A 72,089-nucleotide genomic window follows, 5' to 3' on the forward strand; every position below is an offset into this window, starting at 1 on the left:
AGGGAGAGGGGAATTGCTGGATAGGGATGAATGGAGGGCACAGATGGCCATGGATGCATATGGATTGCAGGGCAGGCCTCAGGCAGAGAGGGGAAATGCTGGATAGGGAAAAATGGAGGGGCCAGGTGACAGATGAGCATGGATGGGCATGGATTGGAAGGGCAGGACTCAGGGAGAGGGGAATTGCTGGATAGGGATGAATGGAGGGCACAGATGGCCATGGATGCATATGGATTGCAGGGCAGGCCTCAGGCAGAGAGGGGAATTGCTGGATAGGGATGAATGGAGGGGCCAGGTGACAGAGGAGCATGGATTGGAAGGGCAGGACTCAGGGAGAGGGGAATTGCTGGATAGGGATGAATGGAGGAGACAGATGGTCATGGATGGATATGGATTGCAGGACAGGCCTCAGGCAGAGAGGGGAAATGCTGGATACGGAAAAATGGAGGGGCCAGGTGACAGATGAGCATGGATGGGCATGGATTGGAAGGGCAGGACTCAGGGAGAAGGAAATTGCTGGATAGGGATGAATGGAGGGGACAGATGGGCATGGATGGATATGGATTGCAGAGCAGGCCTCAGGCAGAGAGGGGAAATGCTGGATAGGGAAAAATGGAGGGGCCAGGTGACAGAGGAGCATGGATGGGCATGGATTGGAAGGGCAGGACTCAGGGAGAGGGGAATTGCTGGATAGGGATGAATGGAGGGGACAGATGGGCATGGATGGATATGGATTGCAGAGCAGGCCTCAGGCAGAGAGGGGAAATGCTGGATAGGGAAAAATGGAGGGGCCAGGTGACAGATGAGCATGGATGGGCATGGATTGGAAGGGCAGGACTCAGGGAGAGGGGAATTGCTGGATAGGGATGAATGGAGGGGACAGATGGGCATGGATGGATATGGATTGCAGGGCAGGCCTCAGGCAGAGAGGGAAAATGCTGGATAGGGATGAATGGAGGGGGCAGGGGACAGAGGAGCATGGATGGGCACACACACACACTCTCTATCACACTGTGTCTCACATACACACTTGCACACACTCTCATTCTCACACACACACTCTCTCACAAACACACTCTCTCTCTCACACACTCACACTTTCACTCTGACTCTCAAACAGTCACTCTCACATACACTCTCCCAAACATACACACTCCAAGGAAAACCTTGCTAGCGCCCGTTTCATTTGTGTCAGAAACGGGCCTTTTTTACTAGTATATAAATATTTACATACCCATCAATATATATAAATAAATGAGCTGTGACCGACTCACCCGCAAATGCGCAGTAGAGAGCAGCAGTCATCTACGTTCCGTGCATGCACAGCAGGTCACAGTGATCCACTGCTGGCATCGCTGTCCCGCCCCTTCCACCGACGGAGGCTATGTGTGTTGCTAAGGGGAGGGAGACAGCAGAAAGAGCAGCAGCTGCCCCCCTCTCTGAGAACTGGACGGCCGCAGAGTCCACCATGCGAACCGCCTTTGAGAGCCCGGCGTCCCGAGGTCACCGGTGCACCAACGTCCACCCCCCTCCCCGACGTCACCACCACTCCCGCCCCCTCCGTGCCAGGCCCCCTAACTACGCCGCCGATCCCACCCCTCCACCCCCACGAGGTCACCACCGCTGCCCCCTCCACCACCCTCCCCGAGGTCGCCAAAGCACCAACTTCCACCCCCCCCCCGACATTGCCGCCGCCGCTCACGCCCCGCCCCCCTCCCTGCCGGGCCTCCTGCACTGATATGACAGCGCCTCTCACCTTCGTGTGAAAGTGCTGCAGGCAACAGAAGATCACAGCACTTTCACACGGAGGTGAGAGGCTCTGTCATGTCAGTGCAGGGGGCCCGGCACGGAGGGGGGAGGGAGCGGTGGCAAGGAGGGTGGCTGGACATGGGGAGAGAGCAGGGGAGAGAGCAGGGTTAGTTGGCGGGGGGAGGCCAAGGGAAAGAGGAGGGTTGCTGGACATGGGGGGAGGGCAGGGGAGAGAGCAGGGTTGGTGTACGGGGGGAGGCCAAGGGAAACAGGATGGTTGCTGGACATGGGGGGAGGGCAGGGGAGAGAGGAGGGTTGCTGAACATGGAGGAAGGGCATGGGAGAGAGGAGGTTTGCTGGATATGGGGGGAGGGCAGGGGAGAGAGGAGGGCTGCTGGACATGGATCGATGGAGGGGAGGGGAGGGCAGGGGAGAGAGGAGGGTTGCTGGACATGGATGGATGGAGGTGAAAATTATTAAATTTACAACAACAAACAACTCGCCCCTCAACTTTCATTTCTTCCTTTCGCTCTTTCATTACAATTTTAAAAACAAAAAGCTCGCCCGTTTTAACGGGCTTAACAGCTAGTTACATGCATAAATGATAGCATTTACATGCATATATGCATACATATCCCAGATTCTATATATCATGCCCAAATGCACATGCAAATAACTGACTAATGAGCTTGGAAACATCAATAGCGTAACTTAATGCTCTGTAAGTTGCATGAGTAAGTGGAAGTCCCTCCCTACTCCGCCTATATATACACCCCCTAGCAGTTATGCACTATGGCACCTTCATGTCCCTTATATAATAGTAAATAGTGCACTTACACATGTAAGTGACACTTTTCTATGCACTTTCATGCACAAGGTGCATGCAGCTGCACGCACTCAGTTATAGCATTGTTTTTCCAGTGCCTTTTGGCACACAATGTGTCAGTGAATCGGGGATGATGATAAAGGCTTCAGAGGAGCTGAATGGTTCTGACCTTGAAAGGGAAGCCTTTGAGAGTGGCACTAGAATAATTAAAATAAACAAATAAAGGATGATCAGCTAAGAATTGGACAGAGAACAAGAGCTCTCATGACTCAGGTTCTCAAGAGCAGGAAGTGGAAATTTTCTGAACCAAATGCCAGCTCCCAGCAGGAAGAATGAAATTGGCTCTGAAATATGTGGCCTCACAACAGCTATAGGGAAAGATCAATGTCGTAGTCCATATACAAGAAACACTGGAATAATTCCGTGAGCATCTGAGCATAACAGTTTGCAACCAGCATAGTGAATTTGGATTTTTGTGGTTACATTATAAACAGAGTATAATTTTTGTATCTCTGGGTTTTGAATGTCAGGGTAATATGTTTAGACATGTTTCAGCTAAGGAGAGATAGCAAGTCTCAGGTGACAAGGCAGAGAAATGGAACCAAAGTGGGAGTTAGTACTATTACTTTGGAGGAGGTGGCCCATATAGAAGCAAGTGCACAACTGGATAAGATTGAATAAGAGGGACGGTATGTGAGGAACTGTATAAGAGAATCCCAATCCTGATTAAACATATTCCCTCACTGCAGTGGCATAGCTATGGGTGGGCCCAGGCTCACCCACTTTGGGTACAGGCCCACCCAGTTGCTGTAGACCTATGATGTGGCTGGCAGGGATCCCCAAGCACCACCAGCTGAAAACTCCAGGCATCCCTCTCCCCACATACCTTTTAAATGCCAGTTCTTTGCCCTCAGCGAGCAGTGACCGATGCATGCTGCTCAGTGCTGGCTCACAGCACTGATCAGAAATAAGCTGACGAAGAAGGGCAACCTTCGAAAGCTTATCAAGAAATGTATTGTTATGTCCAATAAAAAAGGTATCATCTTATTTTCTTTTCCATGTTTTATTTTGTTTTATTTCTATTGATCAGCTTTATATTATTAGCAACATTGTCTTTCGGAAAGTCCTCTACTTATTCTGTCACTTAGCTATGTTTTTATTAATCTGATGTTGGTCTCTGTTTTGTGTATATTGTTTAGTACAGTTCTATGTTCTGCTTTGTACTGGTTGTTTTGTAAACAGTCATTCTGTTTTACAAATGATGCTGTAACAAATGTTCAAATAAATAAATAAATAAAATAAATATCCTGCAAGATGGGACAGGTTACTTTTACACCTTGCCAGGAACTTTTTGAACTCATTTATTGGTCTGGTAGGAAGACAGACTTTTTTTTATATTTAATCTTCAACTGCTTTATATTTGAACTTGAGCTGACAGCCTGCAAGGAAATACAAGTCTATTTTGTGTTAGAACTTGAACACAAATAAAGATTTTACCTGCCTTTAAACCCTATGCTGGCTATGTTTTTAAAAGATTCTAACACTTGCTCATGCTATCACAGGTATATAAAACAAAATGCCATATAAACAGTATTAGCCTACTACTATTACTACTACTCATCATTTATATAGCGCTACTAGATCTACGCAGCACTGTACACTAAACATGTAAGAGGCAGTCCCTGCTTGACAGAGTTTACAATCTAATCAGGACAAACAAACAGGACAAATAAGAGAATTACTTAAGGTGAGAATGATAAAACAGACATGGGTACTGAACAAGTGGATAGAATTATTTGAAGGTGTTAACTGGGTTAGCCCCTTTCTATCTTATTGATTGGGCAAATTTGCTTTGTTCTAATTTCTCTTATTCAATGCGTAAATTGATGTTGTTACAGTCTCCTTCAATCAGACAGCTTAGATATAAATCAAAATTCAATTCTTCTTTATATTATCAGGCTGTAGTACTTTGGAATCTTCTGCCTCTGGAAATTCGCACTATCTCGAATTGCTTAATCTTTTGTGAATTGTTAAAAACATGGCTATTTAGATTTTTTTTTTTTTTAGTTTAATTTTGTTTTATTTTTGAAATTTACTGTAGCTCCTGGAAAGTTTTGATCCAGTCTTCATTATGTAATCTGCAACAAACTGGTCAGGTGTTTTTTGCGGAATAGAAGGCAATATCTTACTGTGAACTGGTAACTCATTGAAAAACAGAAAGCACAGATTAGGAAAAAATGATCAGCTTTTCAAAAAGAAAGAGATAAATTGGGATCTGTTCTAGAACTGTGTTTAATTATTTCTTACCAATCTTACCAATGGAGCAATTTCTATAATGATCAAATTGCAGGAGACAAAAGAATTTTTTAATGTAGTTGAAACATGAGCAGTCTGTGAGGAAAGGCAAAAGAAAGAGAAAAAGAAAAGAGTGGAAGGGGTTTGGGAGATCTATTGTAAAAAATATGAAAGCCTATATATACATTATGAGTTTCAAAAGTCTAAATAGAAGACCATGAAAAAAAAATTATGGAGAAGACTAAGGAAAAGTATAAAAAGGGGGTGGGAATGGGGAGGATTATAAACTGCTAAAGGTGGTCCATGGAAAGAACAACAGGTAAGACTGGATCACAGAAGGGACAACTGTGTGCCAGATGGTTAAAAAGAGAGAAAAACTAATTCTTACCTAGATATACAGTGTTGGGTTCCACATTAGGGTCACCACACAGGAGAAGGCATATTTCAGGATGTCTCTATTTGTGTGTTGTATGACACTTAGGGGCCCTTTTACTAAGCTGCTGTAAAAAGGGCCCTGCACTAGTGGCGGCTGCCATTTTTGCAACACGCTGAGGCCCTTTTTACTGGAGCAGGTAAGAAGGCCGAAAAAAGAAATGGCCATGCGGTAAGATTGCACTTACCATGTGGCCATGCAGGGGGGAGTACTTACCGCTACCCATTGAGGTAGTGGTAAGGGCTCCCACATTAACCTGATAGTAACTGGGCAGTGCTTCCCAATTACTGCCGAGTAACTGCTGTGGTAGAAAATAGGGACCTATTTTCTCTAGCACTGGGGGCGGAACTACCACTGGCACCCGCATTGGGCCAGCGATAGTTCTGGATTGTGGCATGGCAAACCCGCAGTGGTCTTATCAGTGCTTAGTAAAAGGGCCCCACTTATTTTCTGTAGATGACTTGAAGTTCTAAAGTTTTATGTACTGCTAACAATTAGCAGTACAACCGTGTAGAAAAAAGCTTCTCAGATGACATCTAAATGACTTTTGGTCTGGACAAATGGGCTAAAGCAACTTTCCTTAGAGGAAAATTGAGCAAAACTGAAACCATCTTCTGACAGAAGACTGTTAGATAAAGGAGCTTGAACAAGAAGACATATAAAAATATCTAGGGGTTTCTCTTACAAAGCTGCGCTAGCGATTCCCATGTGGCAAATGAAAGGAAGCTCATAGGAACTGAAAGGGCTTCCTCTCATTTGCCGCACCGAGACTCAGTAGAGCGGCTTTGTAAAAGAGGTTCTAGGAGAGGAGGAAGGAATGCAATCAAGCATAAATCACAGAGAGACAAGATCGGTAAAGAGTAAACAGAAGACTAAATTTGACATTCAAGAGTGCATTGACATCAAGGAATAAGATGCAAGTCATTAATCAGCTGGATGGATAAAGAAGAAAACACCTCCATACCCACAAGGTCATTAATACGGATCAGTATATGTCTAGATTGTACATTCCCAAAGTTGAATGAGGAATGGGTCTCACAGAAACAGATTACACCTATCTAGTTACTATTAAAGGCCTCCAGGCTTACTTAACAGTGTCATCAGATCCAAATGTGTAAGAGGTATTGAAGTATGAAAGTAAACATCTAGAATCCATCTCCATCATTAAGCGCGGGAGGGCTAACGCGTGGGTAGCATGTACCCAATCGGCAGTACCACGGGGGTAGCACAGTGATAATTCTGATTTTGGCATACACCAAATTCCGCAGTAGAAAATTTTTTTTTCTATTTTCTATTGTGGGGGCGTCCCTGGCGGTAACCAGCAGCGTGTCCACAATTATTCACCTCGTGGCTGGCTGAGAAGAGATGATGGCAGGAAATATTTTATACACAACACGGTGGCACGTCTGATTCATTAGAAACTCTGTAAGCATTATAACATCAGTGTACAAGACAAGCATTGGGATCGTGATCCTCAGAAAATTGTGGGAAAGGAAGAGGTTATGATCACCTGGGACATCCCCATCCCACTGATAAAAAGCTGGATGCCAGAAAACCGGAAATAGTGGTAAAAGAGAAAAACAGCATTGATTATAAAGGTGTCAGTAATAAGCGATTTCTCAGTGAATCATTTGGCGAGAGGGAAGATTCTCAAGTGTACCTCTCGACTGAAAATACAATATTGAAGCCACTCTCCCCTCCCCTCCCATACACACACATACACACAATGGCAGCAATCAAGGGCAGACTGACAGTGCTCTGGGCCTCTGGGCAGTAAGAGTCACTGCCTGCACCCACCATCCACACCCTGCTGCCCCTCCCCCCTGCACACTAGTGTACCCTCCCCTGACCTACCTTGAAGGACCCTGGTGGTCTAGTGGCCTCTTTGGGGACAGGAAAGATCCCCACTCTTTCATGCCCGCTGCCCACTGCTGCTGCTCTGCCCAAAGCCGGTATGTTTTCAAAATGGCTGCAGAGACTTCCTGCGGTAGTTTTGCGGGTCTCGACACTTTTGCAAGACTGCCGCAGGGAAGTCTCAGCAGCTGTTTTGAAAATGCAACAGGCAGGATAGAGTGGGGATCTTTCCTGCCCCCAAAGAGGCCACTAGACCACAAGGGTCTCTTAAGGTGGGATCAGGGGGGTTGTAGTTTGCAGGGGGGGACATCGGGCACTGCCCGGTTGACTGTTTAGTCAGTCTGGCCCTGGAAGCAATTTAGTTGAAGAACTCCTGTTCAGCTTAGAGGAAACAGTGGTGCCCTGTAATAGAATTGCCTCCAATATGTACTGTCATTGGCCTGACAGTGATTATGCTTAGCAGCACATTATTAAGCTTTCAAGTATATCTGAGGTGCTGCACTGGGTCTGCACTGATCGATCTTATATTGAAAATCTTTATTATAATTATAGACACCTATACAGTTGTTTCTAAGTTACTCTTACCAATAAATCATATTTTACTCTCATCAATACAAAATGCAATACTTCCAACAGGGGAATAACTGTTAGGTAAAGGATAGCTTATAAAGGCAATTTTATATGCCACATGCTATCCAAATAGTCATTTATATTGCCATTTAATACAAAGATCTTCAAAGGGCAATGAGATCACTGTAAGTTGAAATGCAGTAAGGAAACCTGGGCTCAAGGTAAATGTAGGTATTTGGAGATTTATAAATCTAGGTCTCGGGCACTGTGAAGTCCAAGACCTTGAAGACTGTTGCAATTAAAGTGTGACTCAGTTACACGTGGTGCTGACTTATTATGGGGGCAACATGAATATCGTGCAAAGATATCGTACATTATTTCTCAAAATGATGCAAGTCCCTCTTTCAGATGTCACCAATCTCTGCATTTCAAATTTCATTTATGGCAACAGAATATCTATCTATATCTAGGCAGATAGATAACATTGTTGCTGTTTCTATAGAGATAGATAAGGAGATAGATATAGACATATATTTAGATAGATAGATTTTTATTATGTTCACTCAATAAAAGGCTTCATCCTTTGCAAAAACTTTGTTTTTTTTCCCTAGAAGAATGAGGCTATTAGAATTATTAAATAATGAGAATAAATTATTTTTCAGAGTAGTTTAAATAGCTTTTATTTTCTTATGTTAAAATCAGCGCTCCTGATTTATCAGTGCATTGTACCAGACATAAGATAGGAAGAAAACCTGTAATAAATCTAGTCCTATTTGTTTTTAACCTACCCTTCATCACACTGTATTTGTTTTTTTAAATCATACATTGTCACAATAAATATGATCTATTTCAAAAGACAAAAGCAAGCACACAAATCTGTCTTGGGGGAAGATGATAATTAAATAAATAAAGAACAAACAGAAAGGGGGAGCATCATTAAACAGGAAAATGATCTGAGGAACACTAGTGCCTGTCAGAAAGCAGACATTTATTCTAATATGCTTGAGAAATGGTTCTGACATTGCATAGTGATGGTGCTCATGGAAAAATATGCTGCAGCAATTACTGCTACTAAGTGCAATTAATCCATCAATAAACTCAGCGTATGTCTGTGATTACTCTAAAACTGTTTGATAGAAATGCTCGCACTACACATGCATTAAAACCTTAAAAGGAATGAGGATGGTATTTCACATAAAACCTAGGGAAAAAGAAAGGCATGAGTGCTTAAGCTCAAAGGTCAGAGAATTAGTTGCACCACAATACTGGACAACCCTTAAAAATGTACATCAGCAGCCATTCCCAGTACTCTTACTGAAAAATTGCCGTCCTGATTTATAAGCACAGGAAATGTTGTGCTGGTGTTTTCTGTTACCTAATGGTTTTAGAATTGCCGAAAGAAATCTGTATTTTAGTCACTGTGTCATTGCACAGTAAAGATTAGAAATAAAACATCTCCTTAATGCAGTGCAACTCTAGTACAGGTCAGTAATAGAGGTAGACAAGTCAATGTGGTTTCGATGAGATCAACAGCCATTGCGACCTGCTCAGGCTAAGGAAAGTCAAATGAACTTCAAAATGGGTTAAGTCCCTGGAGTTTAGATTTTTATTCAACCCTGACAAGCTTTCAATCTGGAAGAGGTTTTGTTTGGCTTTGTCAGACTGGGAAAAAAAACCCTCCCTTTCTAGGACTGGCAACATTGAATGAAATATATCCTAAATTAGTGGGCTCATATGGAATTGGCTAGCAGGGATGTATATGGAAAAAAATCATTGTTTTTTTTTTCAATAGCTCATGTTTTGTCTGTTCATCTATTCTGTTTGCTTAGTTATTTTATTCTGTCATTTATGTCATTATCCATAAACATCAAGGGGAGAAGCAGTTTTTCCTATTATTGGGGTTTTCCATCCAAGGTTGGTTTTTTTTTTTTTTTTACACTTGCAAGCAGCAGCAGCAGAGGCAACACACCTTAAAGCATCAAGATTAGGGCAAAGAAGTATAAAAAAATGGCATGAACACCCCAGGGTACAGCAAAATGAACAAAATGGACTAATATTCTACAAGTTGCATGTATGTGAGACCCACCCCTGCCCTGCTCATATTCCACATATGCTCTGTCTATGTGTATAGTAAGCTAACCCCCTAGTTCTATAGAAGTCACCAAAATGCATGCACCCAATTTGTGTGTGCAATTTAATTGAATATTGAGCTAATTAGCACCAATAATTGGCTTTTTAACAAGCGATTATTTACACTCAAATTTAGGTGCGGGATCAGTGCCTAAAATTTATGCGTAATCTGAAAAAGGGGGTACAGAAATGGGAGTGACATTGGTGGAATGGGACGTTCCTAAAATTAATATGCGTTGTTATAGAGCAATGGGGATATGCACCTAATTTAGGTGCGTACATTTGCACCACTTTTCAGCTGGTGCAAATGGCCTCACTTAGGGCCGTTTTACAAAGGTGCGTAGGCACCTATGCGCGTCCAGCACGCATCAATTTGGAACTACCGCCCGACTACCGCTTGCCCCAGGCGGTAATTCCATTTTTTGCGCCCATCCGATAGGCACAGCAGAAAATATTTTTTATTGATGCACGCCCAAAATATGCAGTGTTTTCTATTTTCTACTGCATGGCACTTACCCGGCGGTAATCAGCAGTTTATGCGTGCTGGCTGCTTACAGCCTGGTTAGCGCGTGGGACCTTACCGCTAAGTCAGTGGGTGGTGAATTTATTAGTATTGTAATATGTAATCCTCTTAGAACTTGATGGTATTAGCTGGATATAAGTCCGAGTGTAATGTAATGTAATTCAACTGCTCATTTATCAATTAAAAGTGCACGCAATTATGAAATATGCCCGATGCATGCCAAATTTCAGCATGCAATTTTGCATGTAAATTTTCATGCCTAAATTAGGCACAGATCTCTCTTAATCTGTAACACAAGGGCTCTTTTACAGAGTGGCGGTACGCCCAATGTGGGTTTACCACTCACTCTTCTGGGCCTACCGTTGGCCCCAAAAATGGCTTGTGAGGTGGTAATCAGGCATCACCGCCCACTGCTCGGTGACCGCCAGGTTAGAGCAGGAGCACGTATTGCTACCTCAGGGACCTTTTTCCTGCAGCTTATTAAAAGGACCCCTCAGTGCACAAATTCTAGGAAAGCTCCTGATCTGTCCATGCCCCTACCATAACCACACCCCCACCCCCTTTTTGGATCCATGTGTAAAATTTATGTGCAGATCCCAGTACCTAAAGATGCATGCACAAATTTAAATTAATGCCAATTAGTGCTCAGAATTGATTATTAGTGCCCAATAATTTGTGCTAATTGACTCATTTATCAATTAAATTGCACACATTATGTGCACACCTAAATTTTGCTGTGGAATTTTGAGCACCATATATAGAATTAGGGTGAAAATGTCATCAAAATACATTTTCTAGAATCTGAAAAAACTTATTCTTGTACAGTACATCAGCAATGTCTTTTAATAATATAGTTTCTTTTGGTGTACACTGGTATATAATCTCTGTCAAATATAATTAAAATAAAATCCAAAGTATTTCCATTGAATTCATCAAAAAGATTCATGGTATAGCTGGAATCCCTAATATAAGATTTCATTTGTAAAAGTCCCCACAAGAGTGTATCAACAAAACTGTTAGTTAGAGGGAGATCTAACTCTAAATCATTGGGTATCAACAACTCCCTCAGTATGCATAACAAGTTAACTGTACATACAAATTCTAAGATGGTTGAATTTGTGGAGGTTTCACTCATCTTCCTGGCCTTCTCTGCAGCATAACATCGTTGAACATGTAAACAGGTGGCTGCTCTTCCTGCTTTTTTAACTGCAGAATTTTAAAATTCACACTTGTGTAGAATTATGAGCACAGGTCAGCACCCCAGCACAGGTCAAAAAGGGCAGAGGTTGACAAGCCGGTGTGACTCTGGAATCTATCAGAGATTGATAAGCCTGTAATTTATTAACGAACATGAGCCTGTGTAAACTCAGGAATTTATGATCTATTATGATACCCTTATGGGCAAACTGGCGTGGGAAAGGTGCAATTATGGATGGACAGAAGAATTTGATTTAGAAACTTAAGGGAAAATAGATGATGAGAACAGAGAACAGAATGATCTCTGAGGAAGATAAGTGCTGAAGTAATGTGAAGTATTGCTTAACACAAAAGGTATATAATCAATTGAACCAGAGCATTACTTTGGAGAGGCAGTGGCAGACCACATGTTTGTGTTCCCTACTCTCCACATGAGAAACTAGCATTTGTAAATTGTAATTTTCTCTTGGTAAATAATTAAAGAATTGCTTTTCTCATACGTGTGGCCTTCCTAGTCTTTTATCTCTCTAAATTGCGGGTGGTTGGTGAGTACTAATTTGGGGAGGTGGTAAAAAGAGCATAGATGAATTGTTTCTTTTTTCTGGAATGAATGTGTCTCTGTCATGTTTACTTAGCAACATTCCTTTCTAAATAACTTTGTCTTCAGTTAAATGATGGACTGGTTTTCCCAGTCTGGCTGTTTCTTTGTGTGGGCTTTGAGGTCCAGCACTGCTGATGGGGATTGAGTTGCCTTTTGTTCTTAGCCCGAAACAATTAACTGCTGCCCTGTTTGTCTTATAGTTTTATTTCTTTTGGCTTAAATCTCATCAATGTTTTCTTTTGTATACAATTCTATTTCACTGTTTTATTTTGTGTATTCTGCTACAAATTTTACAATTTTATTTTTAGGATATTTAACCTATTAGAACTATTTGGTCTACATTTCATTATAAAAGTTTATGGTATTTTTCTCCTGCTCCTTTTGAGAAACTATAATCAAACATGTACATGTGTGTCCTAAGAAAAAAAATAACATAGCTAGACCAGTGGAAAATAAAGAAATATGTTCTTTCTTTTTTAATTATTTCAATGCACTCCACCGAGATTTCTAATCAGCTGCAGAGATACGGAATCTCAGTGGAACCTTTAAACAGTACTATTGTAATTTTTTTCCCTTCCTTCTGGAGTAGCTATCTCATATACTTTTAGCCCTAAGACACTGTTTTGGTAATTTCTCATGCATACTTGTGAATACCACCATGTTTATTTAAAGGATATGCCTGCTCAGATAAGCCCAAATATCCTTTTCCCAGGAAAACGCCAGACAGAAGGGGAGATGGTAGCAAATGTATTAGTTACAGCTAAAGTGTAATGTTTTCACAGAATTACGGTCTCTTTTTCTTCAAGAATACACTTTTCCTTAAAGATAACTTCTATTTTGAAGATATTTTTACCCCATCTTGATTATGTTACTCTTTGTAAAGGTCAGTCAAGGTTACATCTTTTTGTCTGCCTCATCAGGACTTTTCTTGAAGCTCATTTTTCTTAGATTGGTTTCAAAACTTAATATTCACTTTTGGATTTTGATTTACAAGGATAAATTTTACATTAACTGTGAGATTTACTCTAAGGTTCCTGCCTGTATCTTTTTGTTATTTCTACATGCTTTATTGTTCTCATATGTTTACATTCTTATATCACTGAGTAATCGGCTGTACTTTGCAAGTGAGATTCCTCAAGACAGGATTTACAACAGTCCTGCTGAAACTTTTTGTTTTGCTAATAATGCAAGGTTACATTTGTATCCTGTTTTACTTAATGTGTTTAGTTCATTAATATCTCTGTCACTCTACTTCAGGTAGCTGAGATTCTAGAGAAACTGCCTCACAGGAAAAGTAAATCTAGATGAATGTTTAAGAAGAAGTTAAGATATTTTATGTGCCTTGAAAGAAAATGTTTTGTACTGCCCCAGAAAATTGGTTTAAATTACTTTCTTTTCACCATATTATTTCAGAAACAAGAGGGATCCTTTAAAATAAGATATATACAATTTTTGATGGTAATTGCAAACAGCTGTTATGTTAAACTATTTTTCTCTTTTTCCTGTATTTTTATTTTTTCCTAATATGTTTTTCTATTAATGACATGTGCCTGTCTAATGATTTTAAAGTAGAGGCTTGTTTGTAGCAGACCTGATTACCCAGAAAACCGCAATGGTAAAGATTTAAAATTATGTTTTGAATTGAATGGAGAAACCTTGTGAAGAAGTTGGAAGCAATTTCCCAATCAGTTTTGGGAATTTTTATGTAGAAAGTTACAGAAATGTTTAAACAAATGAGAAGGTCTATTTGTAATGAACTAAAAATAGGCAAGTTATGTGAACTGTTTAACAGTACATACTGTGAATGGTCTCATGGAAGGAGTGCAGGCTAGTAGAACAGCATGTATAGAAAAGATGTTGTAAGTTAACTAGAACGAATGAGAAACGTGAATATATATGGAAGTCTTTGAACAGGGATATGTATATGAATTGTGATATATTCTTTTAGTTAAGACCAGAATAGCAATTGATTTTATTCTAAATTAACATAAAGTATAAAACCTGAAAACAGCATTGAGCTAATAATATTTTGTTAAGGAACTGGGCAGACATTAAGTACATTGCTCTGTTTAATTGTTTTCATTCAAAGCACCCTTATTTACTCTAAAGTTGACACCTTTCAGAAGCATCTTGTTATCCTGTTTACAAATATTAGCCTGACCAGCTGGTATAAAAGAAAAATTTCACCCATAAAACATGGGAAAACCCAATCTATACGGGACTGTTTAGTATCCAAACAGTGACACCTACAACTGCATTGCTGGAAGGAGACTTTTAGTTGGACTCATTTGTGTGCTTTAAAGACCTACTCCATTTATTAGGTGAATTGTTAAACTCCAGCATTTAAACTGTTGGTTTGACTTGACAGAATATTACTCTTTTTTGTATAATCTTTAATTAATTAAGTTACATTTTGAGTTATGATGATTTATTTCTTTGGTTCTCTTCTTCTGACCCTAAGTCCTTTCTGCTTACTAGGTGTAAACTCATATGTTAATTCCTTTATTCAGGTAACACAATCAGCTTTAATATTACTAAAGCAACTGATTGTTTCATGTTTGATAATGCTTCTGTTCACATAATCAGGTTTTTATTATATCCTACATATGCCTTGAACTGTGCAAAGAATGAAATCTGAGAACACCCTTAAGTTAATGACGTTACTAATGAATTGGACAACTATTATATGGTCTATTTAACTTGCTGGAAATCATGAGATGCTCTAAGTGGAAGTCTTCTGGATACAACATGATGCCTGTCTGTGTGAGCCTCCCAACAGTATACAGACTGCTGTTTCACAATACCAGAACCTGCACTGACGTATACATTTCTCTGATGCCAAGATTGTCTACTTATCAGATCAATGAAATTTTAAGTGACTTTGAATTACCTGATTTCTAACTGCTTACATTTTAAAACCACACTTTATGGACTTTTCCAAAGATTCCATTTTTCTTACTGATTTATCTCCTTATATCACAAGCTGTTTATGCACTGTTAATGTTAATTGCTTATACAATGTTCACTAAGCTATGGAAAACCTTCATATTATCTGGTTTCACCACATTGATAATCATTATTGCTGTATTTGTACTTCTTAGCTGCAGTATAACACCCTGTATTAGAAGCTTAGTGCAAATGTTAATTGAAACTGCTTTAAGTACAAGAGAACCTAAAGAACATGCATATGTACTGTATGAAAGACTACGCATTAGCGCAGAAATTGAAAATGTTGAAGATAATGTTTAATTTCTTTGTGATACTCTTAATTTTGCATTATTATCTTCCTCTAGGATCATTTAGATGGTAAGGTATTGTAAGTAGCATAAGGCCCGAGGAAGGTTAAAGAGGGGTAACTTACATCTCACTATAACCACATTCTTTTGTCACCTATAGCCCAATACCTTTAAAAAAAGGTTGACATGAACTGTGACTCACATCTTCAGTCCCTTTAATCCTAATATACATTTGAAAAAGAACCTATTGCTTCCCTCTGGAATGGATGGAATTACAGCAAGGGTTCAAAGCAGTGAAGCCCTTTTCAAGGTCTTCAAGGAGGGAGATGTAGAATTATGAGCACAGGTCAGCACCCTAGCACAGGTCAAAAAGGGCAGAGGCTGACAAGCCGGTGCGACTCTGTAATCTATCAGAGATTGATAAGCCTGTAATTTATTAAAGAACATGAGCCTGTGTAAACTCAGGAATTTATGATCTATTATGATACCCTTACGGGCAGAAGAATGTGATTTAGCAACTTAAGGGAAAATAGATGATGAGAACAGAGAACAGAATGATCTCTGAGGAAGATAAATGCTGAAATAATATGAAGCATTGCTTAACACAAAAGGTATATAAACAATTGAACCAGAGCATTACGTTGGAGAGGCAGTGGCAGATCACATGTTTGTGTCCCCTGCTCTCCACCTGAGAAACTAGTATTTGTAAATTGTAACTTTCTCTTGGTAAATAATGTTCCAAATTGTCTAGCCTTAAATTAAAGATGCATAAATTTCTCAACAGACTGATTTAGAGTCAAATCAATACATGGGAAATGGGACTTGATATATTGCCTTTCTGAGGTTTTTGCAACTACATTCAAAGTGGTTTACATAGATCCAGGTACTTATTTTGTACCAGGGGCAATGGAGGGTTAAGTGACTTGTCCAGCGTCCCAAGGAGCTGCAGTGGGAATTGAACCCAGTTCCCCAGGATCAAAGTCCACTGCACTAACCACTAGGCTACTCCTCCATTCTACTGAGAGAAGATGAAGAGGTGAATTGCTGTCTTAATTGTCAGTTCCTGGAATAAGATAGGAATATATATGTTGTTACAGATTATAGATTAAATAATTATTTATTTAAACTATTTATAATACACTCTGTCCCCTTGGTTCTAGGTGGCGTGCATATGCAGTACATACATAATATCTCATAAAGACAGCACAAAGACAAAGTATAATATCTTTAAGACAAAAATAGTAAAAATCCAGAAACTTTAGTGCTTTAGAATTTATGGTAGTGACAGAAGTTTATAGTTTGTTGTGTGAAGGGCTCTGATAAGAAGGCAATAGGAAGCATTCACCTGGTTATTAAAATACCTGACCAAATGATATATGCTGGAGAGAACAGACAGACAAACAAACTAGAATGAGTAACCGCAGTGTTATTAGAATAAATTTTGGTTCAAAGTGTTGCCAGAGGGCTGTACGTAGGCTGAATTGTTACTTATCATGGGTCTAGGATAAAATAAACCTCTGCTTAGAGTAATGTCAAGGCTAAGGCCAATGATATATAAAAGCAAACAAGGCAGCTTGAAGGTTTCTATAAGAAGTTAATTTTAAAATTGCTGTTTTAAGCCCATAGGTTGTCGTTTGCAGCATAGATAGTCAGAACAGCTGGGTCTAGAGAATGTTATTGTTTGTGATTTTACTTTGGATCTAGTTATACATGGAGGCTATTTCTGCAAGTTGATAATTAGAAGTGCATAGTGCAACAACATGATAAAAGTTGTAAATAAACATGTAAATTGTACACCAGTACCCTGCTTCTTCCTTGAAAACAGAAGTTACTGTTCAGTTCCTCTCCTAGATAGGCTACAAGGATCACTGCAAGACACACCTTTATTTCCTATTATTTGAAATTGATGAAAAATGACGGCTAAGGGGAGATATGATAGAGGTCTATAAAATAATGAGTGGAGTGGAAAAGGTGGATATGAAGCGTCTGTTTACTCTTTCCAAAAATACTAGGACTAGGGGGCATGCAATGAAGCTACAAAGTAGTAAATTTAAAATGAACCGTAGAAAATATTTTTTCACTCAACGTGTAATTAAACTCTGGAATTTGTTGCCAGACAATGTGGTAAAGGTGGTTAGCTTAGCAGAGTTTAAAAAAAGGTTAGACAGCTTCCTAAAGGAAAAGTTCATAAAACATTATTAAAATGGACTTGGGGAAAATCCATTAAATTCTGGGATAAGCAGCATAAAATGTTTTGTACTTTTTTGGGATCATGCCAGGTATTTGTGACCTGGATTGGCCACTGTTCGAAACAGCATGCTGGGCTTGATGGACCTTTGATCTGTCCTAGTATGGCAATACTTATGTACTTATGTTTCATTACATTTTTCATTTCAGTTAGAATTAATGCACATCCCTATTGTCTAGTGTTGTGTCACATAAGCATCAATAACTTTGTGTCCTAGAAGAAAAAAAAATCCAACAAATTATAGTGAAATGTGATCAGGAATTGCACTTTTGTCATCATATATTATAGAATAGTTATCCTCTGACACCTTGCATCCCAGCTCTCAAAGCTGCTGACATCTATCATCCTCTCTATCAACTACTGGTAATTCTATAGCAGTGAAATAGATTCCATCTTAGCGAAATGCAAGTCATTCTTATCTCACTCTCACTGATTTAGAAGAGAGAAGTGACAAGGGAATGACAGACATTTATAAAATCATGAGTTGGGGTGGAACAGGTAAAGAGGAAACATTTATACCTTCAAATAGATGATTATTGTGAGTGACTGCTAGTACAATCTGAAAATTGTTCTTTTTTAATGTAGCTAAACATTTGTGCATTGCTTTAAAATGTGTGTACTTTTATCTACTTCCAGAAGGTGCATTCATGAGGGATGGGGGTGTTTAGATCAGAGGAGGAAAAGAACATGCAGCTGCTGAAGACATAATTTTGACATTCACACTCAATCACAATGCTACTGCTATTTTATAGTAAAAAAAAATGAAGAAAACACTCACACCTGTATGTGGCAATAACCAGCCGCAGCTTCTCTTTTCCCAATCCAATCTTCCCAACATTATTTCATTAAACAATAACCAAAAACATCCTCATCGGTTAGATGGTAACGAACTAACCATAACTTCCAGCAAACTTGTTATAACTCCCCATCCCTAAATCTAAGGGTACTATATAGAATCTTAAGGTAAGTGTGTTACAATTACTATGCGCTAACTGGGAGATTCTATACGTGGTGCCTGGAAAATCCACCTAAGCACATTCTATAACATTTCCACGCAGTATATAGAATATGCTGACATTTTTAGTCGCGAAGAACTACGTCAAGTAAAACCTGGTGTAAATACCAGCACCTAAGTTAGGCGCAGTGCACATAAATTTTCAGAATGCCCACAATCCACCCATTCCATGCTCACAGCCACACCCCTTTTTGACAATCTGCATTAGAATTTATGTTGACTAGGTTATAGAATGCGCTTTGTGAGTTGTGCATATAAGTTCTAATTAAAGCCAATTACTGCTGGCAATTTCTTTTTAACATCCATCCAATTAACAGTGCTGATTGGCTTATTAACCAATTAGGTTAGGTGCATTGTTATGGAATACGCTTGGATTTCCATGTGGAAATCTGGGCGCGATATATAGAATCCAGGGTTAACTGACTAACACAGAGCTAAAAGTGGGACCACTTACTGCCTGCTAAATAGGAGGAAGTTAGTAGTCCTACATTATCTCTCAGCACGATCTGCAATAAAAATAGTGGGAGCACCCCCAAACGTTGCTGCATTATATTTGCAGCTACCACACAGTAAAATCTCATGTTAAGCCATAGAAACTGCAAATGTTAGCATATTTTAGTAAAAGGGCCCCAAAACTTGCATTGTAGTAAAATCCTACGTTAAAAAGCTGAGGTAACTGCAAATTTTACATTAGTAAAAGGTCCCCTAAAATAGCTGGCAAAGAATAGCACCTTCCAAGTCACATTCACACATATCCACACACATACACACCCCTCTACACCCTACATATTTCCCAAATATATCCAATACCTATTATACACACAAACCCAAACATGTATCTTTAGAAACCTGGTCCAAAATAAGGCTCCCACTTATAAAATTACCCTCCACTTGTGAATATGGTGGTAAATTTTATAAAACATTCTTTCTACTTATAAATCCCAGTTTTTTATAAAATTATCTCCAAAGTCTAATTGTTAAGCAGTCAAGATTCCTACAGCAAATAACAGAAGGCAGAATCCACTGGAAAATTAATTAATATAAATAAAATTCCTCTATTGCTCTTGTTCACAACCCAGGCTCGGGGCACAACTAGCCGGTCAGATCTTCAGGATACCCACAATGATTATGCATAAGATAGATTTCAATTCAATGGAGGTAGTGCATGCAATAATACCTCGTGCATATTCATTGTGAATATCCTGAAAACCGGACTGGCTGTGTGTGTCCTGAGGACTTGGTCTAGTGAATTGTCCAAAAAAGTGAAGGGTAGGAAAGAATATAATGCAATAACTCTTTCTCACCCTTCTACTAATTTAATCTGGGAAGCATTCCTGAAGTCATGCCCGTGCATGATTTCCCTGCTTATGCTCACTTTTTAATTAGGTACTGTACAAATCAAGCTAATCTGTAATTATTACTGTATGTTTTGTTTAAATTTGGAATGATGCGACACATCCTATCCTTAGGCCAACTGAAGGTTTCTGGCAACGCCTTCTAGCTAAACATATGTAAGCGCATTTGCCAAAGAAAAACAATAAACTGCAAAGAACTGTGTGCAAGGTGTTCCATCAGAAATAACACCATTTGTTCCCAATGTTTCATCATGGCAAATAGCATCTGTGAGGCACATGTAATGAAGCCTTTCCAAAAGATGAGTGTTCCATAACTCTTAGCATATTTTCAGAAAGCAACTGTGTGCCAAATCTAATTAAGACACTGATATTCAAATGACTAACAAAAAGGTTGACAAATTATGCCAAAGACATTCAAACAAATGGCTGGTACAACTCTTTATTTATGATTTTCTGTAAAAGTAAACAAGCTCTTTCTTTAATCTGTGACTAATTTGGGGGTTTCCATTAAATGATGACAATTGCATTTCTTTCTTTCTAAATGCATTAGTCCTGTATTTCTGTAAAATGTTTTTTTTTAATCAGTTTAATAAGACATGCAAACGATACAGCTGATTCCTGCGCCTTCATTAAATGGATATGCTATACTGGATTCTCTGCAAGAGTGTCTGTTCATCTGTTAATCTTAGAAATGCATTGTAAACCTCAAAGCCGATAAAGCATTAGTAACTCATATTTTTAAATGGGTATATACTGTTTGGAAAATTGGCCCCAGATTGAAAATAACCTCCATTAATACTGCGTGCAGTTCTGGAGACTGCACCTACGGAACGATATAAACAGGATGGAGTAGGTCCAGAGGGCGGCTATGAAATTAGTAAGCGGTCTTGAATGCAAAAATTATAGGGACAGGCTTATGAACCTCAACATGTATACACTGGAAGAGAGGAGGGAGAGAGGAGACATGATAGAAACGTTTAAATATCACAAGGGCATTTATGTACAGGAAAAGAACCTTTTTCAAATGAAGGAGAGCTCTGGAATGAGGGGGCATATGACAAAGTTAAGAAGGAATAGGCTTAGGAGTAACCTAAGGAAGTATTATTTCACAGAAAGGGTGGTGGAGGTGTGGAATGGCCTCCCGGTGGAGGTGGTGGAGTCGAGGACTGTTCCAGAATTTTAAAAGGCATGGGATAAGCATGTGGGATCGCTTAGGAACAGGAAGAATTAGGGGTTACAGAGGATGGGCAGACTGGATGGGTCATATGGCCTTTATCTGCCATCATGTTTCTATGGTATATGGCGAACACTGTATAATGAGTTTTTCGAAAGTTTATTCATTGCTGTTAGTAAAGAACAATCCCCAAGATTCTATATATGGTGCCTGAAAATCCTTGCGGAAACCGAAGCATATTCTATAACAATATGCATAACTTAATTGGTTAACTAGCTAATCAGTGATGCTAATTGGATGGTAACAAGCAATTATCAGCCATAATTGGCATTAATTAAGATTTATGCACACAACTTGCTAAGTGTATTCTGTAATATGGTGTGCCTAAATTGTGGCCTAGTGGTTAGGGTGGTGGACTTTGGTCCTGGGGAACGAAGGAACTGAGTTCAATTCCCAGCACAGGCAGCTCCTTGTGACTCTGGGCAAGTCACTTAACCCTCCATTGCCCGCCACATAGAGCCTGCCATGAGTGGGAAAGCACAGGGTACAAATGTAACAATAAAAATTAAAAAAAAAGTTGCATAGTAGGAAAGGGGGTGTGGCCAAGGATAGGGTGTGGGCATTTCTAAAATCTACACGCATTATTATAGACTACACTTGCTCTGGCCTAATTTAGGCATTGGGATTTATGCCAAGTAAAATATGGCCTAAATGGACACAACCAAATTTGGTCACGTGGAGAGGCACTTGGCATAGTCTATATACCATGTGGAAATTTAAGCCTATTCTATACAATTTAGGTGTACTTTAAAGAATATGCTTAGGTATAACTTTTTATCGTGCAGATTTCCCAGGCACTATGTATAGAATCTAGCCCAATGTTCATAAATAAATTAAGCCCTGACTTTCAATCACTCCATACCTTTCAGCAGCAAGCTAAGATCCTACCCAAGGTGAACTTTACTTGGCAGAACGCACACAAAAGTGGCCCTATTATTTTCTCCTTTTAGGACACTTGTTTGCTAATCTGCAAGGAGACTACGGGGACGATATTCAGACCCTAGGAGGGAGCCCAGCTAACTCCCACGACTGGCGGTCAACCTGGATATTCAATGCTGGGCCATTTCTGGTGACTGGCATTTAATATCTGGTTTATTTTTGGCAAGTTTAAACTTAACTGGCTAAGTTGATATTAGGTAATAGCCAGTTACGTTTAAACTGGCCAAAGATATTCCAGCTATTTAAGCAGTCCAATGTGCCCACTTATATTAGCTGGCTACAAGCTGAATATTTGAGGATAGCCTGCTATATCGCACGATATAGCCGGTTATGTCCTAGTCGCTAACCGGGAATATTCAGCAGGAGATAGCCAGCTATCCCTCGCTGCATATCGCCGGATAGCTGGTTAAGTACCATTTAACCGGCCAGGTGCCGTTTCTGGACAGTTAAATGGTTTTGAATATCGGATATCGGGGGGGGGGGGGGGAGAATGTCTCCAAAGTGGAACTACTTTTTCTGTAAACAAAAAGCACATATGGCATAAAACAACCACAGAAACCTATTCATTTTGCCACTGGGGATAGACATGTCCTATTAATTTTAGCAGTGGATCCTAAGCTGTAGTAAGTACAAGCATTTAATCGGGTAACACGCAGTACTACAAAATACGGGCCGATTTTCCCTAGCGCTGGAAATGGTGCACGAAGGGGCTGGAACTACCGCCAGCTCCCATATTAGGCTGGCGGTTAGCTCCAGATTAGCATGCGGTAAGCCTGCATTGGGCTTACTGTCGCTTTTAAAAGGGCCCCTTAGTAAAAGACCCCCTGAATGCAACATTTTTCAGGGCTCTTTTGTTTTAATTACAGGTTGTGTGCTATTGTTCCCATTAGTGTGCAGTACCTGCAAAGATTTAAACAATGGAGCACTTATTGCCTCCTATTTAAGAAGCACTAGGTACTTCCGCATTAACTTTGTTTTATCCAATTAGCATAGACTAATCATAATATGCTAACTGGATAATGCAGGAATGCCCACTCTCCACTCATGACATGTCCCCTCCTAAAATATATATTTTTTAAATAGGTAACATGGGGTTAGTGCACACAAACAGGAAAATTACCACAAGACACTTTAATGCATTCTGCAGTTGCCTGTTAACATATCCTGACTGCATGTTAACAGGCTATAAGTCGTTTAGTAAAATGACCCCATTATATGCATGCAATAACTTTTGTGTGCACACAAATCAATTGCCTGTACATTACTTTATAGGTTTATAAGTGCACAAGTGATCTACATTTTTAAGTGCCCATACAAACCAAATACATTCTCAAGAGAGCACATCTATATTAAGATTTGCATCCTTCAATCAGCCATGTATTTCCCTACCTCCATGCACCTCCTTGAAATGCAGAGATATCTATTGTCATCCCTCTTCAGTTTTGATGGAAAATATACAGTGCTTTCATACAGTTTGTCCCTCTGAGAGAGAATGCATTATTTATCTTTTCTACAGTATAAAATGTTATGGTTAGGTATGAGAAAAGGAAACCAGACAGGGGAGGCCCGACCATTAGGCTACTAGAGGTGGGGGCCTCAGGCAGCACTATTCAGGAGTGGCATCTCGGAGAGCAACATCTCCCCCTTCGCGGCGTTTTACCTCATCATGTTCCAAACCCGGCAGCGGCAGCGATTCCCATATGCTGCCCTGCTGCTGGCACCTGCCTCTTCCATTTACTGTGGCTGCCTCTCTGATGTAACTTCCTGTTTCATCAGAGGCTCAGGCAGCAGCAGCAGTAAAGGGAAGAGGATTCAAACCCTAAGTTAGGTGCTTAAATGTGCTCCCTATTTTCACCCAAACTTAGGAGCCTAAGCGGTCCTTTTACCAAACAGTGCCATGCACTGAAGCCACCTTTACTGCTGTGGGTAAAAGGTAATTTTCTTTAAGGGGTCAATAAATGGCTAAGTGATAACAAAACACATTGGTGTGTGGCCATTTGCTGGGGGATCCTTTATCGCCTTCATATCTAGGAAGCAGTGAGGGCTCCGGCACTAACCCGGTGGTAACTGGGAAGCACTAACCTGGTGCTGCCCGATTACTTCTTTATACATCCCCAGCACTAGAAAATAAAAAAAAATTCCTAGTGCCAGAAACAATGCGAGCCTGGCGGAAGGCCTAATTTCCCATGCAAAAACATGGTGGTAGCCCTACCACTGGGTAACAAAAGAGCCCCTAATTTTTCAGCTGTAATTTCACCTAAATTTAGGAGCTTAAAAATTATACACTTAAATTTAGCCCTGTCATTCATTTGCTTAGATTTAAGAACCTAATTTAGGTACCTAGTGCTGAAAATCAGTGCACAGCTCTGAACTCTGTTCTGATGCACACTTACTTATGTTTGCTAAATATAGGGAGCTAGTGAAATTCAACCCTAGTAAATTTTCAAAAATGTCAATTTAGGAGCCTAACTCTCAAAGGTAGGAGCCCAAACCTTTGGAAGTTTGTGGACCCCATGGTCACCTATGTTGTTTTTATAAGATAGCACCAGAATAGGCACTTACTTCCTACCTAAGGGGCCCTTTTACAAAGGTATGAAGGCTCTACACGCATGCAGCGTGCACCAAAATGAGACTACCACCAGGCTAGCACACACCCCTCCCCCCCTCCAGTGGTAATTTCAGACTTGGTACAAGCCCATACCACCAGGACAAATTATTTTTTTTATTTCCTACCGCACGTGGCATTTCCAGCATTAATCGGCAGTAGGAGCTCGCTGACCGGTCACCACACTTGTAGCGCATGAGCCCTTCAGCTAGATCAATGGGTGGCATTAAGGGCTCAGACTGTAAATAGGCACATGCTGGTTTCAATTTTACCACAGGCCCTTTTCTAGGACCATTGAAACAAAGCCCTTTTTCCCAGACATGGTAAAAACTGGCCCAGTGCATGCTAAAAACACAATACCACAGGTCGCTTTTTGCTGCGGCTTAGTAAAAGGACCTCTAGGTAACCTATTAAAAAATTAGAATCTATAAAGGTAATATTATAAATCTTTTTCACATGTAAAATGCTGACTTACGTGCCTTAAAAGGTGTCTTAAAATGAAGTCATGCCTCTAAGTGCAACTTTGAAGCAGTTAGGGAGAAGCATGGATGAAGTCATGATTTACACATTATCCACCTAATTCTATATATGGTGCTAAAAATTGCAGGCCCAAATTTGGGCACATACCCAATTTGCACACATAATTTAATTGAATAACAAGCCAATTCACGCCAATAATTGGGTGCTAATAATCAATTATTGCCATTAATTGGCAATAATTAAAATTTATATGTGCATCTTTTAGTCACTGTTCTATAAGATGTGCATAAATTTTTACATGTAGATCCAAAAGAGGGCATGGCCATAGAGGCATGGACAGGTCAGGGGTGTTCCTGCAATTTATGTGCAGTTACAGAATTAGGTACATCCACGCCTATTTTAGGCGCAAGAATTTACACCAGGTTTTAGTTGGTGCAAATATGAGGATTCTGGCACTAAATGCTATTCTATAAATGGGAACCCAATTTGGAGCGTTATTTATAGAATAGTGCTTAGCACTCTTTTTTTGGCACCATATATAGAATTTAGTCCTAGGCTGTACTTTTATGCACTAACATTTACATCACTGAACATATCAAAAGAGACTTAATGGCTCTGGGACAGAGGATAAAGCAGATAGATGTGCAGTCGGTGTTGTCATTGATCCTTCCTGTCGAAGGTAAAGGTAAAATCAGAGAAGGTTGCATCCTAGAACATAGGATGATTTCCCAAGAGCTACTGAACAGAGATGGTATCCATCTATCAAAGAAGAGATGAAATGTCTTCCACAGCAGGCTGGCTAACCTACTGAAGAGGGCTTTAAAATAGCATTACTTGGAATGTGTGAACAAAGTCCACAGGTCAGTAATATCCCTTAGGAGAGTAAAAGATTAAATATCTTTAAAGAAATTGGGAAAAATGGCAATATCAGGAGAGTTGTGTATATTAATACCAGTATGCACTTGTGTTCTGCCCCCATTTGCATGGACGCAAGCTGTTCTCAATATATATATACGTTAAGCATTTTCTGTAATAGATTACTTTGCCTTTACCTTTAAGAAGGTTGTGCCCTTGAACTATGAATCCCTATAATCCTGTAGGTCCCTATAGTAGACTCTTTCAGAGCACATGTCCAGCTCCCTGTGTCTTTTGGGACTCTTTCTATTGGCTTGCCTTGTTCTCTGTGCATGCTGGGTCTGTTAGAGTTCTCTGTAGTATTCTCCTCTGTGAATTGAAATTCCATACGCTGTATTTTGCTGTATGACCCCCTTGAAGTTAATATGACATTATTCAGATTTCACCAATGTAAAATTATAAACAGCATCTCTACTTAGCATGTTGTTGAATTACTCCTAGCTTCTCTTTTGTATGGCGAGAAAGCTGGTGGAAAACAGACTCCCAATTTGCAAGGCAAAACTCTTGTCCAGCACAACAAATATGAACTCCTAAACGTACATCCAGAATTGCTTTACAACATTTGCTTGTTAAACTACCATCATGTTCTTAGTTATCATGCTACTCTAGATCCTCTGCAATACTAAATGTATACTTTCTTTCATCCTTCCACTATTCATGATGTATTGTAAGCCACATTGAGCCTGCAAAGAGGTGGGAAATGTGGGATACAAATGCAATAAATAAATAAAAATAAAAAATAAGTTATTTTTCCTTGTTTGGTTACTGCATTAAAGAAGATTTTGGTTCAAGAGTTCTGAGTCTTCTCATAGTGAAGTTTTATTCTCTGGTTTAAGCTGCATGCCAATCACACCCAGTGAAAGGGCAGAACAACTTGGATTTGCTGGCAGTCACAGAGATGTGGTTCATGGAGAACCATGACTCAGACATAGTTATACCAGGCTATAATCTATTCAGGAAGGACAGGGTAGGAAAAAAGGGTGGAGGAGTGGCATTATATGTTGAGGATAATATTAACATGTAAGTCCTGTTATTCTGTTGAGGATAATATTAACAGGACTTACAGGGTAAGAAAGAAGCACTGTGGATAACTCTGAAAATAAGGAATGTAATATATATTTACAATGGTGTGCTTATACAGGCCTTTTTTACAAGTAGAAGAAATGGAAAACATTCACAAGATAGATATGAAAGGGGAAGTGCTACTAATAGGAGATTTCAATATGCTGGATCTTAATTAGGGTGTCCCTGTTGTGGGGTCATCTAGAAGTAAGGAGATCTTGGATTCTCTACAGGGTGAACCGTTTCAGCAGATGGTAATAGAACCCACACGGAATGGGGCTATACTGGACCTAGTGGTTACAAATGGGGAGAGTGTTTCTAATGTTAGTGTGTGATCATTTGGCACCCAGTGATGACCAAATGTTGTGGTTCAATATTAAGACACATGAAGAGAGAGTTTATTCAAGACTGAAAATTCTAGGCTTCAAACAAACTAACTTTGTCAAGATGGGGGAATACCTCAAGGCTTTGTCAACTGGTTGGAACTAGGGGAAGAAGAAAAGCAAGGGACAAAACTCAAAGGAATTATTTTAAGGATGACAAGCCATTTTGTTAGGAAAGTAAATAAAAGAAAGAGGAAAAGAAGGCCATATTGGTTCTCAAAAGTAGTAGCTGAAAAGGTATGGGAAAAGAGGTTACTCTTCATTAATTTACAAGATATCACAGAAAGAGGAAGACAGGCAGCAATACCTGGAAAGCTAACGGAAGCTGGAAAAGGAGACAGGAAAGTAAAGATGCAAATGGAAGAAAACTTAGCCAAAATATGTAAAATTGTGGGACAAGAAAATTTTTAGATATATAAATGAAAGGAGGAAGTGCCGAAGAGCATTGTGAGGCTTATGGGTGAAGGGAAGAAATATATAGCAGGATAAAGCAGAATTGCTTAACAAATATTTCTGCTCTGTGCTCACAGCTGAAGGGTCAGGATTAGGACCATAGAAGACAAACACTAATAAGAATGGATGTGCAGTAGACCTGAGCCTATTCACAAAAGACTGTGATTGAGCCTGTCCATGGGTGGGAATAATGTGGGATATAAATGCCATAAATAAATAAATAAACTAAAAGCAGGCAAAGCAATGGGGTCAGATGGGATACATCCAAGGGTATTGAAGGAACTCAGAGAAGCTTTGGTAGGTCCACTGTCTGACCTTTTTCATGCTTCTGTAGAGTCTGAAGTAGTCCCTGAGGACTGGAGAAGGGCAGATGTGGTTCCTTTTCATAAAACAGAAATGAGGAGGTTGGGAACTACAGGCTGGTTAGTCTGACCTCTGTGGTGACCAAATCAATAAAAATAATTCTAAAGCAGAGGACAGTGAGGTTTCTAGAATCAAACAGATTGCAGGACCTGAGGCAGCACGTTTTTACTCAAAGTAGGTCTTGTCAGATGAATCTGATTATTTTCTTTGACTGTGTGACCAAACAGTTGGATTTAGGGGGAGTGCTAGATGTGGTGTACTTAGAATTTTTTAAAAGTCCAAGTAGGTTTTTATTTTTATTATTTAAGAAACAGTACAGATTAGAATATGAACACATACATAAACAAAAATGAGGATGAACGTGCAGAAAAAGCTACAACAATAGATGTTGTAATTACCAAGATGCATATACCAGAGATCATAGAAGAGAGACTACATTTCAAAAACCATAATTTCTCTCCCATTGAGGTCTAGTATTCAATGACCCAGATTTACAGATGTAACCACTTTATAATTAAGAATTATTGTTACTGGATATGTAGTTCTTTAGATAAGACCAAGTCTTTAGTTTGTTACATGAGGTGTAAATTTTCGATAACGTTAGTTTCATATCTATATATCAGAAGGACAAAGTTCCACCAAAAGTGAACATTAAGCATGTTCAGGTTTTTAAGGTTCGACATGATCTGATGAATGGCAATTACTATTAGAATATGCATGAGATGCATAGCACTATCTTCCATATTTGATATTACTGGATGGATATTAAAGATATCAGTGTAATATAAGTCCATATATCAGCCCAGAAGATTTGTGCTGCTGGTCATTCATATAACAAATGTTAAGAGTTCCCTTCTGAGTTTGACATGTCCAGCATTTATTAGAGATAGTAGGATCCATTTGTTGTAATTTCACTGGTGTCCAGATTGCTCTATGACCAATGAGATGTAAAGACTGGGGAGGGGCATTTTTGATATGATATGATATCCAAGTACAATTGTAGATGTTTTGGTGAAAATGTCTAAAATTCTCACCTGAACATAGTAATTTTTGAACTGGAAAATGTCTTTGTTGTTGTTATTTCAAAAATCTCTAATTTCCAGACATTTTTGTGCTCAGTGCATATCTCTTCAGGTACAATTTAAAAAAAAAAGTTGACATAGGAATAGCACCATTCCTAGTAAACTAGCCACACAGACATCCCAGCAGAGCAGAGGGGCAACCTAGTGGTCAATGCAGTGGACGTCACATAAAGGGACCTAAGTACAAATCCCACCTTTATTTTATATTGTGAGCCCTCCAGGAACACCTAAAAAACAATTCTCCCTAGCTATACACCATGACAAAAGCCCTCGGGTCTGTAGGTGTCTCCTATCTATAAGTATGGTTTGTATTTTGCGAGTTTTGGAAGGTTCATAATTTCTGCCACAAGTATACTAGTTAGAGTAAGATATGGATGTGGATCCCTTTCTCTACAGTCCATGTCACTGACCAGTAGCCTAATTCTGGGACCAGCTTGCTGCTCTAATAAGAATAGCCTGAATATCTGAAGCTGTCTCAGAACCTGGTATGTACTGTGTCACATCTTTGGGGGGGAGGAGTGGGAGGGGGGTTAGTGACTACTGGAGGATTAGGGGAGGTCATGCCTTAATCTCTCCAGTGGTGAGCTGGTCAGTTAGGGCACCTTTTTGTGAATTTTAGTCATGATTGAAATATGTCCGGATAAAAACATCCCAAATTTTGCCCTAGATGTTTTTATCTTGTTCTATTATCCCGGGAAAATGTCCAAATTCTGGGCCTTCCCAAATCCCACCCAAATGCCTCTTTGCAATTTAGCCAAACTGCAGAGAAAACTGTCTCAAATCTGAGTTTTGAAAATCACAATTTGGATGTTTTCCCATGAAAAACATCCATCTGGCATTTTGTACCACTTTTGGGATGCTGTAGTCTTTTGAAAATGAGCACCATGGTCTTTATCTGTAGTCATGTTTCTATGTTCATATTTTCCTGAGCAGACTTAACATTTCAATGCTCACAATCTAAGCACTATTTCTGCAGGGTTTGTGCTAGTAATTTCTAAAAACATATATGTTATACACAATAGGCTAACAATAGCTGTTTTCCTGCCCTATTAATTAGATGCTTTGTTAAAAAATAATTGCCCTCCACATGTTGTAGATTCTAATATGCAATAACTCATGGTGAGCTCTTGAGATTGTAAAGCATGTAGTATATGAACATAAGAATATGTTAGACCTTGCTGCTGTCACAAATTTCCATCCTGAATGGAAGCAGAAGTCTCTAGAAAGCACCTGTTGATGGCAAATCTCAGAAACATAGTACAAAGGATGAAAGAAAAAAGTAGCTGACTTTAGGCACCCCAACATAATAGCCCTGACAAAAAAGCCCCAACAAAACAGCCTTATAACAAAATAGCCCTTGACAAATTCGCCCCCCCCCCCACAAAATAACCCCCTTAATAAAACAGCCCCCTAAAAAAATAACACATCACAAAAAAAAGATAAACTACAAGTGAAATATTCACTGACAAAGGCTCCTACCAGCATTGCATTGTATAAAACATATATAAATAAACAAAATTCTATAGCTACCAACTGGTATTCATGATCTGTTCTGCTGTTAAAGGAAACTATTCTTCCATCAACATGCTAATTAAAAAAAACAATATTGTCATCATTTTCATAGTCTTACCAACCTTATCCTGTTTGGCAAGGTAAGATTATTAGGGAAAAAAATGCAGTGCCATATTCTGGGTAGCCTGATTGGGCCCTTTAGTCGAGGGGCTAATTTGGCAAGGGCTATATTGTAGGCAGGTTGTTTTGACAGGGGCTATTATGTCTGTAGCTTTTTTGTTTGAAGCTTTTTTGTCGGAGGCCATTTTGTAGGGGCTATTTTGACCAGGTACCCTGACTTCAACCAGAGTACCAGATTTGCAGTAGAATCTCTGAGTTAAGTACCCGAAATTCTGACTGAAGAAACCTCAACATCAAAAAGTCAACACTATTTCTTTTTCACCAGGGCAGCTGATTAAAAAATAAAATGCAGCAGATGATGCCTCAGCTGTGGGATATATGTTTGCAAGGTCTACTGCACCATTAAAGTGACGTCATATTTGTCAACAGGTTGGCATAAACAATGGGCTTTTATTATGGAGCATTTGTCTCACCAAAGACATAAGTTCTTGGTTCCAAAACAGCTTATAATGCCAAATAATACTGAGGAATAATGATAGATGTTTTCCTTCAATTATTTTGTCAATAACACATTCACTAAAATGTTATCACCACCCAAAATTGCTAATCTAAATGCAGTTAAAAAGGGGAAGACATGCAGCCCATGAGGTCACCCTGGAGTAGCTGTTTTTAAACTGAACTGGGGGGAGGGTTCAAAGAGAGGGGGAGATGCTGGAATGAGGGTGGTGGGGGAAGGTTTAATTATGCGTTGGGTGAAGAAACATTTTCACCGATTTGTTTTAAATTTACTACACTGTAGTTTCATCGCATGCCCCCTAGTCCTAGTATTTTTGAAAAGTGTGAACAGACGCTTCACATCCACCTGTTCCATTCCACTCATTATTTTATATACCTCTATCATGTCTCCCCTCAGCCATCTCTTCTCCAAGCTGAAAAGCCCTAGCCTCCTTAGTCTTTCTTCAAAGGGAAGTCGTCCCATCCCCGCTATCATTTTAGTCGCCCTTCACTGCACCTTTTCCAATTCTACTATAACTTTCTTGAGATGCGGCGACCAGAATTGAACACAATACTCAAGGTGCGGTTGCACCATGGAGCGATACAACGGCATTATAACATCCTCACACCTATTTTCCATACCTTTCCTAATAATACCCAACATTCTATTCGCAATACCCAACATTCTAAAGTAAAAACTCTGGTTGGGACAAATATCTATCCTATGATTAGCTAGGTACAGAAATCCAGTTAACTTATTATTATTATTATTATTATTATTATTATTTTAAAAACAAATCAATTTAACAAACACATAAACAAACAAACACTTGTACTGAAAAGTGGAATGACTTAGAACAATACAAATAAGAGATAAAGAACAAGAAAACATGAATTTAACATTATCCACAATAGTGCCCTAAATTGGGGGGGGGGGGGGGGGGGGGCTTAACTACTTTACAGGGAAAAAATCACCTTAACAAAATCCAATTAACTTTGATTGGTTATAGTCAAAACTTTGCAACTTCAACATTTATCTTTTTGGATGTCCCAGTTAATATTAACCAGATATAACTTGTGGTATATCAACTCCTCCTTATTTCTAACATCTACATCTGGAAATTTAAAAATATGTAGAAGATAACCCCATAATGGAATTTTAAATTTCTTAAAAGAGGATAGTGGAATCTAGTGAATACTTCCATTGGTCCTAAACTAAGCATTAGAAAACTTTCTGGTCGATAATCTGCCATGGCAGTCAGCGTTTTTTAAACACTGACAGTTGTGGGCAGAATTAGCCCCAGATATTGTGTCAGGCCATGTCCAGGCACCAGGCTAATTTTGGTAGGGATAGTCACCAGAGCTTATGCAGGTCCCATCTGATATTTGTTAGTACCGCGAGGCTGCATCTAGAGGTCATAGCAGCCATTTTGTGAAGGCAGCCACTAGGAGCAGGAGCGAGTGGGCTTTCCCCTGCCGCCATCAACCCACTGGTCTACCAGGGACGTCATGTAGGCCCGAAAGAACCTATCTTGCCTGATAGATGGGGATGGGGATGGGAGGGGTGTGGACCTGTGAGGAGGATGTTTGTGAGAGGGGGCTATTGACCATGTTGGGGAGTTGGGAGGTAACCCCATAGACCTCATCAAGGGAGTGGAAGAGGGGTTGGAGGGAAATCACATTTTTTTATGCAGGTCCCAGCTGATATTCAGTGCCGAGGCCCACATAGCTAATTGCTGAAAGTTAGGATGGCTTTTTATGTAGTCTGATTTGGGACCTTTTATTAAGCCATGTGCGCATGTCCTACATGCGTCAATTCTGAACTACCACCTGGCTACCGCTTGTCCCGGGTAGTAATTTCATTTTTGACACACATCCGCTACGCATGCCGGACAAAATATTTTTTATTTTACAGTGCGCGGCACTAACCGGGCGGTAATTGGCATTGTACACGCGCTGACAATTATTGCCTGGTTAGCTTGTGAGACCTTACCCCTAAGTCAATGGGTGGCGGTATGCCACACGTCCATTTTCGGCCCCTTCAAAAAAAGGGCTTTTTTGCAGGTGGGCTGAAAAATGGACCCGCGCGCGTCCAATACAAGCATCTACACCAGGCAGGCCATTTTTCAGCGCACCTTAGTTAAAAGGACCCCTTGGTCATTAAGCTTTGCGGGTGCCAGCACTGAATAGTGCCGGAACCCACATAACTGCTGGCTCTTCCTCAACACTGCTCCTGACCTGCCCACCTTTAACATGGGTGGTCAGAGCTGATATTCAGCAGCACTGCCCAGTTTAGTGCCGCTGAATATCGCGGTTTAGGCACCACAGGTGATGAATATCAGCCCATGTATTTATAAATTTATAATGTTACTGTCTGGCTAGATCTTATTTGTCTCCTATGTAAGTTCTTGTTTGTTTTGCTGCAATGTTTGTCATGGCTCACTTTGATTAAACTTTAAGACATTGCCTGGAACGTGTATTGTTAACAAGCAATTAGATTTTAATTTACCATAATAAATCTTTGCTGTCACTGACAGTTGTTTTCAAAGGTGCTGTGCCTGACTCCACTAAAAAAAAAAATAAACTGATTAGAAGCGATAATACTATATGTTTTAACACTGGAATGTGTTAATTATATAACCCGTTTTCACAGTAAAGGACCTGTGATGAAATTAGGTCACATCTAAAAGTGGGCACAATGCAAGTAGGTGTTACTTCCAGAGTCCAAATGCTCAGGACAGGGAGTTTAAGTGGTGTGTGTGTAGAGTCATGATTGCACATATATTTTATAAAATACGTGCCTACTTTATATGCTAGTTTTTGTCAGTGTCCACAACCTAGGCATTATTCCTGGAGGATTTGTTCTACTACTTTATAAAGATACAGAGGAGCCTATGGCGCTCATTTTCAAAGCAGATGGACATCTCAAAACGGTCAAAAAAGTCCATCTGCCAAAAATGTCAAAATTGTAATTTTTCAAAAGGCAAAATTTGTACATTTTACACTGCATTTCATGCAAATAGCAAGGCGGCATGTTGGAGGCGTGTTTTAGGTGGGACTAGGATGGGCCCAAAATTAGGATGTATTTCAGTGATAATGAAACGGGAAGAAACGTCCAAGACAAAAAGGATGTTTTTATCCAGACCTATTTCCAGGTGCCCTGATAGATCAGCTGACCATTGGAGGGATGAAGGCATGACCCCTCCTTCACCTCCCAGTGAAAGTGACAGTGGATACCAGGCTCTATGACAGCTTCAGGTATTATGGCCATTCCTAATTGAGGAGACCGAGAATACTATAATGTCTCTGTATCGGTCCAAGGTGTGACCTCATCTAGAGAATTGCATTCAGTTCTGGTCACCATATTTTAAAAAAGATATAACGGAATTAGAAAAGGTTCAAAGAAGAGTGACCAAAATGATAAATGGGATGGAAGTCCTCTCATATGAGGAAAGGCTAAAGAGGTTAGGCTCTTCAGCTTGGAAAAAGAGGTGGCTGAGGGAGGATATGACTGAGGTCTACAAAACCCTGAGTGGTGTAGAACGAGTAGAACTGAATCAATTTTGTACTCTTTCAAAAAGTACAAAGACCAGGGGACACTGAATGAAGTTACATGAAAATATTTTTAAAACAAATAGTAGGAAATATTTTTTCACTGAGCAAATAGCTCTGGAACTCGATGCCTGAGGATGTGGTAACAGTTAGCATATCTGAGCTTTAAAAAGATTTGGACAATTTCCTGGAGGAAAAGTCCATAGTCTGCTATTGAGACAGATATGGGGAAAGTCACTGCTTGCCCTGGAATTGGTAGCATGGAATCTTTCTACTATTTGGTTTCTGCCAGGTACTTGTGACCTGGATTGGCCTCTGTTGGAAACAGGATACTGGGCTAGATGGACCATTGGTCTGACCCAGTATGGCTATTCTTATGTTCTTAGCAAGGAGTAGCCAAGTGGTCAGTGCAGTTGACTTTGAACAACAGGACCCAAGTGTTACTCCCACTTTAACTCTTATTTCTGTACAAATATATGAGCCTTCTGGAACATAGAAATACTATACCTGAATTTATAAGATACCTGCAAGCATGATGGCTATTGGAGTGGCACACCTTTAGGTACAATAGGTTTTTATCTGTTCCTGGAAGACTCACAATAACATATAACAGAGTTACGGTGGGATTTGTACCTGGGTCCCATTGGTGAAAGTCCACTGCACTGTGCTCTGCAAGGATGCCTGTATGGCCATTTTTCTACAAATGAAGTCAGATGTTTTTGTGCCAACTTTTTTGGCATTCACATTTTGGACATCTCATTTTGGAAAACAGCTGTTCATTTTGGACGTTTTCAGCACAAGAATGTCCTTCTCATGTATTTTCAAACAGCAAATCCCAATGTTTTTCCTGTTCAAAAATGGCTGTGAGATGGATGGTTTTTTTTGGATATTATGAGCAGGACGTCCCAATTCTAACTTGGATGTTCTTCTAAAAATGCCCCCCCAACACACATGTATTTATAAAACAGCCTAAAATAGGTGCTTTTCTGCATTATTAATCTAGGTGCTCTATTATAGAATTACCTTTGAAATGACTGCCTATTATTACAATTCACATCATTAATACTATGAGCACCTTTTACTAAAGCTTAGTGCACACTAAATGCCAAGAAGAATGATGAATTGGTAGGACATGATTTACGATAGTTTAACCTACGAAATGGAGAAGTTTGACAAATATACAAGGAGATTAAATTTATGTTTTGTTAATTTTCCCAAATCCAAGAGTATATCTTCGCTGGAGCTAATAAGGAAATACTTCCTGGAAATTCAGGGAATCTCAAAGGATGCTACATCACCTACTTTGCAGGTTTACTTTTTGCCTGAGAAAAAGTGTTCAATTAATTAGCAAGGAGGCTTCTTTAAAGATAGTTTTAACATCACACAATTCTTGGATACATCCATAAAGGAAGAAAGTGTGAGATCTACTTTATTTGTGACATTTGTTTTAGAACCAGACAATGATGTTCAGACTTTTCTACATATTTCTTCAAGTTATTTTCAATTTCAAAAAAGTTATAAAAACCTATTTATTTCGGAAATGTATTTTGCAATCTAATAAGTAAAAAGGATTAGTCAATTTTTGTTTTCCTTTAAATGAGTATGTACATTTTGTGTTAACTGTTGTTTGTAACTTCCTGGATATGTCCAGCTTCTTGTGTACCATGAACAGTGAGGTACAAGTGGAATACAAGTTATATTGTTAATGTCAATGTTAATGAGACTTTATTTTAGAAATGCTGCTTGGGATCCAAGATGGCGTTTGAGGCGGATGTGCGAGCGGACACCTCCTGAACGCCAAGTGATTCCCTTGAGCATTGGACCTTTCTAACACCCAGTATGGGGAAAAGAAAGGGGAAATCCCTTGTGCTCACCTCCTCGAGACAGGGAGAATCTTCCACCATGCGGCAGGGAACATTGGACGCAATTGTGGTGCGCACGCCGGGATCCTTGATGAGCGCTTCGACGGCTCCGACACTTCTGCCGGAGCACAGCTTGGAGGGAGTCTCTTTGAGTCCTCCCCCTTACACAGCTCCTCCGAGACCCGCAGGTGGAAAAGCGGCGTCTGAGGAACAGCGTCATGAGGGCTCCGGAGATGGTTTAGCCCCTGGGGCTATAGTAGGAGGCCCTGTCACAACTTCTTCTCCAGTGGAGACATCAGGGCAGTCAGGACTTCAGTCCGTGAGTCTGCCGTTGCAGGAGTCGCCTACAGGAATTATCGGAGAACAAAATAGAACGGCTGTGGTCACCCTAAAGATGGTATGGGAAGCTATTCTAGGCATGAATGCTACTCTGGAAAGAATTTCAGCGACAACACAAGTGGAACTAATGGAGATAAAAACGGTGCAGGAGAATTTCAAGGCCAAGCTTGAAGCCCAGGACACCAAAATGGAGACTTTGGACAGTGAGGTACAAACTTTTAAAACTTTTACTGCTCTAGTTTCCAAAGAAAAAAATATTCAAAATAGAAAATTTGAACATTTAGAGAACCAGCTTCGTAAGAATAATTTGCAGATACTGAACTTTCCAAAATCTCCATTAATTGCCCCACTGGAGATGTTTAAGAAGTATTTGAAAGAGGTTTTACATATTCCGGAGGAAAATATACCATCAATGACTAAAATTCAACATATAACTGGAATTCGTTCGGCTGTGGGGGGAAACCCCACAAATGAACTTAACAGAATTTCTCCAGGATTCACTTGAAATAATAACTGAGAGATCTACTTTGTGTCCTTCGCATTTGAGCTAGACCGTAACAATGTCTTTAAGTTGTACTTTCGTAATATAAAAGAAGAATTCTTAGGCGCAAAAATTCAAATATTTCCTGACTTGTCCAGGGATACTCAAAAAAGGAGGAAGGCATTTTTAACGTTGAAGCCTAGGCTGATTAGTATTGGAGGCTCCTTCCTCCTTAAATATCCCTGTAGATGTGTAGTACGATTTAATTCTCAGAATTATATCTTCTTTGAGCCTGAGAAGCTTCAGGAATTTATTATTGGTAAAGAGTAGAGATTCATGCCTTGAATTATAAGCTGAGATCGGCTGCGCTCAAAAGAATTCCTCCGCCTTTGTTTATTAGTTTAAATAATTCTTTAAATAATATTTCTTTGATCTTGGATCCAGTGTTGTGGTCTAATAATTTAGGAAAAAAAGGAAGGAAAAAATTTTTCTTTTTCCTTCTTAATTTCTTGACTGATGTAATATTGAATTCTTTTTTTTTCCTTTTCTGTATTTCTGATTTATGTATACGCATTAATGATAATGTAAAATGATAAAAATAAAATTTAAAAAAAAGGAATGCTGCTTGGCTGGAAAGGTGTGGGTATTTCCTGATATCGGTGCTGTGACTGGAAAAAAGAAAACAGTTTTTAGCCCTAAGCATTTGTTTATTTTTATGTTTTTCCTGCAAATGTTTGATTCAATTAGACAATAATCAATACCTGTTCTATGATCCCAAGCAACTTAAAGCTTTTCTTGATATTAGTATGCAATTCAGCCTCCCGTTATGCAAAGGATTTAATAATAGTGAGGTTTTGATAATGTAATTTTTTTCTTGTTTCATTTTTCCTATTAGCTAATAGGGTAATAGCATTCTAAACAACAGCCACCTTTCTTAATGGTCTCCTCCATACTATTGGTGCTTTGCTTGTTTCATTTGTCTATTTTTCTTTTTCTTTTGTACTTGGCTTTATAATTCATGAATGTAATATGCCTGTTCATTAGAAATGCAAATAAATAAAATAATCACCGTAATTTCACAAATCCCTACCCACAGCAAATATCAATAAAAACACTTCAGTTCATTTGGACTGAAAATGGTTGAAATGACTAGCTTAGAAGAGTTAACGCTACAAAAATATTACAGAAGCTAGAAAGAAGACGCTGCATGTTGATACTGTGATATTTTCTGCTAGATACACTATTTTAAATAATAGCTTTAATGCTTTAGGGGGGTTCATGGCACCGCTTCTTAAATTAACATTTTGCTTGTGTTCCTGCTGATATCCATCCATCCTACTGAGATGGCAATGTGAGAATATTTTAAAATATCTTGGCAGCTATTTACAAGCAGTGTAGAAGAAAAGGAAATAAAATTGGTGTACTTTTGCCTGTGCAATTTTTCTTGTTTTTGATGAATTACAAATAGGGCCCAATTTGTGGAAAAGGTTTCTCCTGCTGTGTAATTATAGAGCAAAAATCTCTTTTATAAATAAGTCTAAAAAGTCAATAGATTTTGGATTTATATGACTTATTTAGTCTGTTAAAATATCACTTGGGTCTGTATAAATAAGACAGCAGAGAAACTGGTTGAGGAATACTAACAGAAACAAGAACTGCTAAATGGTCTGCAGTATTTTTATAACCAGTTTTATTTATGAACTGCAGTTATTTAGGAGGTGATGGGATGAGTGCATAAAGCCAACACTGACATGGTGCCATGCCCCTGACCCCTTTGCTCCTCCCCACCCCAGGTGGAGCTGTGGCGAGAGATTTGTTCCACTGCAGCTCTGACCCCCCCTCCCCTCCCAATGGCTTTATCCTATGTGGATGATCCAACTGAGAGGATAAGATAACTGTAGCATCAGCACGGCATCACTTACCTCTGGCAGCCATTCTCCTACTATACCTTTTTACATGCATGTATAATATAGCAGCTGGCAGCTGTATCTGCACCAGGGATGATCGTATCAGGGCACTGACCTTATCTCCTTACATCAGGCATGCCCTTATGGCTTGCATCATCTATGGTGGGGACCAATTCACCACATGATGCAAGCTAGCGTAACTGTGCCTGTTGTTGGGTGACTTTGCTTCATGGCAAGGATGGGGGGTGGGGGAGAAGCAGGAGAGCATAGCAGCCTTGATGGTCTCATAGTAGCCACACAATGCAGAAAACGTTATCTCTTGCTTATCTGGGTCAAGTACTGTTATGCAGTTTTGTTTTGAGTTATATACCTGGTTTAATAACAGCTGCGACCAAAGTTTATACCACATATACCACCCGTGTCACACACGTGCTACTTTTCAGTATGGTAGACTGCCCTTGCCTGGAGGTGGAGAAGTGGAAGGCAGGTGGCACAGGCAGGAGCATGGGGTCTTGACTGCCTGTATTATCCTGTGTCTTGTTTCCTTGTGGGCACTTTTGCCATTTGATCTTTGCTGCCTCTCAGCCATGCCAGAACTCTATTGAATTACCTTATAACATTCAGGAAGCAGCATAGCTCCACAATAAGGAAAACAAGACTAATGTGTAGTGACTGTTTTAAAAATGTGGTACACAGAATGGAGGTTTCTTTTTTATGCTTTTTTTTCCAGGAGGAGTGCCTCCATATGGATTAATGTTGAACACACCATGACAATAATGAACCTTATGCCTAAGTCAGGGTATACTACGTGCTCCTCGGGACCTCAAGAGCAAAATGGGAATCAACTAGGAACAGTGCTTTTTACTTCCTGGCACCTGAACTCTGGAACTCCCTACCTCAACACCTTTGAATGGAGAAATTGTAGACTACCAGTCTTCTTTAAAAACGTATCTTTTCCAAATAGCATTTGACAACACCTTTTTTTACTGCCTGTGTGAGTGGGGCTGCATTTGGGGAGGCCAGAAGAACGGGGGGGGGGGGGGGGGGGGGGGGTTGCAGTGAGTATGAATGATGATTGTGTTTTACACCCCTTGGAATGATTGGAGCTTTTCTATTCTTTTATGGAGTTTGTTTCAAAATTTTTCTTTTATTTACACATAAACTGCTTTGACTTGCTTGACAAATTAATGGACTATCCTAATGATTAGAGCAGTGAGCTGGTGAACTGGGGTTGATTCCCACTGCAGCTCCTTGTGACCTGGGAAAGTCATTTAATTCTGCATTGTTCCAGATAGGGCCAGAAAAAAGTACCTGCATATAATATATGTAAACCACTTTGGCTGTCCCCACAGAAAGGCAGTATATCAAATCCATGACCCCTTTTTATAGTGAAGAATTTTGAAAACCAGAAGGGTCTTATATGTGATATGATGGGAGATAGGTAACCAGTGAACCGAGATAGGTAACCAGTGAGTCGATTTGAGTAGCAGGGTGACATGGTCATACTTACAGTGACCAGTGGTGAGTTTAATGGCAGTGTTCTGGATAATTTGTAGTTGTTTGCATTCCTTGATTTTAATACCTTGGTATAGGGCATTGCAGTAGTCATAAGAGAGTGAACAAGAATGTTTAGAGCTGAGGGATGTAGCAGTGAGCAAATGGAGTGAACCATGCGGAGTTTAAAAAAGGAACATTTTACTACTGCCGAAATTTGCAGAGTGAAGGTAAGATCAGAGTCTAGGATGACTCCTAAAATGTGGGTAATGCTCAGCAGCAGAAAAGGACTAGTACAAAGTAAGATGGGAGATGCCAGACAGGTATCCTGCTTTGTTGTGAAAAGTAAGGATCTCGATTTATTAGGGTTAAGGATGAGTTGATTAGACTGAAGCCAGTCAGTGAGTTGTACTAGCTTGTTGCTGTTGATGGCCTGGATATATGCAGTGTCTAGTGGGTCTAGCATTGAAAGGATCTGGATATCATCTGCGTAGACATAGGCCGTAAAGTCTAAGGACTGTAGTAGAGTCAGTAGTGGTGCTAAGAATATATTGAAGAGGGTGGGGGTCAGGATTGAGCCTTGAGGAACTCCTGAAGAAGGAGAAGGAGAATAGGATGACAAGGAAGCAGTTGCAGTAGTAATGGTGCTAGAGTGGTTAGTGAAGTAGGACGTGAACTAGGCAAGAGCGGATTCCCTTATTCCTATCTGATATAGTCCGTAAAGTAAAGTGGTATGGAGGAGTATTTTCCAGTAACCTATGGAACTTTGAAAGTCTAAGCGCTTTGAAAATGAGCTCCATAGTCAATAGTCATAGTAGGCTGTAAGAACGAGAGAAAGGAGAAGGACAGATTTAGCTTGGTCAAGATGATAGTATACATAAGTAAGAATTCCAAGTAGCATAGTCTCAGTGCTATGATGGCATCTAAACCCAGTTTGGTTTGGATGTAAAATGTAAGTTTTTTCTTGGAAATCTTGGCGTTGTATATAGATGATTGATTCAGTGATTTTAGTTACGATTGATAGGTTGGCAATTGGTCAATAATTGCTGTAATCATTGATTGCTCCAAAAGAATCATTTATTTTGGGTCTTATAGATGCATGTGTCCAATGTTTTGGGAACATAGCATTCAGAGAGGCTTTTATTTATCACTGATAGGAAGAAAGGGAGTTTCTTATTAAAGTTAAAATTATGAATAGAAAAATATGTATATTTCACACTGACACTAGACCGATGAAGAAGTTGGGGCATAAATCTTAGGGTTATGAGAAGTTTGAGCCCTAAGTAGCACCATTAAGGTCTGCATTAGAGGCATTGAGTTGACTGAAGATATAATATAAATGATGTTTGATTGGGTCTCAAGGTGATGACTGATATGGAGAATTGGACATCTTAAGAGTGAGATTATTGCCATACTAGAAGATTGTTACTTGTTAGACAATGACACGGGGACAAAGTTTGCACCATCCCTGTAAGCTCTGCCCCCATCTTCATGGGTTTTGTCCAGGTCCCTGCAGTTACCACGGGTCCCCGTCCCCATGTCATTCTCTACTACTTGTACCACACATGCTTTTAGGTGTGACCAGGGGCATAGCCAGATGGCTAATTTTGGGTGGGCCTGAGCCCAAGGTGGGTGGGCATGGAATTTGCCCAGCCCCGGCCCCCCCTCCATTTTGTTCTTGCTCCTTTCTCCACCCTTCCCTGCCCACAAACCCCAAATATTAAATACTTGAGCTGGCAGGGATCCCCAAACCCTGCCAGCTGAAGATTTCCTTCTCCTTGAGCAACCAGCACACTTCCAGATGGCAGCCAGCAGCACTTGCCTCAGACTGATGCTGCTGTCCAGGCTGTGCATGCTGAGTGCTTTTGCATATGTGAAAACTGTGCATGTGCAGAAGGGCCGATCTCAGCGCCAGCTCAATGCAAGTGCTGCTGGCTGCCATTTGGAAGAGCACTGGCTGCCCAAGGAGGGAAAATTTTCAGCTGGCAAGGTTTGAGGATCCACACCAGCCACAGCAAGAGTGTCACAATTTTGAGTGGGCCTGAGTCCAAAGTGGGTGGGCCCTGGCCCACCCAGGCCCACCTGTGGCTACGCCTCTGGGTGTGACCTAATTTTACAAGAGGCTTGCTATACACAAAAAAGGTTTATAAAACTATCATTAAAGTGCATCAGTTTCTTTAAGAACCATATGTGAGGTGCAGAGCCTCCCACAGCAGAATCATTTGAATTAGGACTATTAGATGTGCTAACCGAGTATGGCCGAATAGATTTAGGCCAAAGTGCTCATCTCTCAGCTCAGAGATAATGCAAGGGGTAGCCTAGCCTCACAAACAGACCACCTCAATGTGACTGTTTAAATTAAAATGATGACAGATCTGTATTATCTAGCTATTGGCTTCTTCCAGAGGGAGGCCAAATATACAAATGGTATTAATATATCCTCCACTGCTAGATATGCTTACTGCTTTCTATAAGTTATGCCCTCCCTGCATGCATCTACTGTCCGTGTAATGAGCAGGAAAGAACAGAGGCAAAAGAGAATTTCTACAAGACAGCCTCTACCACATTAAGGACACAAGCTATCAGTTTTAGTCATGGGCCAACTCTCAGAAACAAATGCAGGTGCTAGAGGTGATTATCGCCAGACTAGTGCCCACATTAGTGAGCTCAGAATGCTCAGAAGCTCTAATGCAAGAGATAACAAAAGACCAACACAAATACCATGCTTATGTAGCCAAACAGATGTTAATGAAATCATTTCCTATTCCTTCCTAATGCTTAGAGAACAGCGCACAAAACAAAGCCGCCTTACTGCTGGAAAAATAACACCAGCTCAGAGAAGGTATTAGGGTGTTTGAAGAAAGGATTTCTCATGATTTCATTCTTTAAAATCTGCCATTTTTAATATAAGTTTGAAGCAGAAGTAAGCCCGTGCAAGCCCCTAAGCACTGGTAGTAAGAGATGAATGTGTGAGAGTCAGAACAAACCCAAAAGTGAAAGCATACATTGGTGCCTGTTTCCTGCATTTAAATATAAGCCTTCCAAGTTTAAAAAAAAATCAAAATGCTTATATTTAAAGTTCAGAAAACAGACACCAATGTATGCTTCTCTTTCAGGTTTGCCAGGCACATGTGCACAGGAGATGAGCTAACCGCAAAACTCTTCTGCGCTTGTGTCAAGCATGTTCCCCCTCTTGCTTTCGCTTTTAAAGCGCACGTATAATTTGAATACTGTTTTCTTTGAGCATTGATGAGCTAGGTTTCTGCGCTGTTGGCTTACTGCAGGAGTTCTGAGCTTCAGCCCATCAGTTATGCCTGCTTATCCAAGAAGTCAGGAAGCCATCTGTCTGAACTGGAAGCATTATCATACTTTGCTGTTACCATGGCCGTCTGGTGACAGATAGTAAGGCCAAGTTGTCTGGTTCATTCCATGATTCCCATAAATTCAGCCAGTGCCACCTGTTTACTTCATACGTAGAGAGGAATACAACAGAACAAATGAACACGTCGGTGGTTCTAAAGTTCATTGACAGTGTCTAGCATTAGGCTGTGCTTGTAGTAATACAGATTATTCACCATTGTTTTTTGACTTAGCAAGCAGTTTGATCTCTCTCTTTAAATTACACTGATATGTAGCAATCATGCCCCATTTATTTTTCTTTGCTGAATAGCAGATGCTGCTGATGTCTGCAAAGAAACTTTGCATGTCCAAAAAGCTAATGCTTATTATAGCGCATTTTCCAAAAGCTGCTGAGCAGTGACTTAGGTGACTGTGTTATAGCCAGTTATGTTTAAGCATATTTTTTTATCTCAAGCTTGTGGTTAGAAACTGACCTAAATTGATCTGGTTATAAAACAGCTTGCTCGAATCAAGCTAGCTATCCCTATGCAGTCTAGGAGAGAAGGGGCAGCAAGTGGGCTGAGAAGCAGCAAAATCAGGGTTCAGATCCAACTGATGCTTACTGTAACCTTGGGTATGTGACTTAGAAGGGCATTCTCAATATGACGTCTAAATCCAATTTTGGATATTTTGCTGAAAACATTCAAAACTTGAGTGGTGAACATAGCGATTTTCAAATCAGAAAAAGTATTTTGCTTCGAAAATGGCCATTTGCTAGATGTTTTTGTGCTCAGTGTATCATCTTTTCGCACCATTAAAAAAAAAAAACATCCAAGGGAAAAACACTCAAAAACAAGCCATTGGGATGTATGAAGGCCCAGCATTCTTAGTAGACTAGCCACACAGACATCCCAGCAGAGCAGTAGAGCATCCTAGGAGGTACTGCAGTGAACTTCACAAAAAAGGTCCCAGGTACACATTTCATCCTTACTCCCATATACTGAATGGTGAGCCCTCCAAAACCCACCAAAAAACTACTGTACCCAACTGTACACCACTACAATCACCCTTATGCCTGCAAGTGCCACCTATTTGTGGGTACAGTATGATTTTGGAGGGCTCACACTTTCCAACACAAGTGTAACAATTAGGCTACTACCTGCTTGCTGCTCTAATAGGACTGGCCATAACATCTGAAGCTGTCACAGAAGCTGGTATATACTGTTTCTTTCACATCTGTGGGGGGGGAGGGGTCAGTGACCCCTGGGGGAGTAAGGGGGGAGGGTCATCCCTTAATCCCTCCAGTGGTCATTTAGAGCACCTCTTTGTGAGTTACTCATGATTTAAATAGGTGTAGACCACAACGTCTAACTTTTAGCCCCGGACATTTTTGCTTTCTTCCATTATGGCAGAAAAACATCCACGTTTTGGAAATGCCCAAATCCCACCCCAACATGCTTCCTTGTGATTTGGATGTAATCGATATGAACTGCACAGAAAAGCATCTTAAAATGGGTTTTGAAAATAGCAATTTGGACGTTTTGGCAAAAAAAGTCCATCTGCCACTTTGTGCTGTATTATGGACGTTTTTCTGTTACAAAAATGAGCCTCTTAGCCCTCCATTGCCTCAGGTGCAAAGTTAGCTGGAGAGGAAAATATTGGTGTACCTAAATAAAACTCATTCTGACATTTATCATATTTCTGTTATATGATAGTTCTATACTGCAGTTAAATATGTATATTGCTGATACTGTTTCATGTTAGTCATATTACTAGGTTTCAATTTGCCATTGTCGTTTAGTTTATACAGTATTTGCTCATTTTACTATTGTTATGCTGTTAACAAATGTTACGTTTTATGTTAAACTGTACCTGTTGTACTCCATCTTGGGCAGTGATATCAACATGCTTATTTTCGAAAGAGAAGGACGCCCATCTTTTCACACAAATTGGAAGATGGGCATCCTTTTCACAGGGTCACCCAAATCGGTATAATTGAAAGCCTATTTTGGACGTCCCCAACAGCTTTCCGTCACAGGGACGGCCAAAGTTCACAGGGGCATGTCGGAGGCGTAGCAAAGGCGGGACTTGGGTGTGCCTAACACATGGACGTCCTCAACCCATAATGGAAAAAAAAGGCGTCCCTGACGAACACTTGGACAACTTTACCTGGTCCTGTTTTTCTTATGACCAAGGCACAAAAAGGTGCCTGAACTGATCAGATGACCACCACAGAGAATCAGGGATCACCTCCTCTTACTCCCCCAGTGGTCACTAACCTCCTCCCACCCTAAAATAAAATCTTAAAAAATATTTTAAGCCAGCCTCAAATGTCATACTCAGGTACATCACAGCAGTATGCAGGTCCCTGGAGCAGTTTTAGTGGGTGCAGTGCACTTCCGGCAGGTGGGCCCAGGCCCATCCCCCCTTACCTGTTATACTTGTGGTGGTAAATGTGAGCCCTCCAAAACCCACCACAAACCCACTGTACCCACGTCTAGGTGCCCTCCTTCACCCATAAGGGCTATGTGGAGGAGTAGCCTAGTGGTTAGTGCAGTGGACTTTGATCCTGGGGAACTGAGTTTGATTCCCACTGCAGCTCCTTGTGACTCTGGGCAAGTCACTTAACTCTCCATTTCCCCTGGTACAAAATAAGTACCTGAATATATGTAAACCGCTTTGAATGTATTTGCAAAAACCTCAGAAAGGCGGTATATCAAGTCCCATTTCCCTTTCCCTATGGTAGTGGTGTACAGTTGTGGGTAGTGGGTTTTGGGGGGCTCAGCACACAAGGTAGGGGAGCTATGTACCTGGGAGCAATTTATGAAGTCCACTGCAGTGCCCCCTAGGGTGCCCAGTTGGTGTCCTGGCATGTGAGGGGGGACCAGTGCACTGTGAATGCTGGCTCCTCCCATGACCAAAGGGCTTGCATTTGGTCATTTCTGAGATGGGCATCCTTGGTTTCCATTATCGCCAAAAATCAGAAACGACCAAGTCCAGGGATGACCATTTCTAAGGATGACCTAAATTTCAAGATTTGGGCATCCCTGACCGTATTATCGAAACAAAAGATGGACGTCCATCTTTTTCAATAATACGGGTTTCCCCGCCCCTCCATCAGCACGTTTTGCGAGGACGTCCTCACCAAAACTTGGGTGTCCCTTTCGATTATGCCCCTCCAAGTTACCCAGTTCCAGGCTGGAGATTTTGTGTCAGTCCTGGATTCCTGACCACCCCATCTTGGTGCACTATGGGACTTGCAGAACTGATTTCCATGGGCAGGATCAGGCACTAAAAATCCCACAGTGCTTTGGAATGCAAGTTCAAAACCAGGACTAGCCAAAAAGTCTCCAGCCTGGAATTGGGTAACGTGGCATCTCTGCCTTGGCTGAATAATAAATATATAAATTAAAAAATTAAAACTCACCTTGAGCTATTGTACTACTAAAAAAACCCATGAGATAAATTCAAATAATACCGGTAATAATAGCTGCACAATGTAACTACTATTTATCAGATGTTACGTTAGCTGCATCCCCCCCCCCCCCCCCACTCCCCATTTCATCCACAATTCCTGGAATACCCATTATTTGATCAGCTCTAGGTAGTCACTCTCAGGAGAAATTTTCAGCCCAATAGATCTTGTTGGCTAACTCCATGGTTAGCAGGCTAGATCTATTTGAGCATGGATGCTATTTTAATTAAGCCAGTCACACAATGTGCAGCACATAATGAGATCAGGTATCGGTTCAAAAAAGGGAATAATCAGGTTGTCAAGATGCACAAGACTTCTCTGCAGCATTTTCCAAACTGTGAACTTGATTATTTTTATCACCTGCAGAAACAAATACATTTTTAATGTAGTTTTTTCAAAGACCCAAGTAGAGATGAATCAACTTTTTTTTTTTTAGACAGTACGCTCTTTCTATCAGGAACCCATTATTATCATCAAGTACTGGGATGAGAGTTCTCTTGGTGCTTGAGTGTCCTCATTATTTCAACCCATTTCTAGATCACCATTTATTGATGTTAACAGCCCAGACTGTGCTATTTTTCTTCTGTGTCTTTTGCCCTTCAGCACAAAATAAACTATTTTTTCCACATGAATCTGAGTAACTGATTAGCAAATCTCATTTTCCTTTGGACCAAATCTTCCTCCTCCCATTATCTCATGCTCTCTTTCATTGGAAATCAAGTTGTTTAGTTAATATTTAGGACTCTTTCATAACAGCACAGTTTAAACTGATATATTTTCCTTAAGGTCTCTTTCTGATAATTCCTTATTTATATAAGTTGCCTCACCAAAAGAAGATTCCGTCCCTTCTGAGCTTCCAAAAGAACTATTAGACTTACCAGATTCTGGTGTTTTGTTTCACGGGTTAGAGTATACAAACCTGAAATATAGCCAGCGCTGCTTGCTGGAAGATTCAAGCAAACCTTTTATGGGGTTGCTGACAAAGACTGAACTGGATTCATCTACACTGTACAGCAGGAGTAAACATGAAACTGCCTGGCTCACTCTGCAGTCAGAAGTGACTTGGTTAACTTCCGTGTACTGTTAGGAATTGTGAGATGCCTTCATGTGGACAGGGAGGATAGAGAAGCACAGGGAAAGCACTATTGCCATTTCTGTAGTCATTTCACCCAACTGAGCTAGTTTTTCACCTGAGTTGCAGAAAATACTAGTGTGTCGTGGGTTGTGGGGGGGGGGGGGGGGGGTTGGGAGGGGGTGAAAAAACTGTGAAGATGGCTACACTGTCTAAATGTAGTTACTTAGAGCTCATTTTACTAAGCTATAGTAAGCACTAGCATAGGCTTACCGCAGTTTAAAAGGGCTTGTCGCAAGATTTGCTGAGGTGTCCCGCAGTAATTTCATAATCTCTTCATAAAGGCAGTTAATAAATCCCAATAAATAAATAAGTAAATCTGCAATTTTCACGTACAAACTGTGCGCTAAAAAAAAAAGTTTTTATGCAAAGGAGGCTCATCTGGGGCAGAGCGTGGGCAGTTCTGCGCTAATCACTTCATCTGCATTACCTCACGGAAACTGATTAGCACAAGATTAGCTTGTGAGCCCTTACCATCTATAGAATAGGTGTCGGTAGGTGATCACTTGCTAATTTTTTGTTAACAGCTGAATGCTAATGGCAACATTAACACGTGCTACTATTCCAATACAAAGTTCTCAAACAAATAAAAATCTTTACACACACTGACTTAATGTATAAATTGACTAGGAAGGAAAACGCCTCAGAGCTTCAGGGATATCTCCCTTTAAAGCTAATATGCCATACTGTGGCTTTAACAGTTCATCATCGGCATAAAAAAACCTTCCACTGCCAACAAACCTGCTGTCAATTTAGTAGTAATCTATCAATTTTTCATATAGAATAATTCTTTTAATCTTCTACTTAGCTTAAAATTGCTTGAATCACTGCCGTTCTAAATTCAGAAAATCAAATGAATAAAGCTGCGGAAAAAAAGAGTTACTTTCCAACAAAAATAAGAAAATGGAAAAAATTAAAATTAGAAAAAATAAAACCACTCAATCTTTGCTTTTAAGCCACTAGGCTCCAAAGCCCGCAGTTTGAATATCCACTTCTGCTCTTGCTGCAACAGAATTTTTCTTCTATCACCACCACACGGGGATGATTTAATCCATTTTTCTTTCTATTAGCCTTCTTCGCCTTCGGTAATCATAGTGGGTTTTGATTGGTGGTTAGGTTGAAGGCGTCTGACGTCAAGATATTTAGATGGGGGCCATTTCGGTTGAAGATGTGAGTGTCATTGAGATCAGCTGAGCACTTGAAGTATGTGAAAAAAACCTCACTGTGTTGGAATGTAGCTCTTTGCTCCGCAGCTTTATTAATTCCATTTTCTTTGTTTAGAACTTTGCCACCAACCCTGACGCAGTTGGACAAAATGGGGCCAACTTTGGTTCCTGGCATACAGACAACTCTGATGCCACATTTCTGGGATGGATATTGAACGGCAGCGATTCAAGCAATTTTAAGCTAAGTAGAAGATTAAAAGAATTATTCTATATGAAAAATTGATAGATTGCTACTAAATTGACAGCAGATTTATTGACAGTGGAAGGTTTTTTTTTATGCCAATGATGAACTGTTAGCCGCAATATGGCATATTAAGCTTTAAAAGAAGATATCCCTGGAGCTCTTTGAGGCTTTTTCCTTCCTTATCAATTAATACATTAAGTCAATGTGTGAAGATTTTTGTGTTTAAGACCTTTGTATTGGAATAGTAGTAAGCATTTTTCAGTTCTCACCTCACTATAGTGTGTAGTTAACATTAGCGCATGGCCATTAATTCAGAACATGTAAAATCAGCCATTTTTTGGCTATGCTAAAAATGGCCTTGATGCATGGAAAAGAAGCACGTAAGGGCAAGATAATGCCACTTTTTTAGTGCAGCTTAGTAAAAGAAGTCCTTAAAGACTATAGATAAGTCAGAGTAAGAGAGGAAAAACAAAAATCTACACAAAATCCTTCTAAGTACCAGAAACTGTAATTATAATTTCCCTACTTTATTTTAATCCTTTAAACCACATTATTTGGTGGAGATAAAGGACCTCAGTGCCAAATATAAGTTCAATAACAAAAACCCCCAAATGAAAATACTATCTGCCGTCACTTACTATATTACCATCACTGGTGCAAAAAAAACCCCTCCACCATATATTAACATATACTTGTCAGCAAAATGTCCAAATATCAAATTTGGTGCTATAATATGAAAAGAACAACACAAAAAAAACATTTGTATTTATCTTCAAAGGAAGAGAAAGATTTAACACTCTGGTTTCCTCATTTTCAGCGTTGCAGTAGAGATATAATATTCTTTAACAGGGAATAAGCCTTCCACTTTTACATCCAAGGGATCTATCATCCCACTTCACATTGTATCTCCCAAAAGAATGCCACTGTCTAGAGCCACAAGTCTTCACAGAACTAAATGCATGATATCATTTGGCTTGGATGCTGGCAATTGCCCAGCAACACACATTAGTCTTTCCTTTCCTGAATTCCAGGTCCTGCTTCCTGACTGAAGGTCTAAGAGGCATAGTTAGTCATGCAGCCAGAGTCAGGATTGGGGGGATAGCATTTGAGAGATTATGGAAGATGCATGTGGAAGGCAGTATTGCAGAAACCCAGGTAAGAGAGCAGAACACTTGGGGTTAGACAGGCAGCTAGAAATCAGGCATGCCCTAATATTTATTTATTCATTTATTTATTTCTCTCATTTGTATCCTACATTTTCCCACCTATTTGCAGGCTCAGTGTGGCTTACATAATACCGTAAAGGCATTCACCAAGTCCGGTAGAGAAACAAATACAAGGTGATAAAGTTGAATATAGATACATGTGTTTCAGGTACAATGGGGATAGAGGAGAGGAAGGTTAAATAGTGTCCATTACATTGGGGATCGAGGAGATCAGGTTGTGTAGTGTCCATTACGATCTTTGGTTTTGCTATGTTGCAGTGTGTAAGCATATAGATGCTGCCCAGCTCACTTTCCCTTCAGACACAATTCAAGGATGGGCTCTGTGCTTGCCCTCTTCCACTGCTTACAGTAACCATGATCAGGGCCGCCGAGAGACTGAGCCGGGCCCAGAGCAAGGCTGTCCCCAGCCCCCCCCCCCCCCCCAAGGATCGCCACTGCCCCGCCCCTGCCTCTGCCCCCCCCAATCGCTACTGCTGTTGCCTCCCTCTTCTGCTACCAGGCCGCCAACGCCTCAGTCCCCAGTCTCCACCTACCTTCCCTCAGCTCCCTTCTGTCTGCCATTCGACCCCTTTCATTTAAAAAAATAAAATAATCTCGAAATAGGCAATGCAGCACCTTCTGTGAGAAAGCGGCAGATCGCCTCGGGTAGGCCTTCCCTCACTGTGTCCCATCCTCGTGGAAATAGGAAATTACATCAGAGGAGGGCGGGACGCAGTGAGGGAAGGCCCGCCCGAGGCGATCTGCCACTTTCACACAGAAGGCGCTACGCTGCCGATTTCGAGGTTTTTTTTAAATGCAGGGGACTGGGTGGCAGACAGAAGGGAGCTGAGGGTAGGCAAATGGACACTGAGGACTGCGGCGCTGGCGACCTGGGAGCAGGAGAGGGTGAGAGACCCCGGCGCCAGGCCCTCCTTGGAGTCCCGGGCCCAGGGAATTTTGCCCCCCCCCCTCTCGGCGGCCCTGAATATGATGCTGTGTGGCCTTCCATCATGCCACTAAACAGTCCCTACTCCAGCTGAAGGCTGATGCATGTCAAAGAGAACCTGTTGATGGTAAATACAGGCAACCATGTACAAGACAGGGTAAGCACTAGGTGAGAGTCCTTTAACCAATGAAAAAGACACTCCCAAACTGGACTACACAACACAGCAATGTAAAATATACTTAAAACATCAAATCCCCATAAACCATCACATGCTATTCAAAAGCCTGCACAAATAATGAGTGGAGTTGAACGGGTAGATGTGAAGCGTCTGTTCACGCTTTCCAAAAATACTAGGACTAGGGGGCATGCGATGAAGCTACAATGTAGTAAATTTAAAACGAATCGGAAAAAATGTTTCTTCACTCAACGTGTAATTAAACTCTGGAATTCGTTGCCAGAGAATGTGGTAAAGGCTGTTAGCTTAGCGGAGTTTTAAAAAGGTTTGGACAGCTTCCTAAAGGAAAAGTCCATAGACCATTATTAAATGGACTTGGGGAAAATCCACTATTTCTGGGATAAGCAGTATAAAATTGTGATCTGGATTGGCCACTGTTGGAAACAGGATGATGGGCTTGATGGACCTTTGGTCTTTCCCAGTATGGCAATACTTATGTACTTATGTAACTGCTTTCAGGTTGTTTTTCTTTTTTCTTTTGAGGGGAAGTGTTCAGAACATTAAATAGCTTGATTTTCTCTGAATATCACATGGCAAGGTATTCCAAAGCCATGGAGATAAATGTTCACTATCTAGTGCACATAGGTTTTGCAGATGTCAAGGTAGAAACAATTAGCAAGGCCTGCTGTGAAGATCTGAGCATCTGCCCAGAAACAAAATATGACAATAAGTCTGCCAAGTACCTACAGGTAGCTGTAAGAAGGCGTTAAAGATTAATGACAACAGCTTAACCTTTACAAAAAAAAAATCCACTGGCAACCTGTCGAGTTTTTTGAGAAGGGCAGTTATATGATGCCTGTTTTGCTGTATTCTGCAAAAGTTGTAATCTTTAAAGACAGAGAAGTGGCAGATAATTAATTGAAAAGATCCAAGCAGTTAATGATCAGGAACTGGATGGCCGTAGCTGGATCTTTTTTTTTTTTTTAATCAGTAACAGTCTCCATATGATGAACAACCAGAGATTTGATTCTGCGTTAACAGTTTGAGATCCAGCATAATTCTGAAACTCTTGATAATTTCCTTAGCTCCTAATACGGACAGAAAAGTAAATGAAGTTCTCCCCACCAACTCAGAGCTGATTTGGTAGATTGAGCTAAAGCTTTGCCCCTTCTATGCTCTCTGCAACTGTCATCAGGTAGGCCAGGATTTAGTCATAGCCAACATATGCAACTGTTTCCAATACCAGGTTCTGATTGGAGCTGGAGCATCACTGCTATTACCATGCCCATACCCAAGCCTGCCCCTATCCTACAGAGTGGGTTCCACAGCTACAGAAGCAGCTAGGGATGGTATGTCATTTGCAATGAAATGACTTTCACTGATAATAGTGCACGTTTTCACAGAATGTGCAAGCTTAATAAAGTGTAGCCTCTTTACAAACAGTGTGCACTCCTTTGCAAAGAGTGCACATTCTTGATCGCATTTGTTCTGTAACAAATAAAAAAAAATCCCAGAAAAATATGAGACAAAGCTTGTTTGGTTGCCCATCCCTTGCAGCAGCAATTTTTGGAATTAAAATTCAGCACGGAGCTTGTAAGCCCTTGTAGCATGGGGTTCCATTATAACTGGAAGCTACGTAGGAACAGGGAGTACGGCCACAGCAAGGCCTGTCATTGCATGAGGGCTCGATAGACCTGTGATAATTTTTTGTTCTGAGGATGCTACTACTGCTGCAGATTTGGACACTGCTGAGGAGGGATTATCCAGGTAGAATCTGAGGAGGGGTTAACTTGGAGACGGGACTCTCCCCTCATTGGTTATGAATGCTCACAATATAAATCCAACCCAACCATCAGGCAACTAACTATTCAACTGTACAACTCCCAACAACTGTCTCACACGACACTAGCAAGAATCTATTTCCCATTCACTTGCACTCACACCCCATTTGTGCAAGCCAGAATTGTTTCCATAAACCTCTTGTGATAATCTAATACTTATAGGGACACCCTGTCTTATGCAAGTATGATCATATCTGTTGATATACCATGTTCACTAACCCCCTGTTTACTAAAGCTTAGCTTGAGTTATCTGCATCAGGGCCCATTTTATTCCTATGGACCCTGATACAGATAACTCGAGCTAAGCTTTAGTAAACAGCCCCCTAAGAGTTTACTAAGGAATGAGATATTCAATATAGGACGATACAGCAGATATTTTTTTTTTCATTTTGCCAACTTCCTTATCTTGAGCCCTGTCATTAGTGTAATATCCACCAATTACGTATAAATCCTAAAGTTCCAGAAGTATAAACAATCAGTAATTCTTATGGGACTAGTTTTTTTTTTCTTTTTACAAAAACAAAAGAAAGAAAGAAGGAAAAAACCTCAGATAAGTCCACTGTAAGTTACATTAAAAGTGAGAGGTTGTGATCAATTAGTGAAGTTCTTGGAAAAAAGAGCAATGATGGATTTTTACTTTGGAAAGAATGGAACACAAGGTTGAAATGTCTGTATGGTATGGGAAGTGGACCAATGACTTCAGGACATCGAGACTGAGATAGTATTCAGGGAGTAAACTTTATTGTAGACTCAGCACAAAGAACAGTAAAAAAAAAAGGGGGGGGGGGCTGAACAGAGCAACAGTGATAGACAGAAGAGAAGCAGGTAGGGAGTAGAATGGGAGGTATGGAGGTTTAGGGACAGTGAAGGGGGCCAGACAGACCAAGGGATGGGTTTGGCTGGGGAGCTAGCAGGTGTGGGCAAGGACCTGAGGACATGGACACAGAGGAGGCAAGGCAGGAAATATGAGGGTTAAAAGGTTCAGACTGGGGCAAACAAAGGTCACAAAGCACTCAGCAACTCCCCACTATTTCTCACAAATGACCACTTCCACCTCTCCACTCTCCAACGCAACAAAAATTCACAAATGGGTCCAAAGACAGGTTTGGCCTTGACCTAGAGAAGATGCTTTTAAAACAGGTCTAATTCCAGACATTTGTCTTTCTGGCCCCAGGAAGTTGTTTTGCTATCGATTATCGAAAAACAAATGTACATCATGTAACACCACCCACAACATGCCCCCCCCGACCCCCCCCCCCCCCCCCCAGCTGTTTTGTTTTGGGCAAATATCGGACTTCAACATTTTTTTTTATGTTTGATTATATGGTTTCAACATTTTCATGTGAGAAATATGTCTATCTGCCACATGCCATTTTTGGGACTTTTCTTTCTTTTGATTATGAGCCCCTTTATTTGTCAGTGTAATGAATGAGATTAATTCTAATAGTTTATTGTAAGAAACACTGGTCAGTTCTGGAGGACAGTAGACTAAAAGCATTCTAAGCTCCTAATTTCCTGGAAGCTGTAAAAATAAATTTGAGTAAAAAAAGCTGGCTGATTTTCTTGTACTGCAGCAAGTTATGAAACAACTCGGAAACACTGACTTTTGCAAAAGCTAATAACTCTCATCCTTCCTGTCTCATCAGCTCGTAACCTTGGGGTCATCTTCGACTCCTCCCTCTCCTTCTTTGCACATATTCAGCAGACTGCTAAAACCTGTCGTTTCTTTCTCTATAATATGAGCAAAATTCGCCCTTTCCTTTCCTAGCACACTACCAGAACCCTCATCCACACTCTTATCACCTCTCACTTAGACTATTGCAACTTGCTTCTTACAGGTCTCCCACTTAGCCATCTCTCTCCTCTTCAATCTGTTCAAAATTCTGCTGCACAACTAATATTCCGCCAGTGTCATTATGCTCATATTAGCCCTCTCCTCAAGTCACTTCATTGACTTCCTATCCATTTCCGCATACAGTTCAAACTCCTCTTATTGACCTATAAGTGCATTCACTCTGCAGCTCTTCAGTACCTCTCCACTCTCATCTCTCCCTACATTCCTCCCCGGGAACTCCATTCACTGGGTAAATCTCTCTTATCTGCACCCTTCTCCTCCACTGCTAACTCCAGACTCCGTTCCTTTTGTCTTGCTGCACCATATGCCTGGAATAGACTTCCTGTGCCGGTACGTTAAGCTCCATCTCTGACTGTCTTCAAATCTAAGCTAAAAGCCCACCTTTTTGATGCTGCTTTTAACTCCTAACCCTTGTTCACTTGTTCAGAACCCTTATTTCATCATCCTCACTTTAATATTCCCTTATCTCTTGTTTGTCCTGTTTGTCTGTCCTAATTAGATTGTAAGCTCTGTCGAGCAGGGACTGTCTCTTCATGTTCAAGTGTACAGCGCTGCGTACGTCTAGTAGCACTTTAGAAATGATAAGTAGTAGTAGTAGTAAATTGCAATTTAGCAAATTTTGTTACCATTTCCTCACAGGTTTTTGTAATACAAAGGATATGTAATCAATAATCAACATGCAGAAGAGACCGTTCATTTGTAACTGAACTTGCATTTAAAAGGCCTATTCATAGCCCCTCATCCTCAAGGCCTATTATATGACTGTACATCTCCCTTATTCAGACAGAGATTAAGTGACACATGCAAAGTTTCTTTATAACATAGTCCCACCTCAATCCCTATCTAACCTAGATATGTAGACAGTCACACACTATACTGAATGAAGTTATATTTAACAAATACATGTTTGGTAGCCTAATATATACGCCCCCCCCCCCCCCCCCCCCCCCCGCTTCCCTCCACACCCCATAGACATGCACATGCACACAATAAAATAGCTCATGTCATAAATATGGAAAGTTCATAATAATATCATAAAAGAGCTCAGAAAGGGATGAACCCTTTTGGCTCATCCCTTCAGTGATCCACTTGCCAGTGGCTTCAGTTGCATTTAAGTAGACACATGCTAATAAGATTTTGGTAAGTATGACAAGGCATCCTCCATCTCAGGGCAAATGGGTGGGACCTAAGGGACCGGGACCCTAATAGAAATAGCCTTCTTAGCAGGCCAAGACTCCTGTGAAACAATCACTAGATACCTAAGGCTAAGGTGATATCTGAAAACTGAAATTTTTCTTTTCACAGAGGGCTCTGCTCTTTAATTTCTTTGGATCATGTAAAGACTTTCCCCAGAGCATGTAGAAGAAAGTGTTATGTGTATGTGATACTTGTCTCCCTTGTACATGCTACCTGCAGGCTCTGATACATTAAGCAATAGGGTGAAGCATGTGCATTTATGATGTGCATTCGATGTACATAATTTTTCAGAATTAAATTTCCAGTAACACTTTCAGGAAGCCCCATGGAAGATCTTCTTTTTTTTTTTTTTTTAGTAATGTTCAAAAAGCATGTGTATTGTGAATATATGATGTACACATAACTTGGCTCTAAGATGTAAACATCACAATGGGGCCTGCTTAGTACCAATTCTATAAAGGCACTTAGGTGTGCCTAAGTTGTTATAGAATACTAGCAGAAAGCCGTGTTGGCACACTGAAATTTAGGCACATCTACATAAAATAAGTCAATGGCCGGTGTAAGCATATAATACACATAACTGATAGAATTCTATCAATTGCATGCATCACTTGACATGCTCTTGGCCTGCCCATGCTCTGGAGAGATCAGCCACTAAGCATGGAGCAACAATCAATCCCTACAAATGACGTACAGGCAAAACAAAGAGTGGGCTCATCCAAAAAAACACGAGGGAGACACAGGGATTCCTATGCATGTTTTAGACTCCTGAAGCAGACGCTTCTTCACCGAAACATGGCTGCTGTGTTGAATCATATTAGTGTAACCTCTTAATAAACTTTACGTATAGTATTCTAGAGTATCCCTCATGTTTTTGGGATAAGACTACCTACCCTACTCTTTGTGGTGCCTGCCCATGCTCTGCCCACATGTACACCCCCATTACTGGTATGCACTACACACTTTGGTGTGTACTTCATAGGATAGTGTCTAGCACTTACCTCCAAATTCTATATATTGCGCATTAAGTTGTGTGCGTACTAATTTGGCCTTATGGCCAAGTTGCACACACAACTTAATTGCTTAACAAGCCAATCAATGCTGATAATTGGTATTTAACAAGCAATTAGCGGTACTAATTGGCTTTAATTAGAATTTATGCACACAACTTTCTAGGTATATTCTATAATGCAGTGCATGCAAATTCTAATGCGCACAGAGGAAAAGGGGGCATGGAATGGGCGGGTTGTGGGCATTTCAGAAAAACTATGGGGGTCTTTTACTACAGCTTAGCTCGGGTTATCACAGCAGGGCCCATTTCATTCCTATGGGCCCTGCTGAAGGTAACTCGAGCTAAGCTTTAGTAAAAGATGTTGGATTATTTGTAGTAAATAATTAGCAGATCTTAGTACACACAGCTTCAGCTTTAGAAATGTTAATTTCTTTCTTCATCTCTCTCTCATTCACCCCTGAATAATTCACTGCTGAGTCACTTTAAAGTTGAAGTAACAAAACATCTGTTTACTCACAGTTTGTAGTTAGATTATAATCAGACAGGCTTATATATACATATTACTATACATTTGTATTATCAGCTCCTTCCATGTGCTTAGATGGTAATGGATGCTCACACCACCATAGATCCTCTCAGGTTAGGAGAGATCATGAGCTCCATGTGCTCCATGTGCTGCATCTGCTGTGTCTAAACCCCCACAGGAAGTTGCATAGCTGTGTGACCTCTCTAAGTAATTCACATCAGAGGTCACAGAGTAATCACAGAGAAATAATAGGTGACAGGCAATGCATGTTAAATACAATTACATTCCAACAAACCCCTTCTCATGCATAACTGTCATGCAATTATTTATTCATACAAAGTCCAAGCTTTATACGCAAATTCACAAAATGTTCTCTGGGTAACGGTTTGGTCATGATGTCAGCTGTCATCTCACTGGTGTGACAATAGTGTAGACTGATGACCCCTTCTTTCGCCAACTCTCGCACGTTGTGGTATTTCGTTGCGATGTGCTTGGTGCGTGACTGAACCTTGTCATTCTGTGACAGTCGGATGCAGCTCTGATTATCTTCCATTATCTGGATTGGTCTCTTTTCAGCTATTCCGAAATCCAGCATAAGTTTTTCAATCCACATCAGTTCTCTGCACGCTTCCGATACGGCCACATATTCAGCTTCTGTAGAAGACAGACTCACAATACTTTGTTTATGACTGGCCCATGAAATTTGTACATTTCCATACATAAACACATATCCACTTGTGGATTTATAATCAGAATGATCCCCTGCCCAATCTGAATCACAGTAACATATTAGTTTTGGATTACTATTGGCTGAAATCTTTAATTTACAATCAATGGTACCCTTTAAATACCTTACCATCCTTTTAACTGCAGTCCAATCTGATTTGGTAGGTGAGCTGACCCTTCTGCTCAAAATTCCTACTGCATTTGCTATATCAGCCCTGTATGTGGTAGCTAGATATAAAAGCTTACCTATGGCTGATCTATATTGGATGTTATCTGGTAAAGGTTCTCTTACTGTTTCATCCTTCAGAAAATCAGTGATCATGGGAGTGCTTACAACTTGGGCATCTTGCATACCTAAACTTTCAATAAGCTCATTTATTTTCTGCTTCTGGCTTAGAAGATAAGAACCATCATTTTGTTTCTCAATTTCTATACCAAGATAGTATGACACATTACCAAGTTCTTTTATCTCAACATTCTGGTTTAAACACTTTACAATGTCCTTGTACTCTTGCTCACTTTTGCTTGCAATGAGCAGATCATCAACAAAAGCTAAAATGTATGCATATTGTCCATTTGTGCACTTAGTGTACAAGCATTTATCTGCTTCACCTTGCTTAAATCCTAAATTTGTCAATATTTCATGCAATTTTTCATTCCAACATTTTGCACTTTGCTTTAATCCATAAAGACCTTTGTTTAATTTACACACTAGCTGTCTTTGTTTTGTATTTATGAAACCTGTTGGCTGTTCCATGTACAAGTCTTCAGTTATATCTCCGTGAAGAAACGCTGTTTTCACATCAATGTGGTTGACTTGCATGCCTTTTGAGACTGCAATGCTCAGAAGTGTTCTTATTGTCGTGTGTTTCACTACAGGTGCAAACACTTCATCAAAATCTTCTCCATATTTTTGAAGATATCCCTTTGCCACTAATCTGGCTTTATACCTTTCCACTTTTCCTTGTGCATTCCTTTTTAACTTGAATACCCATTTGCATCCTATAGCTTTCTTGCCAGGAGGTAATTTTGTAAGAATCCAAGTATTATTTTTATCCAATGCATCAATTTCTTCTTGTGCAGCTTTATGCCATTCAGCAGCTTCTTCTGCTGACATTTTCTCAATCTCATCCCATGTTAAGGGCTCTTGAGCTTCTGCTGACTTTGTTAGGTAAGACAGTCTTGGGGGTGGAACACCTTTGTTTTCCCTGGATGAGCGTCTGACAACAGGTTGGTCTGACCTTTCCGCATCCTCTAAATCTGAGAGTTCTTCTCCAATTGATTCCCCTTCTCCAACTGTACTGTCTTCTTCAATGATCCTTTCTGTGTCTGCTTCCTCTGCCTGTTCCTCGTTAGATACAGATGAGTTGCTTTCAGACATCTGCCTTGGTATGGCATTTATATACACTGGCATGTCTATTATGGTTCTAGTTTCATATTCTGGATGATAAGGCTCATCTGGGATAATCCAGCCTTTATCAACCCTTTTGTTTTCATCAAAATATGTAACATGTCTTATGCCAACAATGCCAGTTTTCAGATTCAAAATTCTATATCCTTTGTGTCCTGGAGCATAGCCAACTAAAATGCCCCTTTCTGTTGTGGAATCCAGCTTATGCCTTCTTTGCTTTGGTATATGAGCATATGCTGTACTTCCAAATGTTCTTATGTGTGACAGGTTTGGCTTCCTACCATGCCATGTCTCATGTGGTGTGCGCTCAGCGCCTTTAGTTGGCATTCTGTTTTGTAGGTACACTGCTGTGAGAATGGCTTCCCCCCATAGTCTTTTAGGGAGATTGCTATCTGACAGCATACATCTGGTCATTTCCACAAGTGACCTAAATTTTCTCTCTGCAACAGAATTTTGCTCTGGTGTATAAGCTACTGTTGTGATATGTTGAATGCCTTCTTGTTCTAGAAATGTGCACATGCTTTGTGAAGTGAACTCACCACCATTGTCGGTCTGAAGAACCTTTGGTTTTCTTTCAAATTTATTGCTCACCATGGCTACGTATTTCTTCAGCATGTCTGTGACTTGACTTTTTTCTTTCAGCAAATAGGCCACACAATATCTAGAGAAATCATCCAAGAATATTAGCACAAATCTGTTATTTCCCAATGATGGGATATTAAACGGTCCACATAAGTCACTGTGTATTAAGTCCAGCACTTTATTACTCCTATTTCCTGTGTATGCAGGAAATGAGGGTCTCACACCTTTTTGAGTAACACAGTCTATGCATTTCTCCATTTTACCAGCATCTGCACTTATCTGAATGCCGGTGGCCAGTTGCTTACTGTAAAGATCCTGGATCACCTTAGAATCACGATGTCCCAGGCGGCGGTGCCAGATTTCCAGACTACATTTACCATCATTCTTCCTTACTTGCGCCATATGTGAGGCTTCACCTGAAATGTTCAGCTTATAAACATCATTATGCATAAAAGCTTCAGCATACACTTCATCATTTTTAGAGATTGTGCACTTACTGTTTTCAAAATGAATCGCAAATCCCTTCTTATCTAATGTAGATACACTAAGCATATTGCAAACTGCTTGGGGAATATACAAGACATCACTTACAGGAATTTCTTTAACTTCATTAGACACTTTGCATTTTAAGAATCCAATACCTTTTGCTTGGATCTTAGCAGTCCCTGCGTTTGCAGTTTTAAGAATACCTTCCTCTGGACACATTTCCTGAAAGAAATCCTTACAATTGGTTAAATGGCATGTGCTCCCCGAATCCAAAATCCAAGTACTTTCATTTGAATTATTATTTACCATAGTCAAAGATTTTTCTGCCATTAGAAAGCCCTTGTGTTTATCTTTGTCCTTCATACATTTCCTGGTTTGAAAATTCTTTAGTTCCATTGGCTTAGGTGAGCTAGAGGGAGTGTTTTGTGTTTCCTTACACCATTTAGATACATGTCCCTCCTTTCCACATGAGTAGCAAATCAGCTTGCCCTTGGGTGGAGTTTTCCCATAGCTCCGCCTTCCTCTGTTCTTTGCCAAGAAATTTGTTTCATTTCTCTCTGACTTGCTTTGAGAACACATCTCCTCAGAATCATTTATTATGCATTCCTGCCTTAGTTTTGATGTTGTCTGTTCAAAAGATTGCCCTTCAATGGCCTCATTTACAGACCTAAAAACATCAAACTTCTTTGATAGTGAGGTAAAAAGAAATGCTCTTTTCAATGCATCACACATGGAATTCCAGAAAGTTCTAACTTTTGAAATGAAGACATAAGATGCATAATGTGATCATTACATTTACTTTTATCCCTTAATTTGGTTTCATTCAACTCTGCCAACCAAATTGGTTGCTGCTTTGCATATGTAGTTGCATACATAGTTCTCAGTTTATGTAAAATGTCCTTTGGTGTATCTTTTCCCTCCACTAATATGGCTTGTTTCTCTGAGAGAGCTTCCAAAAGCATGCACTTCACATAATAGTTTGCATTGTCCCATTCAGCCATATTTTCAGCTGTTCTGTCTTGGTCTAAGCATATATCTAATCTTTTTGCTCGAAGGAGACATATGAATCTTAGTTCCCACTGCCGATAATTAAATTCAGTTAATTTAGGCACCTTGAGAGAATAGAACAATGGTGAATTTCTTCCCTCAGCCATTTTCTTAGCCTTCTGTCTGCTGTGTGGGGGGGAGAGAGAGACAGACTGAATCTTTCCTTTAAAACTTAAGAGAAAAATGTGGCCTTTTTTTCTGCCTGGTAATATTTCTCTTCTTTTTCAATTCCTGGCCCTGGGCCCATAACCCTTTTGTTGGATTATTTGTAGTAAATAATTAGCAGATTTTAGTACACACAGATTCAGCTTTAGAAATGTTAATTTCTTTCTTCATCTCTCTCTCAAAAGACCCCTTATGTGCACTACTATGGAATATACCCAATCTGCGCCTAACTTAGGTGCAGGTATTTAGGCCTGGTTTTAGGTGGCCTTAATGGGTGTGCCTAAATTTTAGTCACACGAACAGTGTATGAGTATATTCTATAAACTACGCCTAACTTTAGGCATAGTTTACAGAAAGGCGCTAAAGATGTGGTTTTTCAGTGTCGATTTTTAAGGCACCATTTATAGAATTTGGCCCTTAGTGAGTAAATACCAAATATTAGCACCTCTGACATGAGTAGGTGCTATTATTCTATTCTACACTCGCACTTAGCATCTAATAGCAGGCACCAAGTTACAGAATGAGTATATTTGTGCTTAAGTTCTTGAGACTCTCCAGATTCCAGAGTATCTTATTCTTTTTTACAACTTATGGTAGCATTTTTGATCCAGATTGGACTGTAATATCAGCACCAAGTCAGCACCAAGTCTACCTACTGTGGACTTTACATGATTTCTAAATCTGTTATTAATAATTTTTAGCTATTTTTAGTGGAGGAGTAGCCTAGTGGTTAGTGCAGCAGACTCTAATCCTGGGGAACTGGGTTCAGTTCCCACTGCAGCTCCTTGTGACTCTGGGCAAGTCACTTAACCCTCCATTATCCCAGGTACAAATAAGTACCTGTAAATAATATGTAAACCACTTCAAATGTAGTTGGAAAAACCACAGAAAGGTGGTATATAATTCCCTTTCCCTAATATGTTTATTCATTTTCAAGACTGAAAACAGTAAAGTATATTTAGTAATGATGAATCTTATATGTTATGAATTGTATTGCACTCCGATTTAAACAGCCATGAAACTTTGATTAATCCAACTCTAGCAGAAACAACTATTAGTAGAAACAAAGACCAAAGCTAGCAGACAGTATGCTTCAATAGATAAAATACAAATGCAAAAAAAAAAAAAATAGCAATCACAACTTTTTTAAATGAATTATTTTTGAGGTTGTAATATTTTCTCTATATTTTTCTTTTGTTCTTCAGATAACCTAAAAGGTGTATTTTTTTTAGCAAGTGCAAAATTTGCATTTAATATTTTCTATTATGAAAGAATGCAGATACGAAAATTTATTCAAAAGTAGCCCCATTATCATCTGCACTATTACAGCTATTCCCAGCTTCAAGAAAAGTGAATAAATTTCTAATATAACTATCCTAATTAACTGCTGAATCAGCATATCCCTTGCAATGGTTGTCCAAAAGCCAAACTGCATCACGGTTGCCATTATCTAGTCTGACTATAAAGTTAATCCTGTTTGTTGAAAGTATAATATGTCAAGGCTATAATTCATTAATCTCGAAAATGAAAAACATTTGTCATAAAGACTCTGACAGGAATATAATAAGCAAATAACTTTATACAGGATTTTTTTACACCTATATGCCAGTATATGAACATAAAAGACCTCTTGTAAAATTGCTTCAGGCATAAAAATATGCAGGGTGCGATTAGGCATGTACTTATATCTGACTTTAGAGTAGGCGTGTTTAGGGAAGAAGTTACAGTAAAGTGTGAGCTGGAGCCACAATTTGCAACTTCAATCTAGCCACTATTTCTGTAGGATTTCTGCTTTTATTTTATACTGAGACATAGGGACCTCGGTGTCTTTATACAGTAAGCTAAAAACAGGCACCTATATAGTCTTCACATATAAGCAATCTGTTATTAAACTGTTCTTCAAGGGGTCCTTTACTAATCTACGGCAAAAGTGGGCCTGTGCTGGCATCAGCGCGTGTTTTTGATGCGCGCTAAGGCCCCCTTTTACCACAGCAAGTAAAAGGCTGGGGTTTTTTTTTTTAAAGAAATGGCCGTGCGGCAAGTGAAGCACTTGCCTCATGGCCATTTCAGGGGACAGCACTTACCGCCCGACACCCATTAAGGTGGCGGTAAGAGCTCCCGCTCTAACTCGGCTGTAACCGGGCAGCACGTGGCACTGCCCGATTACCGCTGGGTAAACACCTGTGCTACAAACAGAAAAATATTTTTGTAGCGCCGGAAATGGCGCACGCTAGGGGTAGGAACTACTGCTGGGCTGCTGTGGTAGCTCGGAAGTACTTACGGTTTAGCAAGTGGTAAACCCGCATTGGGCTTACCGCTGCTTGGTAACAGACCTCCCAAAAGCCTAAAATAAATGGCAACGATGAAGTCTAGGTGAATATCAAACACTATTGTTATATGCCACAGAAATATTTTCTATTGGCATGCACTATGCAACCAATTTAAGCATTGTTCCAAGCATGTTGCTTCTGATCCTGACAATGTAACATAACAAGGTGGTCATTTTAGAAGCCCTAATCATACACACCTAAAGCCAGGATATACTTGTACATATCCAAACTTCAATATGTTCATTTGGTAAGGAAGTGAGGTCTGGCCATATTTTGGGTGGGATGAGGGTTCAACATAATAGAATTATCCATTACTATTATAAGATCTAATAGACTCTAATTACATCTTATCTTTCATATTTACTACTGATTAATTGTTATTCATATCCTACTTCAATACCCATCGCTGTTTAACTGTTATTTTTTATTCTGCTAAATTTGAAAAATTGTACTTCTTGCATTGTAACTTACTACAATATTTTTGTAAGCCACTTTGAGTCTGCTATCAGTGGGGAAAGGTGGGATACAAATGTGATAAATAAATAAAATATGCATGCATTGACATTAATATTGGGTTTACATCTTTTCCCAGGGACATGCAGATGACAGAAAGTTTTTGTGCTGTGCTCTACTGGAGAGATTTTTAATCCCCCGGTGTTTTTTTGTCTCCTCCAAAATGCAATACTGGCAAAGGCTATCGGGCTACGTTTCTGAAATGGCTGACATAATATATGTTTTTGGCATATACATGTTCTGAAATACCAGCATATACATTGATGGTGCTACGTTGATCCCATTGATAGTTTAGATGATGAAATTTATAAAATAGATGATCCACCTGTACACAACCAGCACATATGCATCCATTCCTGCATGTACTCTAGAACAGGCTCTATGTCGGCAGATCCTGTTCTTAAATACTAGCAGCACTTGATACATCACAGCCTGGACATCTCAATTCTGATTTGTACATCCCTTCTAACATCTGCCTCCAAATATAACAAAAAACAAGACATTAAGAAGTTAGAGATCTTTTTCAGTCAAAATACTTGTTCTTTTCTTATTCCATTTCTGCTAAGAAGCAAATCCTCTCCAATGCCTTTCATATCAAGAAATATATTTTATTTTACTGCAATACTTATAGCATCAAGGCAAACATCTTTTATTTCCCCCTTACTCTTTCCCTAAATAACGTGGAGGGGCATAATCGAACGTCGCCGGCCAAATAGATCGCCGGCGATCTATGTTGGCGGCAGCGCAACAGCTGGCCGGAACCGTATTATCGAAAAAGATGGCCGGCCATCTTTTTTTTCGATAATACGGTTTAGCCCGGCCAAATGCCATGGAGTTCGCCGGGTTTGAGATGGCCGGGTTCGTTTTTCAGCGATAATGGAAAGTTATGTCGGCCATGTCAAACGGAACCAGCATTTTTAGTGCACTAGCCCCCCTGACATGCCAGGACACTACCATGCGGTGGACTTCAGAAAAGCTCCCACCACGTGCATAGCTCCCTTACTTTGGGAGCTGAGCCCCCCAAACCCACTACCCACAAATGTACTGCACCCACTAAAATTGCTCCAGGGACCTGCATACAGCCTCTAGGACTTATTGCCACTGTATAACTTTGGCACACCAGTTCACTCCTGAAGACTAATCTCTCTGAAAAAGTCCTTTCTTGAAATAACCACGTTTACTCACAGTTAACTGCAAATCAGAGGTTGTGCCCCACTGGCAAAGAGTCCCCTGGTACTAAGATTAGCAGTAGGTCAGAGCTGGCACAATGGTGTACAATGCCCTCTTTCAGCACCATTGAAGGTAAGAACTACCTTCTCTAACGTGGGTAACACAGGAAAGGGAACTAAAACTGGCTTACAAAAATGGCCACTACCGCATGGACTACAACAGGAAACAAAACAGGGCACACTCTGACCCAGTTAGCAGGGGGGGAAAGCACCATGGGAGTAGAGCCCAGTACCCTACACCCACCACAATACATTGCTAATGTGACTCTCTGTAGGGCACCTAACAGAAAAGGTGTCACACTCACCCGAGAGCCACATCGCAACCAGGGAAAGGCTGTCGGAAGATACAACACATTCTGCTGTCATGGAGGTGGGTACGGCATTTGAGGCTGGCATACAGGCTGGAAAAAAGGTTTTTAGTTTTATTTTTTTAGTTTGGAAGGGGATTGGTGACCACTGGGGGAGTATGGGGAGGTCATCCCCCATTCCCTCCAGTGGTCATCTGGTCAGTTGGGGCACCTTTTTGAGGCTTGGTTGTGAAAATAAAAGGACCAAGTAAAGCTGGCGAAATACTGCTTAACGCCGCTTTTCTTTTTCCATTATCGGCGAAAGCCGGCCATCTGGTAGCCACGCCCATGCCCGCCCATGTCCCGCCTTCGCTAATCTACCGACATGCCCCCTTGAACTTTCGCTGGCGAAGCGACGGGAAAGCGGCGATGCTGTCAAAAATGCCGCTTTCAATTATACCGATTTCGCCGCTTTTAAGAAATTGCCGGCCATCTCCCGATTTATGTCGGAAGATGGCCGGCGATCACTTTTGATTATAAGCCGGATATATACTTAAGCCTGACCCTACAGCATTTTAGTAATATTTGTTGGAATTTTAGAGATGGTTTAGATATGTACAACTAAAAGTTTATAAAATGATCATGAATAAACCTTAGAACATAAATAGCCATACCGGCTCAGACTAATGGTTCATCTAGCCCAGTGGCCAATCCAGGTCACAAATATCTAGCATAATCCCAAATAGTATCAACATTCCATGCTACCCGATCCCAGGAGCAAACAGTGGCTTTCCGCTTGTCTATCTCAATAGCAAACTATGGTACTCCTCCAGGAGCTTGTCCAAAGGTTTTTTAAACCCAGATAAGCTAACCACTGTTATCATGTCCTCCAGCAATGAGTTCCAGAGCTTAATTATTCACTTAGGAGTCCTTTTATAAAGGCGCGCTAAAAATGGCTTGTGGTAGTGTAGGCACAGGTTTTGGGCATGTGCTGATCCATTTTTTAGCGCGCCTGTAAAAAAAGGCCTTTTTTGCCGAAAATGGACATGCGGCAAAATGAAAATTGCCGTGCATCCATTTTGGGTCTGATACCTTACCGCCAGCTATTGACCTAGCAGTAAAGACTCACACGGTAACCAGGCAGTAATTACCTACGTGCACCAAATGCCACTTGGCGCACGTCCGTTATGCGTGCCAGAAAATAAAAAATATTTTTCAGATGCACGTAGCGGACACACGCGAAAAATGAATTTACTGCAAAAGCCACGCGGTAGTCAGGCGGTAACTCCATTTTGACTTGCGTTGGGTGTGCGTAGACACATGTCTTAGTAAAAGGACCCCTTAGTGAAAAAATATTTCCTCCTATTCATTTTAAAGGCATTATCATGTAACTTCATTGCATGTCCCCTAGTCTTTGTACTTTTTGAAAGAGTAAAAAAATCAATTTACATGTACCTGTTCTATATCACTCAAGATTTTGTAGACCTCTATCATATCCCCCTTCAGCTGTTCTTTTCCCAAGCTGAAGAGCCCTAACCTCTTAAGCCTTTCCTCATATGAAAGGAGTTCCATCCCCTTAATCATTTTGGTTGCCCTTCATTGAACCTTTATACCTTTTTTGAGTTACAGCGACCAGACTTGCACACAATACTCAAGGTGAGGTCGCACCATCGAGCGATGCAGTGGCATTATAATATTCTTTTTCTTATTTTCTATCCCTCTCCTAATAATTCCTAGCATTGTTTGCTTTTCAGGCCATGGCCACACACTGAGCAGAAGATTTCAGTGTATTGTCCATGATAACACCTACATCTTTTTCTTGGGTGCTGACTCCTAAGGTAGAACTAAGCATCAGATAATTATGATTTGCATTTGTCCACATTAAATTTCATCTGCCATTTGGATGCCCAGTCTTCCAATTTCCTATGATCTTCCTGCAATTTTTCACAGTCTGCAAGTATTTTAATAACTTTGAATAGCTTTATGTCTTCTGTAAATTTAATCACCTCACTCATTCTCATTTCTAGATCATTCATAAATATATTAAATAGCACCAGTCCCACTACAGATCCCTGGGGTACTCCACTATTCAAACTCCTCCACTGAAAGAAATGGCTATTTAGTCCATTTGTTTCCTATCCATTAATTAGTTCCTAATCCACAACAGAATATTGCCTCCTATCCCATGGCTTTTTTATTTTCTTAGGAGTCTCTCATAAAGAACTTTGTCAAAAACTTTCTGAAAATGTAGATACATTATATCAACTGGCCCACCTTTATCCATATGTTTATTTATACCTTCAAAACAATAAAGCAAATTGGTGAGGCAAGACTTCCCTTGGCTAAATCCATGGTGTCTCTATCCCAGTGGAGTGGAGTGGAGGAGTAGCCTAGTGATTAATGTAGTGGACTTTGATCCTGGGGAACTGAATTCAATTCTCACTGCAACTCCTTGTGATTCTAGGAAAGTCACTTAACCCTCCATTGCCCGTGGTACAAAATAAGTACCTGAATATATGTAAACCACTTTGAATGTAGCTGCAAAAAACCTCAGAAAGGTGGTATATCAAGTCCCATTTCCCTTTCCCTTCCCCATGAAAACATGCTTGTCTATTTGTTCATTAATTTTATTCTTTATAATAGTTTCCACTATTTTGCCTGGCACTGACATCAGGCTTACCAGTCTGTAATTTCCCAGATCACCCCTGGAACCCTTTTTAAAAATATATATTGGCCACCCCACAATCTTGCAACCCAAATGAATGACCCTGTATTTTTTAGCATTAAATCTAAGCTGCCAAATTCCAGACCATTCCTCTAGCTTCTCTAAGTCCTTCCTCATGTTATCCACACCATCAGAGGTGTATATCCTATTGCAGATTTTGGTATCATTCGCAAAAAGGCAAACTTTACCAGATAGCCCTTCAGCAGTATCACTTGGAGGTAGAACACTGGCCCTCAGAGTCCCATCATTTTCAAGACAGGTGTGGGGGGGGAGGGGGTGACACTGAGGCTTGGAGGTCTATCATTTCTTCGTTAGAGGTGGGAATGAGGGCATCATATTTCAGAGCCCCAATCAGTTGCTCAGGAGAGGAGGAGGAGGGATATTTAGACTAAGAAACCCACCACTTGCATTGGCAAGGGTTGAAGCTGGGACATCAGCAGACATAACTTTCTGCAAGAGCATTGAAAGGCTAACTACACCTCTTGAAGTGTAATTATTTTTTGCATTAACCAGAGGATTACCTCAAACAGCATGACTTAACATGATTTGAAATATAATTCATTTTCATATTAATGAGCTATGAGACACTTCATTTTAATTTATTTATGCAGTGGTGGCTTCTTTTTGCTGGTAATCGTATTGTAAGCCCGTGCATCACCATTAAGGCATTAAAATGATGCTTTAATATGCATTAGATGACAAAAAAGATATTTAACGCACATTAAGGAGTTAACAGTTTAGTAACTAGATCCTTACATATGTTAGCACACATCAGGTTTTCTTGTAAATATATCTACATCTATATATATTTATTAATCTTGCAGCAAAAGATGAGTCTCAAACCTCTAAAAATATAAACCAGTAGTTCTTGCTTATGTTTTATAAACCTCTTTAATCTCTTATCCTAATATCTTTCTTTTTATTCTGAACTTTACAGCATTTGGTTCATATCTTTACAAGGTGAGTTACATTGAGGTATGTAAGCATTTCCATGTCTCTGGAGGACACTCAATCTAAGCCTATACTCATCCATTCATTCTTTTTTATGCTAAGCACTCACCCAGGGTTAGGTTTTCAGAATATCCACAGTATGAGACAAATTTGCATGCACTGTTTTCCCTTGTCTGCAAATCTATCTTGTGCATATTCATTGTGAATATCCTGA

This window comes from Microcaecilia unicolor, chromosome 3 (genome assembly GCF_901765095.1).
Source record: "Microcaecilia unicolor chromosome 3, aMicUni1.1, whole genome shotgun sequence".
NCBI lineage: Eukaryota > Metazoa > Chordata > Amphibia > Gymnophiona > Siphonopidae > Microcaecilia > Microcaecilia unicolor.